The sequence below is a fragment of the Cariama cristata genome, unplaced genomic scaffold (assembly GCF_000690535.1).
Source record: "Cariama cristata isolate BGI_N322 unplaced genomic scaffold, ASM69053v1 scaffold5942, whole genome shotgun sequence".
In the NCBI taxonomy this organism is placed as follows: Eukaryota; Metazoa; Chordata; class Aves; order Cariamiformes; family Cariamidae; genus Cariama; species Cariama cristata.
In genome coordinates this window covers 1-57,721 of record NW_009605380.1, presented here as the reverse complement: position 1 = coordinate 57,721, position 57,721 = coordinate 1, and the positions used below count along the sequence as shown (strand labels likewise).

Below are 57,721 nucleotides of genomic sequence, written 5' to 3'. Positions count from 1 at the left end.
ATATACAATCTCCTGGATTGCTGTAGTAGCAATAGATTAGAAAAGTACTCTCAGAAAGATACAATCATCATTGATGTTGCTGTTTCTGTTTGCAAGCGTCTAGCCTTTGAGAACTACCGTTCTAGCAGTTAGAACCGGTAGAAGTCGTCTCAGGAGATGCTTCCTGGGTTTCTACTAGGAAAACTAGATTATTTTCAGATTTTTGGGGTTTTTTTGCTGTTTATGCACCAGATTGTTCCGCTAGATTGTATTTTCTTTTCTCCCTACAAAACAAGAGCAACTAGGTATCACTGAAGTCTGTCAGTACAGCAGGTTACCAATATTTTCAGTGCAGCACATTGCTTCAGAAGACATCACTGCTAGTGATGTCAGGGCCTGCCCAGATTTGCAGTGTCATACCAGAGCTCAAGCCAGTCATACAGGGTGCAGATTTCAAAGCAAGGAGAATCTGTTCTCCTCAGGGAATAACAGGCTTTTGTGCATGGGGTTGGACCAACACTGTCTTAGTGGAGAAGAAACTTCATATCCCAGTGCTTTTTCAAATGAAAACAGCAATGATTTCAAATAATAGGTAGTGAATATTACCAAAACCATGTTCTGCAAAGAAATTTGAACTGTTCAGCAATATACAGACTAAAGATACAGTGCGAAGGGACTCAATATCAAGAAGTATAATGTGTGGTGGCAGGACCAGAACGTGCTACAGCTGAAAGTGGAAGCTGATTGACTAAGGAGAACTGGAGTTATAAGTATATACAGAAAACCATAACTATGGCAAGAAATGATAAGAACAAGAAATGTGAGGAAAAACCGAGAAGAGATTTGAACAGGCAAGAGAATTGCAATAGTACAGCTGTAGAGAATGAGGGGGAACCAGCATTCAGTCCAAGGGCAGGCCTTCACCCGAGTTGTTAGTGCACTCTGAGGGAAGAGATGGTAGTGTTTTGCTTCTTGAATAGTTTGCAAGCGGTCATAAAATCATACTGGACAGCCAGGGAGCAGAACAGTTAGTTCTTCCAGCCTGCTGATCTGGCAACAAACGCCATGCATGACTACAGGCATCTTACTTGTAAGAGGACTTGGAAACTTTGAGGCATGGTTTGTTCTTACTTCACAGAGTTTAAACTGGTGCCTATGGGAAGAGTGCCAGGAATTTTGGATTAATGCTCATCCATCCCTCCTTTAAAGATTGTAGTCTGAATTTTGATTTACAGAGAAAACAGTGAGATGTTGGCAAGTTATCAATTATGCTACACATAACAAAAAAATACTGTTGAATATTAAGCAAAGTGGATACAGCTGTAAAATTTTGCGCTAAGTAGCGTGGTGGGATATAGTGAGATCTTTCAATATTAGTGTTAACACAGTGTGTTCTCTGCCTTTCTGTACAACAGTCCATAATGACAGAAAAAAAATACATGTTCAAATACCAGGGCATACTTAATGGTGGCTTTCAGTTTTTGAAATACTTTCCCCTTTGGTTCATCTGGATTTTTACATTCCCTGTACCTTTGGATTTCTCTGCCTCCTCTGACATTTGCTTTTGCATGCAGTCCTGGTCAACATACATGAAATTAACAGGGAATTTTAATTTGTCCTTATGATGAAAGGTCATTGGGTTGGTAGCTCAAATAGCAAGAAGCTCCACTTCATAATAACCTTGGTACCCTGTCACTCCCTCTTCTCACCCGCTTTCAGTAAAAATCAGAACCTTGTATTTTCCCCACTGTCTTAGGTTCTCTGTCTCAGCTTAAAGGATATGCTATTTATTTGCTCTATGACTAAATAACCACTCTGTTGGCAGACAACTACAACTGTTCTGCAGAAAAATACTGATTAGGTCCTTCTCAGTCTCCCTCACCTCTGAAGCTGAAGATACGTACAGTCATCTATTTATACCACATAATTTTAACCAGAAAGTTTTTACTCAGTTGTATAATTAAAAAAAACCAATAATAATCTAGAAAACCTTTCTTCCTGCTTATGAGAAGAATGCTTACTGTTCTGTGACTTTTTCTTGGTCATTCAAGTAACCAGTAAGCTCTTAATACCTTTTTTTTTTTTTTGTCCCAGATGTTTTGCTCTGGGATGCGAGCTATTTTAGATGCGAGCTTCAGAACTGTGTTCTGGAACAGCAGGTGATGAACAGAACAAGGCAGCTCAGGTGCCAGTAGCTGGAATTCTGGAGAATAATTTCGGACTGGCCGTGTAGTCTGCTTCATTCCCACTTTGGAGGAGTAAGGGCTTCCAAGAGCTTCTGACTTGATACCAGGAGATAATTATGCTTTCATCTTTCCCCATGCCATCATAAAGCCTTAAAAAGGGGAGGAGAAAGATCTCATCGCAAACTAGTGCCAAGCAAATGGTAAAGTAGTATCAGCATTGGTGTCTTTGGCCTCCGCAAGACAAATCAGTCCAGAGGGTAGTACTTATTTCAATGGAAAGGATGTTTGAGGGCACCACTGAAACCATAAAAATTCAGTTTCACTCAGATAGTTCCAAATTAATACAAATTGGAAAATTGATATAGGAACAAATTGTTGCTTAAAACTTAAACTGTACAACTTTCAGGTCTTAAGAGCTGGAGTTTTCCCTTAGTTATTTTTATTTGCTTTCAGTAGTTTATGGCCTAAGTGTGTAAAAATAACATTAAAAACCCTGACTGGACATGGATTAAATTCGGTATGAGATGAATGTCCTCCCATACTTATTAGAAATCCAGTAAGCTTTCTCTACTGGATCATTTTTTGACTGAAAAATTAGTAATTTTGTGTCACTTTAAGCAAGGATGTGGGCCATGCCAAATTTCTCCCTATGAAGAATATTAACATCTAAAACTTAGGGCTTTGTTTTTCTGTTCAGTCTGGTGAAAAACTATCTATGTAACCTCTCTATGTACTATCTTGGAGTAAAGTCCTGGCTATTTCTCTTGCTGTACATGGCCCTGTACTTTATTTGCCTTGGAAACCAGTGACATACAACCTGTTCTGCTGCACTTTTATATGCGTATATAAATCTTGGGTCTTGTTGACAGACACAGTTCCTACCATAGAGCTGTTCACTCACTTTGACAAGCACATGCTTTTATTGTTAAAACTTTTGACCAGAGAGCAGTTTCTTCAAATGCTTACTAGTACTTCAAATCTAGTGTGCGGCATGGTAAACATTTGACCCCTGCTGTGGGGGCATAAAGCCTGAAGCTTTAGTCAAAAGTTTCGTCAGAACCAAGAAATGTGAGCTGTTATGACATGATGGGTAATTTTGAAAGTTGTTTTTTTTTATACCTGCTTTTAAACTAAGTTTTCTGTTTGTTAGTCCCAGTAACTTGTGAAAAGCTATGCAGTATGCTTAAACTCTTTCTTGAGATGCTGTTACAGTATTTTTCCAGAGTAGCAGCAATATAGACAGCTGAACTCTTAAACTGGAGATTTGGCATACACATAGCTCTTAGTGTACAGTGTGTACTGTGTAATTTGGAAAAGATTAGTATAAAAGGACAATTGAAAGTCCATATGATATCATTTATGGTGTGAAATAGTGGTTAACGTCATCACTCAAACTTAACATGCTGCAGGCACGCTGCGTAACTTCAAGGGACACAGACAGATCGTGAAAGTTGGCCAACATAACTTCATTTGTTTCCAGGAATCCATACACTTGATAAAAACAGCGATGATTGCTGTTCTTGTAGTACAGCTGGAGGGAGGAGTTTTACACTGTAAGAGGTCACAAACAGGAAGGTCCTACCTGAACAGAACAAGATGCGAGAGTCAGGTGTGAAGTTGCCAGAGGAATCAAGTTTAACCCAAGGATTCTAGCCTGAGGCATACATGGGCATAAATGTATGTATACCAGCTTGTAATAGGCAAGTAACGCCTACTCTTTTCCTCCCAGAACCTTAGATTACATATAGTTTTTACCACTTGTATAAACTTTAGTTTCCTTTCAAAGATATTTCTAACTATTAAATCTGTATCTCTGAAGTGTCAACAAAAAGAGTAGCATTTCCAACTTTATGTATCTTTCAAGATTTGTCAGAACAAAGAAATTAACGATTGGCTTCCTGCTGTCTGGTTCTAAACTTTTATAAAATCTTTATATCCATTGCTACAATTGAATCTTTTCCACAGTGTTCTGAAACAGTAGCTTTTTTCCATGGCACTGATGATGTATACTTTGAATGAAGCTGCTTAGCTCTGCTTTCATCTTTATTAGACGATGTTTTCTTTTGCTGTGGACTTGTAAGATTTAAGTATCTTCCATGAAAGTTAAGTACTTAAAAAGGATCAAATGTTCACATGTTGCTTAGTAGTAATGGAAAAAGTCATAAATTATTTTTTTATATTTATATCAGAGCTTCCAGCTTCCCCTCATAGATAGCAATCAAAGGAAAACTGGACCAACTCTGATAGACATGGAAAACATGAAATGTTTACTAACTTAGTGTCACATAACTTCTGGTCCTGCCATCAGAGTGAGCATAATGCCTTGCTTCTGGTAGTACCTGGCCTGTCACTCTCCCTGTTTAACTCCTTCTTGTCACAGTTTAAAACCAGATTCTAAAGTTTCCATGTCTTTAGCTTTTCAGGTAGATTGAGCATAATTTTCAAAGAAACTATTACCACTCTTCACTTTTTGTAAGCTAGTTTCCCACCAGTTCAAAATTCGGACCAAAATCTTTACTATATTTAAGTCAAACTGTACAGTAGTAAAGACAGTTCCAAAACCTAGCAGATTTAATAGTAATGCTTTTAGTGGCAATAAGACAAGTTTCCTCATGTGTATAAGCATTTTCTGTGTCCTGTCTCTAGATAAACACTGTAGTGATACCCCAAGACAATCTAAAACCTCTTGAAAAACTCAAGATTCACATGGTAAAGTACTCCAAAATAAAGTAAATATTCTTCAGGAGAAGTGATAAAATTCCATCTGATTACTTCTAAGTTCCCCAAGCAATGGGAGCAGCAATTTGATATTCAACTCAGTTGTAATCTCGCATATGGAATGCACTTAGTATTAAATGAGGAAAATTTTTGCCATTTTTTTCCCTTTATGTGCTTGCCAAGAAAGATTAAGAAAGCCACACTTGCAGAAGTCTTTTGGGTTCTCGCTCTTACTGGCTTCTGTATTTACTCTTCCTTTCTTTTTTTTTTAGTATGGGGAGGGAGGAGATAGAGTGATCTTTAAAATGTGTCTCTTGATGGCATGATCATGGACTTAGTTTCCTCTTTTTTGAAAAAAGAAAGTGATTACCATTGCTTAAAAATAAATGAAGCTGTAGAAAAATAAGTTGTACAAAGACAATTCCAGTTGTATTCCAGGCAATTCCAACTGCAGGATGGCTAAACTATGACTTAGCATTGTCTTCAAGCTACACCGGAACAGAAACTGCCTGAATTTTCAGAAAGCATAATGGTTGTTGCATTGCTAGCTAACTGAAGGATTGTGGATGAGATTAACTTAAACCCCTCTGTGTACCCACGTGCATGTTAGAATGGCAATTTTAATGTTGTGTGGACTGTCAGCATACAAATGACAAGCCCAAATTGTCTGCTGATTTCTAACTGGGATATCAGAACATACCAAGTTCTGGCCTTTCTACAAATCCTGATTCTTCTTTTGAACGGGTGTACAGAAATATATTATCTACTATATGCCTTGTCTGTACACATAACAGGATTTTGTGGGCAAGATCACTTCTATAAGTTCCCTAATGTGTAAGAAGAGTATGGAGCTATATTTCAGTCTTTTAGGGATGTTTTGGGATCTTTCTCCTTTGCACAGATACTTACTTTCACAAAAAATAATAACCGACTCAGTTATGTCCAAGACTGCTGCTTTTCTGTAAGTTTGAACAAGCCAGCTGAGTTCTGCCAAATGTTATTGGGGAGGCAAAGTAAGGCTGTGGTCACATAAACCTTGTTTCCATAGGAAATAAAAATAGCCATGAAGAGTAGTTTGTAAGCTAATCACCAGGTTAGGAAGGAGAAAGATGACAACCAACTTCCTCATACACCATTTCAAGACATTAACCTTTCTGAAAGGGGCCACCCACCATTTACTATTATTACCATCACTATAAATGAAGAATGTGGTTGTGCCGCTTCTGGCACTGAACTTAAGGAAGGTGCAAGAGGACTGTCTGTCACCTAAGAGACAAAAATGCAGTGGCTTCCTCTATGAAGCTGTGAACTTCAGCTAGCTTTTCTAGCCTGCTTCTCATCTTAGCTATCTAATACCCAAAAGGTGTGATTAAAAAGAAGTCGTGATATTTTCCTCACACTAGGCACTATTACCTGAGCTTTCTTCATTTTTTCTTCAATGAGAAAAGGGGTATCTCGATTATTTTAGACCAGCTTTGGTCTAAGCACTGAGATACTTGTCACCTTGTGCAGATTATTGCACAAAATTTTACACCTTAATCAAGATCTGAATAAGGGAGTGGGTTAGTCCGTTGTCCTGATCTGTAACTAAGGCACCATAGCAAGACTGTTACAAATAGTCTAAGGAAAATAAGGATTACTCAGGCAAGTTTTTGAAGTAAAGCCAGAGATACAGGAATTTTCCATTCCCCTTAGAAGAAAAATAGAGAACAGAATACTGTAATTTTTATTTTGCTCAGTCTGGAGTTGAGGATTACTAATGCTAGCCAAAATGTAGCATTTGCCTCTATCCAAGTAATTCAGATAGGTTGGAATTACAATCTCCTGCGGTGTAAATTGCTGCTAATATCTGGCCTTTCTGGGCTGAAGTCTAAGACTCTATGTAAAAAGTCTGAAATGTACATTTTGATCTGAATATGAACAGCTTTACATTGAGTTTCTTGTTAGGAATTTTTAAGCAAGTGGTGGTAGCTGAGCTGATTTTCTGTGAGTTAGAAATGCTGTGGGTATGTTCTGTGCTTTCCTGTCAGGTTTCTCACGGTAGCTCCCTCATTCCCTGCCTTTCTCACCGACCCATGTGGGACAGCTTCTAACGAAGGCAGAAAAGCGCTGCCAGCCTCTGCGCGAGTAGGTGTTATGCCATAAAACCTTGTGCTAACTTTTTGTTTGCAGAAAAAGTAACAATGCTTTCAATGACTAATCCTTTTCTCCAACTCACCGATATTGGAAAGTATCACAAAAGTAACAGGTTTAGGCCAAAGGAAGTTTGAGCTGCTTTTCTGTGTCTTCAGTGGAGGGGAACGCAGGGCAGAGAGCGGAGCAGGGACCCTGGCATTGTTGACATTTACTGCTTTTAAGCGTTTCATTCACCTGGATTGATTTCTAGTGGCTGAAGCATAAACTGACTTGCTGAGTAGTGAAGTCTAACATCTGGAAAAGGAGTTTTTAAGTCGCCTTACTAACAACTCTAGGCCTCTGTTTGATGTCTTTAACTTCAAAGGCCATTGTTAGTTTCCTGTCTTTGCAATTAAGATGTGAGATCACAGTTTATTCCATCGGAGTCTTCCAGCAAGGCCAAAGAAAAGAGAAGTAGCCACCATACTAAAGCTTAAGCTTAAAAAAGCCACGCACACAACCCCCAGAATGCCCAGCAAGATAACTCTTAATGTTGTAGCAACAAGGGGACAATGTACTAGGTCATCTCCATTAATCATGATCTAGCTAAAAAAGCAAACCCACTATAATCTTTGGCTGAATAACTTCAAATATATTATATAAAATTTCCATGTAGCAATCTACATCTGAGCAGTAGTACTGATGGCATGGCAACTCAGAATTCTGGTGTTCATAACACGCTCTTTCACTTTTTTACTTCTTACAACTCGGGTAGAATATTTTTTCAAAAAAGTCATCATTCCTCTGCAGATGTCAAAAGACTATTCACAAGCTCCAGCAATTCTTACAGTAGGAAGAACTGTTAAGTGCCTCAAAGCGCTATTTGAAAATAAACATTTAGTAAAGTCATAAACATTATAGTAAAAGGATAAAAGACTTACATCTGTACTCTGATATTTAAAATACTGTTTAAAATCCAGCAATAAAATTACTGGATAAATGCTATAGCGTGCTCTTTGGAATGGATTTGCAGGGTCCGGGGGAGGAGTTGCAGTTTCCTGTCACGAAGTAACGTTATAACTGCTTGTGTTACAGATTGCCCTGAAATACGACCCCCAGATAGAAGAAGATCTGCGTAACTGGATAGAAGAGGTTACAGGGCTGAGCATTGGTGCAAACTTTCAACTGGGATTAAAAGATGGCATAATCTTATGCGAGTAAGCATTTATTAAGTAACCTTATTTTTAGCAGTTTTCCACTTCTGAGGAGCCCAAGGAGGGACTTTCTGAAGACTCCCCTTCAAACACATCAACAAGAATAGTCAAAGATAGCTAACAGTAGGGTGGGAGACAGTGTCTTTGAAACTGTGGAAAAGAATGAAAACTTAAATCTCCTTTATATTTCATCAAAGATTTCAAGTATTTCTAAATTTAATGGTGAAGCTCTTTTCTATAATAATCAAATGGCACACAAAAATTCTTATGGTCTGTTAGACTTGTTAGACCTAAGATCTGAGCTAGGCACTCTGTATAAACCAAAAAAATAACCATTTTGATGAAACTAGTGCAACTAATAAAGCATGAGTGAAAATATTATATAATGCCTGCACAGATGGTATAAAGATGAGATTTATTGTTTAAGCATTTCCCTTTTTTTCACCTCCCCAGGCTTATAAATAAGCTGCAGCCAGGATCAGTGAAGAAAATTAATCAATCAAAACTAAATTGGCACCAGGTAAAACAAAAAAAACCCCAAAACTACACCTCTAACCCCTCCAACCCCCAAACAGTTCTTTTGTTCTGTATTAACAAATTTTCTGTGACTATGGTACACCTTAAATCTTAATAACACCAAGTTTTATAGATGATGCATACACAACAGTTGGGATACCGTGTACATGAACAGGGTTTAATGGAAAGTAACTATAGCTGAGATGGCTCATGAATGGCAGTTGACTATACATATTTAATAGCAGTGCTTTAGCTGTTAGGTGATCTTTCAGATGAAAGAAGAACATATAGCCCTATAGCAAGGCCTTTTTCCAACTTAAAAAAAGAAAAGCTGTTAACTTTTTTATTAAATCACAACTGGAGTTTTTCATCCAGGCAGTGCTGCAAGGTGTTAGGTCAACAGCTTGTCTGTACCTGGACATCACACTATGAAGTGTCCTCCTGAGAAAGCCCCTGGAGAGGATGGGGAAGGAAAGGACCTGAACAGTTTCAGAAGAAATCATTGTGTAACAGAACTCACAAAACAATATGGTGCAAACTACAGTATGTATTTTATTTCAGTATATCCAGATGTGATTTCTGATGGGTGCTCTATCTAGCAGTTCCCCCCCACAAGGGACTACCAAAGGCAACACGCATTTAGATCAGGCATAGGAAGGGTTGCTGGTTAGAGTTGACTGCCTTTAGTGTTGCTGGGTCTAGCTTAATACTGTTATGTCAGCATCTTGGTTTTGACATCGAACACTTGCAAATACAGTGAAGGATTTATCTTTTTAAAAAAGTTTTAACACCTCTTAAAACTTCAGAAGGAAAGATGAGATTCAGTCCTTACTCCTTGTACTCCATATTGCTTTCCAATTTCTATGGCACACAGTGCTAAAAAGTGCTAATAAACCCCAAAAGCTTAGTTGAATTTGTCCGAGGAGGCAAGCAAGGTAATACCTTCAAACCAAGTTAAATGTTCTTACTATCCACATAGTGATGTTTTTATTTTACTCAAAATTATCAATTGCTGAAGTCAAATAGCATGGACACTATGTCAAATTTTCCAATTTGAAGCAGGTTTTAGATTAGGATTTCTCTTGGAAGGGATGCAGTTGAGGCAGATTTGTCATCAAAGCCCCCTCTAACAAAGTATATGATGCTCACTGATGGAGAGATGCCAGGCTAGATAAATCTGTAGATTGATTTCTGAAGTCAATATTAAAACTAATGAAAAATAATCCCGGACTTCCCACCAGTCACTCTTGACCACGCCGACTGTTTTGTCCAGTTTGCACAAGGCAAAGAACTTGTGTAAAACAAGCAAAACAAACCAACCAACACCAGAAAGCTTTAAAGTTTCTGAATTGAAACACTGAGTAGAAAACTGGCTTTTTTGTTTCTGTTTAGCTGGAGAACATTGGGAATTTTATCAAAGCCATCCAAGTCTATGGCATGAAGCCGCATGATATTTTTGAAGCAAATGATCTTTTTGAAAATGGAAATATGACTCAAGTACAGACTACTCTAGTGGCGCTAGCAGGTCTGGTAAGTATTTGTACCCCTGGAATTGGCACAAATCCACATGCCAGTCCAGATACACCCTTGCCACGCATGTAAATATGGAAAACAGCCTGTCAGGAGGGGGATAGGTACTCCTGCGAGTCAGACACTGCAGAGGTTGCACTTCAGAGGGCTGTGTCCTACTGCATGCCTCCAGGGAAGGCTTGGAGTTCAGAGCTGGGATTCTTGACTGCAGATGGCCTTGCTCTGGAGCTGTGTGTGCATACACAGAGCTGGGGAGGGTCCCAGGAGAACACTAATCTCCTCAGAATATCCTTCTGACAAGATACCTGGGGAGCTCTGGAGTGCCTCCTTCAAATGGCACAGGGAACAGTTACCTTCTCTTACCCCTGACACAGAGTTTCACATAAGAGAGAAACCTGCTGTGGCATCACTTGAGAGCCCACGGTCAGGGCTGTAAAGCCAGTGTTCCACTAGCAGAAAATATACTTTAAACACTGAACACTCTATTTTCCCTCTCCCTAAATAGGCAAAAACTAAAGGTTTTCATACTACAATTGATATTGGCGTCAAATACGCAGAGAAACAAGCACGAAGTTTTGATGCAGGAAAACTAAAAGCTGGTCAAAGCGTAATTGGCCTGCAGGTAAGTTTGAAATTGAAGTTTGCAGTCAATCTGTTATTTGAGAACAACTGTCTTGTTTTGATTAACTGATATATTGTTTATGCAAAAACAGCTGCAGAATTACAGTATTTTCTTATCATGGAAGGAGGTACGAGGTTTTAATTCTTGTAAGCAGTTGCTTGGCTTTATAAGCTCAAGTGACTGCCTGGAAGGTTTTTCTGTTTGTTTTAAATCTGCAATAAGAGTGATAAGGAGGAAAGGAACAGCTAGTATTAGCAGCGTCATCTCTGTCCTCTAAAGTGGTTTTAAAGGAGGAGTCTTTGGATAGTTAAAGCTCCTTATATGGTAGAAGCTCTTTTTTTCTCTCCACTTTCCTTAATAGTTATAAAATCCAAAATAACTGGCATAAAACCTTAAAATTCCTGTAGTAGAGAAGTTGCAGCACTGTAGTTGAATCATCACTGTCCAAGGTAAAAGTTAACTATTACATTTTGATGCATGCATCCATTCTAATAGCAACGCAGTTGGGCAAATGCCTGTCACTGAAATGCCTTAGGATGTCAGTTGCCTTTATTTTTCCTTTTGAAGCTCAGTATGGAGAAAGGGTAATTTATTACAGGTTGTGGTCAAAGTTACATGAGGAAAGCGTGCACGGTAGTTACTTTTCCGTCAGTCATCACAGTTACCAACCATGTTTGTTTCCTTAGACTGTGCTTGCTGTACAAATAAAAATCACTTTTTCTGTCCACTTCTTCCTTCCCCTGATAAAGATGGGCACCAACAAGTGTGCCAGTCAGGCAGGCATGACTGCTTACGGAACTAGAAGACACCTCTATGATCCAAAAATGCAAACTGACAAGCCATTTGACCAGACAACAATTAGCCTACAGATGGGCACTAACAAAGGAGCCAGTCAGGTAAGCAGGACTGTGGGTGATGCTTGTAGAGCAGATACAGCCTCCACCTGGGAGAGCCTGCTGGGGTAGGAGGGTCTGCAAGTTGCACCCGGTGGCAGAGCCTAACTGGCAGTGGTGAGAGGGTACAGTTCAGCTGTGCTTTTATGCAGTAATTGAAGAGCTTGAATTTCTTGCCACTAAACAGTGTGCTCTGTGCTGAGTATCTTAAGGCATAAAAATGACCTGGTGCTTCTAGAATTTCCAGGTGGCAGTGTTATACCAGAGAAGAAACCAGTAACTTCAAGTACTAACTAGACAGAGGCAAAAAAGAAATTGCTTCCTGGGCACTACCTCAGTCCGAACACACTTAGTATATTCTTTCCAAGGGGGAAAATAAACTGGACCTTAAGGTGTACTAGTTGTAATCATAAATCTAGTAATTGCAGCTCTTGACCTTCTTACTGAACTGCTACAATCCTGTCTTACTAGGCTGGTATGCTGGCACCAGGTACCAGGAGAGACATCTACGATCAGAAGCACATATTGCAACCTGTGGATAACTCAACTATTTCATTACAAATGGGTACCAACAAAGTAGCTTCACAGAAGGGAATGAGTGTGTATGGGCTTGGACGGCAAGTGTATGACCCCAAGTACTGTGCTGCACCAACAGAACCTGTCATTCATAATGGCAGCCAAGGAACAGGAACTAATGGGTCAGAAATCAGCGATAGCGATTATCAGGCAGAATACCCAGATGACTATCACGGAGAGTACCAAGATGACTATCAAAGAGATTACCATGGTCAGTACAGTGACCAGGGCATTGATTATTAGCTTTGCCTCAAAAGTTCAGTATTAGTCCATTATTTTATTCAGTAAGAACGAAACTAGCCTTGTGGAATTGTTACCTGTCTTTCCTACACACTATGCTTAATGTACCTAAAGAAATATTGCCTTACATACATTCCTTTTTCCTTCCTCTGCCCTTTCCCTGTCTAGTTGCCTTTAGTGCTGTAACAGTTGTAGTCTACAGCATAAACAATAACTGCATATGAAGTAAAAGGAATACTGTGAAAGGGGGAGTGCTCTTGTACAGCCAGGTCGTCCAATAAGGAGCTATGCATTTTTACAATCTCTACTTAAGTAGGTATTTACATACCACATTAAGCCTTCATTTTACATATTTACAGCTTTTCTGTTTTCCAGATGAGGTAAAAGAATGTCATGCTTAAAGTTAAATGTGGTCTTTGCCAATTAAATCTAAGACATCACATTAGCGATTTAAATATCATTACTATGTTTCTAAGGTATCATTTGCTAATGGTAAGTCCTGCATTAGACATAAGTGTGCATTTGTGATTATGTATTCATTCCATTATCAACACTGACCAAACCTAGAAATAGTTGTCTTACTAAAAAGGGAGCTTGTACAAAGTCTTGAGCCAACAAAAGTCCCATGATTGATGGTGCATTTACCTTTTATTGTGCCATAATATATCCACGTAGAAATGCTTTTTCTTCCTTGAACTGTATTTATTGCCACACTTCTCAAACTGATCCCAGTGTATTTTTATAAATAAATATTTTTTCTTAAAGGTATATGGAAGATCTTGTCTCATTTGTTATGCCACCATTCTTAAAGATTAGATGCTACAAAAGTTATTCCCAAATCAGCAGCACCTTTGTCTGTGTTAAGGGTAATGTAGAACTGCTGTCTGTTGCAGTTCAGGTTCGTTCTTTTCCATGAGATTCAATCTAACAACCTTGTAAAAATCTCCTTGGAGTGAGTGACAGTGACTTAACAGGAAAGGAATGTAGCTCCTTTACAGCAGAGTTCACTTCCCCTCTTCATGACTGTGAGGTTATGACCAGAGACCCTTAGCTGTTCACTAAATCCCTGCCCTTTTCTCAAGGCAAATGAGGAACTGCACATACTTAACGCTGCCTCTGCTTCGGCCTATAGCCTTCAAACCATCGCTTTGAGAACTCAAAGCACCCTTGCTTTGGGGTGTGTAAAGAGATACCCCAATCTTTGTGCCTGCTGGTCTGCAATCAGAGTTCTTCAGTTACTGATAGCAGAGCTTTATTCCTAAATGGAGAATGCTTTCTTCCTCACCATGGAGTGCACACAGGCTGTACTAATTTACCTGCACTGTTTTTAACAGGAGGGGGAAAAAAAAAAGCATGCCATCAACGGGGGCCACTGTTACTGATCCTAACTTTTGCAAAAAAAAATTAAAGGTATTTCAAAATAAGTACTTACTGCAGATTAAACTTACTTACATTAACATATAAAATGTTTTACACTTGCAAGTTCTGGGCTTGTGAAGAATTCTTCCCTCAAGACTAGAAATTGTTTGTGCTTTTGCTCCATTAGTTTCTAATATATTTGGGTGTGACGTGGTGACCTGACTTTCAACTGACCCATTTGTTGAGTAAGTCTTAAGCTTATTTATTTCACAGAATTTAAATCTGAAAGGACCTCTGGAGGTCACCGGTCCAACCCCTGCGTCTGAGGCAAGAGAATTATTACCAAGATGTCCGTTAAGACCTACTCTTCCTGAAGTACACTATTCCCCCCCGCCTTCAAAATAATAGCATTTAACGATTCAGAACTATTGTAGTGAATGCTGAAAAGCACTGCTATGATCAACAACAAAAGCTTTGTTGCTTTCATAATTTGGGTGAAAGCAGGGTCTCTTTTTTTGAAAGCCTGAACCATGCCCTCCTGCTCTTTCTGAATCCAAAACTTGTACTTTAAACTGCTTGCACACATTTATTATGTATGTACTTGACCAGAGGAAACAAAACAACACATAAACTGTTCTCAGTATGCCTGTTTTCTTTTGTCCACAGAGAGATCCAGTGGAATCATAACTGAATTAAGTGGGAGTTCGAAGTAGACACAAAGCAAGACCAAATGCAAACTGCCTTGCTTAACACAATAGCTGTAATACTTAGCCATTTCCTGGTATACAGACACCACTAGTCCCCATCTCCTATCTTTAAGGAATATAGTTATAAAAGTACCTTTCATTCCTTTGAATCCAGTGTTCCGTAGCTGCAGGAAAAAGGAGTCCACACAGTACTGGGCTGCTTTGCAGGGCAGACATTGAAACACCAGAAGTGGCTTGGACAGGCATCAGTACCTGAACCAGTACTAACTACATATTCACACAAGCTGTGCCTACATCCAACCCCCCACCTCCTTCCAGCCTGTGTTACAGCTGCCTGACACCAATGGCCTGCAGGGGCAGAGGGCAATGAGAAACAAGCACTAAATGGCATCAGCTTCTGTAGGGGTGCTTTATCCCTCTAACCCAGGTGAGGACTCCTGCCACACAGGAATGGCACAGTTGGAGGTTGTTGACACAATTGCTTGTGGAACATATGTAAGATTGGGAGGTGTTGCACCTGAAAGCGATAAAGTTATGCTTTGTGTACAAAACTCAATTAAAAAGTATACATTCAGAACTCTTCTGTGAAAATATACATGACTCTCAAAACATAATGTCACAGTTATAATTGCTGGACTATGGGCAGTACAGCATTGCTTAAATGAAACACACTCAAATACAGCTTCATTGGGATTTCTCAGTACCTTCCTTCTTTAAAAAGCAAACCAAACTTTGTAGTAAGTGTCTAAAAGTCCTTTCTCCCCCCAGGAACTGCAGTGAAGGCAATGACACTGCATCATAATTGCAATGAACAGAATCACAGCATTGTTGAGATTGGAAGGGACCTCTGGAGGTCATCTAGGGATCGTCTGAAAATGAGGACATACTTACATGAAAATTTCCCTGTCTTTCTTCCACCAGAAAGTTCCCGAGTCAAGAGCTAAAACATGCTGTGTGAGTATCAAGTACAAAAAGGAAAAAAACCCAATGTGTAAGAAGAACTGATTTTTGTAACTTCTAAGCAAACCTACTACGCTTTGTAAATTGGTAAGCAGCATTTTTACATTGTGGAGACACCACTACTGGGAAGCAATCTTACTGGGACCTGTGGCAGAGGAAAGGTTTTGCCCCTCTGTACATACAAGATCTGCATGCTTTCTCGTGGTTAGGGAGCTATTGCTTATTCAGTGTGATTCGCAGTTCCCACAGCATCCACAAGCCAAGCACCAGCAGCACCCAAGTGTGCAGTTTTAAATAATGAAAGGTAGCAAGTCATAGCAAGTAGATGATCAGCCTCACCTGCCAGGCAGAAAGTAATTAATCTATTTCTTTCCCTTTTTCATCATCTGTCCCATATTCCTCAGCTTCTTGAAGTGGCTCATATTAAAGAAGACAAAAGTTAATTAAATCAAGAATAAAAAGCAAGTATTTTTAGCATTCCCTAGCAGATAACTAGTCTCCTTTCAACAGCAGGAGATCAGATACAGTAGTTGGCTGAAACATTTGTCATTCAGGCCATCAGTGAGCTTTTCTGTATGTCACATCCAAGCCGTGACTAATCCAAAGTTTATCAATCTACTTATTATGGCAGCTTTTGAGTCACTTACCTGCAGGAATGTCTCACTTCCTATACTGACGTGTACTTTACTGAACCCCCTGGCTGGAGTCATCTTCCCACCTCAAACCGCTCCTCAAACAAAAGGCTAAAGGAGCTTTTGAACAAAGAGAATAAAATCGTGTGCCACTGAGTAAAATCTAGAACTACCCCATACTCAGAACAAGCTGGAGCCCACAAAAAGTGTATTATGGCCAGGGTCCAGGTATGAAGTTTAAACAAATCTCAAAATTGCTCACAAGAAAATGCTGACAGACTGTTACAAAGTTATTTTTTTTTAAAGCGTCTAGACTTACCATGTCCCTCTTCTGACTAGAGCCCCGACAGTCCTTCGCTACATTCTTCCACCATATTTTGTATTTCTCATCCATGTTACAGCTAACATTTCTACAAAGTATTATTTATAACATCCTTTTCTCTCATTTCTGTCCAGCCACTGCTCATCTGCTACTTCTTTGTCAAGCTTTAAATCCAAATTTTTCTGCTTCTTTTGTCTTTTCAATTGCCAAGGGAAGATAGTTGTTTATTTTTATTTACAAAAAAAGGACTATTATGCCTCATCTGTCCTTTGGAGAGGAGCCAGTGGATAGTTTATGATACTAACTTGTAAAAATCATTCCCAAAAGAGTGCAATTAAAGGACAGACACCTACCTCGTAACCATTAATTACCTTGTCTGTAGAGAATTTCTATCAATGGTAATTTCCATCAATGAGCTCAGTTCTGTTCCTTAATTGGTGGCACTGGCTGTACAGATATACAGAATAAATCAGGAAACAGTCATCAGAGTGCCTCCTCTACAAACATTTTTATGTTTACTGATCCAGGGATGACTGGCCCAGTGTTCCCAGAGAAGCATGAAAAAACCCCCATGTTAGCTGACACACCAAAATGCTAAAAAGGACAGCTCGATGACCTTGTCGACTTACTATTCTTAGTCTGACAACACAGAAACTTACAAGGAGTTTGTTTATTAACAAGTTTCAGACCATCATAACAAGTATATTAATATAAATCAGATGTGCTGACACACAAAATACATTATTCATACAAACAGATTATGTGTCATTTTACAAGTGCAGAAGGTACAACAGAGATTTAGAGAACAAATACTTTGTCCTGGGGTATTGGTAACCTTTACTTTTTTTCTATGACTGTTTTTCCTATTGCTGCTCTGCCTTCATACTTCCTGGTGCACTTCACATTCAAGTCTACAAAGAGAGAAAAAAGGAGTCAAATAATGTGTAGCACTAGTCCTGTTACTGCATTTAAATGTCGTAAGAGTAAACTGGGAAAATAATTAAGGTTCTTTTGTGTCTCAAATCCACAATCTTCTCGCAGGGAATAACTCCCCTCTGGTTTCTGTGCTCCGCAAAAAATTACTGAAGAATGCAATAACAGACCCAAACAATGAAAAAAATCAAGTACAACTACCCCTCACTGTAGCAATAAACTGAACCAGTGCTCTGCCTATAGCAGAACACCCACAAGATTGCATGAGAGTTCTCTGCAGCCTAGTACCTCTTGAAAGCAGATCAAGAAAAATCACCAACATGTTACGCTCGTGTATGAAGTAGCTAGGAGGGCGCAAGACCTTACTAGTAGTGTCCAGCAAGCGTAGGTGCCAGAATAGCTGTTGCTGCAGAATCCTCAGGCAGCCCTGGCTTGACCCCCCCAATGCTGGGGGAAAATCAGCCCAGACTCTGAACTTGCTGGGGCAGCTTCTCAGGTTGGGCAATTTGCAATACTTTTTCAGATGTCATTTAGTGAGTGTTTACTCTGATGACTTTCCCAAGCCTGGGTGTGGGGGAACACTCCCTTCTGGAACCTCAGCTTTTTTACCCCAGGATAAAACAGAGTTAATAAATATGTACAGTGATAGAAAAGAAAGGAAAGAAAGAAAAAGGGTGGGGGTGGAGAGGGAAGGCCTCTAAGCTCTGATCTTACATCTCTGGAACTTCAGCAGTTCCGGCATGAAATCAAGCAGCTTTTTGCTACAGCAGACATGCGAAGGACTATCTAAATACGATTTATTTCTGGCCTCCTTGCCATTGTCCGATCTTCCTCTGCTGGGCACAATGGGGAATGGGAAGAAGGATGAGAACAAATATTTGATCCATCCATTTTGCACCAGCAGAGGGTTTCCCGAGGAGAGAAAGCAATAGAAGGAAAACCAGGATACTGGGTACAGCATGTTGGTTGCTGTGAGACATCAGGAGATACGTGACAGCCTACATCCATTCTTCTTGAGACATAAAGGCAAACACATTAGCTGGCAGATAAATACATATCCCACACTCCTGTCTCACCATAGGTTGGAGCTCCATCCCATCTTCATTACCCTGGAAAGGTCTCATGCTTCTCTGGTTTTGTCCTTCTGTTAACTTGTTACTCTGACTCACAAAGGTCTACAAGCAAAAACCAGAGTGAGATCATTTGGTAATGCAAACCATTATGTAAATCAAAATACCTGGTAAAGGAAGATAATTAGCCTGGGGCTAAGAAACTGTAGCTGGTTCCTAGCTAGATGACACTGAGTGATACCAAGAGGGACTCTGCAGAGGCAGCAAGGGTGATGAATGCAACTGAGAAGGATGCATCAAGAATCTGTTACATCTCCTACTACAGGAATGAGGACTCTGGCTGTCTGAAATCCCTCACCCGGCTCTCCACCCACTGCTGCATATTGTCCTGAGGGTCACAGAGCCTCCCTTCCACCCCTAGATGTTCGTAACCCAACTGTAACACAGACGACCCAAGTCGAATGCCTTCTTGTGTTCGGAAACAGCAAGTTCTTGCCTATGTGAGCAAACTTACTCTTGATCATGCAATGAGGAGGAGTTCAGATGTGCTGCCCCCAGTTTTTCCATACAGCCTGCCCTGCTTGGAAGAGTCCTTACCCCTGTGGGAAATCATTTCTTCACCCAAGGCCCTAGGGCATGGCTAATTACAAGGAATTAAGACCAGAGTTAAAGAGAAACTACCACAACGTTTGGAAGTGGAGAAAGGAAAGCCTCTGTTTAATGAAGGAGAATCGGCTTAAGAAGCATTTTAGCACTTGGCAAAACAGAGGGGGAAGAACAGAGGTCAAGGCTTCAGAATTTTCCATTCAGTAACATATTCCTATTTGGGACACGTACTTAAGTACTGTTCTGAATTAAAGCCAAAGAATATCTATCTGCTTTCTTCTGTACAAAGGGTTAAGCCTATCTTTAGGCTGCCTTTTTGTTGTTTTTTGTTTTCAACAAAATTCTATGAACATGACAGGGAATCTAACAGCAGCATTAAAAACCAAAACAAAACTGAACAGTTCTTCGGGCAGTGTCCTGAAGAAATCCATCCAGAACATTCATATCATATGAGCTTTTCTGGCTGCTGAGTTTGTTTTTCATGAATCACTAAGATTTTCTTTGTTGCATGGTTTATGAAGGAAAAGACAGAACTGGCAAAAATAGCATGAAAGGAAAAAACATCTGCATCTTCAGATATTCTCTTAATCTGAAAGGGATGGCATATATACATTCAAATGCTTCAGATACAGCTATTAACTAAAGCTCTCCATCACTATTAGCTACGTAATGATTCTCCATGGAAATGTTTGTAATACAATACAGTAATTATGAGGGTAAAGACACAGAACAATCAGTCCAGAGGCAGAAGAATTTAATCAAGAGACAGAAGATAGTATTTTGGCAAAAGAATCTGTAGAGGTATGAAGCAGAGCAAGTCAAGTTTGCGTGAAGTTTGTTCAGAACTACAGCATCCATAGGATGTGGATGGATCCCTGACCTGCTGCTGGCAACAAGAAGCTCCTTGTTGTTTACTTTTGCTTATCACTGTACTGTAAGTCACAACAAATATAAACATCTAATCTTAGGGCAACCCATGGATCGGTCTCTGCAGCTAGCTCATCTATTTATTTACATTTTTTAATTACCAACAATATATTTAACATATATCTAATAAGGCCTAAGAAATCAGCCATTACTTACAGGCTATGATCTAAAAGAAGGCAGCAGATCATAGCTAGCACACAGGAGTCAGAGTCAGCCATTTACTTCAGTTTATAAATTCACATATGATTTGTATCTCTGAGCCCATACTGTTCTAAGGTGTGAGAAAGGAAATAGCATGGGTTGTGGGTTCAAATTACTAGGTCTTGGGGAAATAAAAAGTCCCCCAAAACACAGAATGGCTCAAATATCTTTGCTGTTATCACTGGGGTTTACCAGCAGTTCCTGATCCATGAAGTATGGCTTCTCTGCAGATCCATCATTTGTTTCCATATCAATAGCAAAGCAAAGGAACATGGCATCTGCTGTCACTTCAAACACAGACAGAAAGCTGTGGGATATCAGGTAGGCAAAAAATCCAACCAGCAACAGAGGAACTACCCAAGCTTGCAGCTCCCGATGGTAGTTAAATGCCATCAATCCTCCAAAAACAGTAAAACATACAACAAACACCTGTAAAGGGCAGCAAAAGAGAAATGCAGCCTTATTAATCATGTAGAAATGCTTCTTAAAAAAAACCCCAACCCCCTAAAACCCTAAGGCAAATACATTACAGCCAATATTTTAACAGCACATCTCAACTGGGAGATCGCTATGCAGTTTCTGACATCACGCAGTTGTCACACTTTGTGTTCAATTCAACATGTAAATTCTGTAGGGCAGAGGCAATCTTTTACTGTGTGTTTACCAAAGACTCATTGCAATGGCAGCTGTAAGAGTGGCACCAAGAACACTACTGTAATACAACTAAGTAACTCCGTAAAGACTACGAAAAGGATTAAAATTCTCAAACATTATCTTCTCTCTCAAAAGCACTTTACAGCATTAACAACACTGAGTTTATCAAAGACAAACCTTATTTACTTTAGGTATAAGAAAAGAGAATCAAAACCTGATTTTTCACTTAATTCTTACAGAACAGTACTTTTCTTACTCTTACCTTTCCTAGAAATAGGATAAAATCTCCAAAACGGGTAATGGATGCAAGTTTAGCAGAATTCTTTGCCAAAATAGAGACAGCATCCTTTGCTGATGTACAAAAATTTGTCCCATTTATGGCTGTAGTTGTGTATGCATGCTGAAATGAGAGAAGATAATAATGCAGTGAGAGAGGAAAGACTCTTATAATCTAGATTTTACTTCAGCAAAATGCAAAGCCTTAAACTCAATTTGGAAATACTGACTTTATGAATATAAAGAGTTATTTTGCTTAATACGGCAATTTTATTTTAAGTTACTATAATAATTATGCTTCTAACTTCAAATAGTTTTTCTACATAATTTCCACCATTAGCAAATGCTAGAAGAGTGACTAAATACATTTCTGAACCCACCTTTATCCAATTTATTTTAAAACATCAAAGTTCTCCATCCTAATTTTTTGTTAATGAATACGACACAATTACCACAAAACACTTACTTACCTAAAGTCACACTACCCAAACTTACTTGCTTATTTTCTATGAATCTATTTCCAAGACTGCTGGCAAACTATGTAAATGGAACAATCAAGTTATGTAGTTATCAAGTCATTTAAAAGTTGATGATTAAAAAGCTTTTATACACGGCCCTTTCAAACTATTCATATGCTACTGAAATTCAAGTGGCTATAGCTCTAAAATAAACCTTTTCATGAAAGATTAAAACAATCATGAAAATTACTGGGAAAGAACAGCTAAAGGATCCTAGACTAGACCAGTGAGTGTTATGTCACAAAAAAAACCCCAGAATTTCAACAGACAGTACGGGCACTCACAGTTTTTTGATGTATTAATTTTACAAGATTTCTCTTTGTGGAAACTTGCCAAGACAAGTGGGGAGGACAGAATATTTACCTTCATGGATTGGATTACTTTAGCAGTTGATGTGCATAACTTGACATATATGTCCCATTTATGGAACTTCTCAACAAGGTTTTAAAACTGTGTCCAAAATATCAGCTTAGAAAAACAGCACTCGATACCTGAAATGTATGCTGAACTTTACCAGCAAGTCTTATGAGTAGTGTCCCTTCACTCAAAATATTAGAAGGTGGATTATGCCACAAAACATTAGTCACATCTGGTACGGTCAGTAAGAACCACAGTGTGCAAGGTATTACTGTTCTGAAGGAAATTATACACCCCAACATAAGTACTTGGTGCTTAGATTATTTTATGCTTCACCTGAAAGTGAAAAAAAAAAACATAACTGCTTTGCTGAAAGTGAATTATACTGCAAAACACTTTGTGTTCAAAAATCTGTTTTTTCTTACCTACAAATCAAAACATAAAATAACTTCAGATATCTGAAGGCAAAGGAAATTAATTTCTGCAGAGTCCAGCTTTACCTCATAGCAATTTCTGTAACATACTGTAGTGTAGCAAAGCTATAGTGACATTATCTTAAAATATTACAGAGAAAGAAAGAAATCAAATGCAGTCAAAGATCCTGTTCCTCTTTATTGTGGATATTATTTATTTTATATATGACAAAGGAATTTTTTTTCTCTGACAGTAAGCAAAAAAATAGTAGAAGTAAACAGTGACATCCCATAAATATTGCACTTACATAATAGCAAATACATCTGTAGAGGGAAAAGGTATAAATAAAGACCATGGATTTATTGCCTACTCTAAGAAAAATCAAAGACTCCACTGAACTCTACAGAAACCTATAGAGTATCTGCATAAAACTGTTTAAACAAGCAAGTTCACATCATTCCTAAATAGGAAAAAATGCTTTCTGTGCTAACTTTCATTTATACTGACGCCGTTCCTTTCCCCGGGGAGCACTGTAACAGGATCGGCAGCGAGGTGCACCCTTCGGCTCGGTCAGGCAGTCACTACCCTACCTTTGCTTTCTCGGTTGCCTTCACTTCCGAAAGAGAAGCATCCTTGTCCCACCCACCTCACTCAACCCGACAGGTTCGTAAGCAGCCTCCTGCCATCCCGTGCGAGGAAACCCGATGGCTGCCAGCTCGCCCGTGGGAGCATCAGCCCAGGACGCAGCAGCAGGAGAGCCGGCCGATCGGTAAGACCAGCGCCAGCCTTGCTGGGCTACCATCTTCCCAGGACACAGGCATAGGGTAGATGGCCTCAAGTCAAGCTCCCTCTCTGTCTTCCGCCTGTAGCTCTCACGGCACATTTCATATTTCTTTATAACATGCTGTGAGTTAAGCTTGTTTCATCATTCCCATTAACAGACAGGAAATTGAGACACAAAGTGGAAAAGGGTTTCCTAAGCTTGTTTCTGTCCCTTAAGAACTAAATTCACAGAGCAGATCCTGATCCGGTGAGGTCAGTATAAATTTTGCCAATAAATTAAACAGAGATTCTGTATTTATTATAAATAGCAAAAAATGTCCTGTTTTAAAAATTTAAAAGAATGTTGAAAATGCATGTGCACTTGTACAAACATTGTTTCCAAACTTAAAATAAATAACCATTTGTTTGCACTCTTGAATTAGTCTCTTTGGTATCTGAGGAATGTGCAACAAAAAGAATTTCTGATATTTATTAACTCGAACAGTTATCTTGGAAAGACTGAAAATAATGCTGGAGATTGAGTACTACCTGCATTGGGATTTGTCATGTGACAAACCAGTTGACAAAAAATGGCATTTACAACAATTACAACTTCAACAAATCATGTAAGTATCAACTAGTCATAACATCCAAGCAAGAAAGGCAGCCAGGTAATAATCCAACATTATAGAAGCAATAAGAGAGATACAGAGATGAATGAACCACTGAAGGCTACAAAACTAGTCATTGACATAGGTGAAGCAAGAATGTTATTAGTACAAGCTGAAGACTTAGCCAAGTGATCTCTACCTTTCAGCAAAAAATACATTTCTGAGGGGAAAAAAAAAAATAAAATTGGAGGGTTTCTTGTTCAGCTGAGACTGTGGCTCCATATGCTTTCCTCACAATTCTCAAGTTTCCCCATACAGACCCCATAACCTGATCCCATCCAGCCACATAGAAATCTACACATTCTCACTAACAAAATACATCTTTAACATTTAAGCAAATGTATGTTTCCATGAAACTCAGAGTTGCAGAGAAATGAGCTCAAATGATCTCTCATCCTTACCCACCAAAGACCACCTAACATATGCAAGCTATTACCAATATTTGCAAATCATTTTGAACTTTGGGCTAAGAAGCTTAGATATCCCCTTAATTTTGCAGATACAGGGTATGTGCAACAACCCAATCCCTTTCAAAGAAAAGACACCTGCTATCATTTAAAAACTGGTTATTTAAACATGTTTTTCTACAGAATGTATTCTCTTCTCCCACACACAAAAGCTTTAGTGGACTTGAAAATGTTTGAGAAAAGGGCAGCAAGAATGATCCAAAAGGTATGGAATGTCTTCTGTCTGGGGAACAACTGAGTACACCAGGCTATTCTGTCTGGAAAAGAGATGACTGAAGGAGGATGCGGTAAGAGGGCTACAAAATCATGAGAAGTGTGGAGAGGGTAGGTAGGGTTAGATGGCTCACTGTTTCTTCCAGAGCAAAGATTAGGCAGGGGAAGGACCATACAAAGTAGTAGGAGCAGAAAACAGATGGTATTTCTTCTCACTGTAAGTCTGTAAGCTGTGAACTGCTGGACAAAGGATGCTTTAGCTGCTAAAAGTTCGCATGAGTTCAAGGGAGACTGGGAAAGTTCAGGGAAAAGGAATCCACAGGATCCACAGGAAAATACACAGAAAACATACTCAGCTCAAGAAGTCCCTAGGCTGAAAACATATACAGAAACAGCATGGAGACAGGAAAAGATACACTTGTTCTACCTTAGCCTTCACTCACAGCCACCATTGGAGATGGGATATTGAGCTAGATGGAGACTCAGTCTGGCCCAATACAGCTATTATGGTTTTTATCTTTGCTTAATTAATTGATATTTTACAATGGTAGTCTCTGCTATGGCGACCAGCAAGTAATAATGGCATTGATAGCACACCATTGATCAGAAAGCATGGGAGATAGAGGGTCAGGAACAGTCTTCATCCTTGCACCAGTAAGATGGTACTGTATCACCACCTTTGTGAAGAACACAAGCCTCCTCTGGATTGGAGCCTGGGAACTAGACACTAGTGTCTCAGTGTCAGGATGAATAAATAAGAAATGTGAATGTTTACATATTTCCAAATACCACAGTATGCAAAAAAACCTATTTAAAGAATACATCCTACTGTGCCTCACAACACAGAATGTCAAGGGTCTTGGAAAAATTGACCTGCTAGTTTCATGAGAAAGGCGCTGTGGCTCAGATCCAGGCCGTAAGTTCCCCAATTGTTGAGAATAATTGCTACTTTGTGCAATGGCTGAATTCAGTCCTCCATTCTAGGACTTGCTTTAATAAAATGAGCTTGGGGAAGAGAGGATTGCCATAGCAACAGAACTTCCTTAAAAAAGAAGCAGGAGACATGTTGGTCTCACATCCCACTTCAGCTTTTTCTGCTTTGCTGGTATTTTCAGGCTGATCTGATCTTGTTGCTGGCAATTCTCCTGGGAGCTGCCCTGGTCACCCACACCCACGCAATGCTGACTTTCAAGCGTCTTAGCTTGCAAGTGTCACTGCTGCCATTGGAATCCCATCAGAAAACAAAATCCCGTGGTAGCAAGAGGCAATGACATTTCTGTGGCTGCTGTACAGCAGTTAGTGACCCTGCGAGAAAGCTGTATCATGTCTCTCAGATAGCGGTGGGAAATTAGAGCAACGTGGGCCTGTGAGGCTCCACTGAAGAGATGAGGACATGCAAGACTAGAAGGGACTTTCAGCCACTCCAGGCCCTGGCTATTTCAGATTAGCACATTATACAATTTCTTCTCTTAAGTGGAAAGTTCCCTCTTTAAACTACTTAGGGCTTGTCTCTCTCCCAGCCCTAACATTTGGAGCTATTCCAGACAGTTGTCTCTCTGGTCCTTGGGAACCTTCTTCCAGCTTCCAGACAACACTTACTCATTAACAGTTTACATCTACTCATTCTTCTGCTGATCTTGTCTTGGCTTTTCTCCCTCCCTGCTGTTTCTCTTCTTGATATACTCACAGATGGCTAACCGGCTTGCTCTTAATTTGTCAAAGTAGACACACCAGGGTATTCCAGTCCCCACCCTGAGGTAAGCCTGATCACCTAACCAGCAACTTGTACAATGGCATTTATCCTCCTCTTTCTGGTGCAAGTATTTCATCTCATACCTTCCAGGGCTGAATCTGCCCTTTCTGCAGTCTTGTTAACTAAAGGCTATTGTCCTGCTGTTGACAAACACACAGAGAATATTCTCCTCCTCCACTTCCAAGCAATAAGCACACAGCTAACACAGTTATTTTTGATTCTTAGGCTAATTACCATCTGTAAGAAACCTTTCAATAGCCTCCCAAATTTTCCCAAGCAGTCCAAGAGGCACAGCTTCCCTTTATTTCTATTCCACCTTATATTTGCAGTCTGGACTTACTGAAGAAAGTCTTGTCCTTCAACTTTCCTTGCTTCCTACTCTGTGTGTCATCTACTTCCTCCACAGCTGTCATTCAGTGGGTAGGACTAACACGCTTTTCTCCTCAGAGGGTAGTTGGGTGTCCTTTCCTGCAGCATCGCACTGCTACACCTGAGTTCCATTTCAACCACAGGGGCTGGACCACAAAGATCTTGCTTTAAGTGCCCATTGCATCATGATTACATCATTACTGGAGTTGCTTACAGTGGCTTCTGCAGTTAGTGCAACAATGTTCTCATTTGGGATTTCTGAAAAAAAATAAAAATCAATCTGAACACTTCCAGAGAGTTGTTCATAAATTGCTCTGCTTAAAAGCACTGAATTATTGGTCACTTGCTTCATTGCCTTTTATTTTCTTTCTCTCCTTTTTTTTTTTCTTTTTAATGGGATAGGGGAGAGGAGAAAGGTATGAAAGCAAGAATTAGTCAGCCTTGTTAATCTCTATCCCCTGCATGGTTCACCCTACAGAGCAAGTAAAGACCTAAGGAATTTTATTTCCTGTTGCATACATAAAGCCTCTAGAGGGAAAACAAATACATTTAAGATACTATTTCACTGAAGATGCACATTTTCGCCAACTGTATTTTCAAGATGATTGAAAATTTAGCTTAATATCTAGAAGCAATTTTGCCAGTAACATTAAAATGAAGTATTGTTTTTGGGAAGAAAAAGAAGTGCTTGATGGTGAGGTGCAACGTGTTTGGCAGTGCAGAGGAGAACTGTACTTACATTAGCATGCATGAATTTGGGGTTTATCTAGGTCACTTCTCCACAAGGCATTTAACCGCAACCTCCTGATAGGCTTCCATCCAAAGTTTAAGAGACAACCAACTGCTATACGACCATTAGACACACTTGATTCTCGTTTTTTACACTAGACAGTGGCTGGCTTTCAGTATCAGTGAAGGGCTCAGTACCAGCAAATGCAGACTAACATGCCACCAACTTCAGTACTGGCTACCACAGGGCCCAGAAGGCTACTCTGCAAGGAACTGCGCTGATGAAAACAGAGAAACCACATACTGCTCAGCAACTCCTTCAGAAATCCACGTGCTGCACTTTGGAGCAGTTGCTTGCCAACTGGCTGCAGATGAACCCAAAGCAGACACAGAAAAGCAAAACTATCCCGAAATAGATGTATTGTTTAAAGAAAAAAGTCACTGCAACAAGGCTGTAAAGGAGAAAAAAAAAAAAAAAAAAAAGTGAGCACTTTGATGTATCAAAAGTTAAGACTGCCACTACAATTTAAGAAAGCAGGAGACAGACAGACCTTCTAGCTCCCAAACCACATTAAAAACTGAGTATATTCTTTTTACAGAAGAGAAATTTCAACCTCCTAGATTTTACTTGAGATGATTGGATATGTTTATCTGGAACATACTGAAACTATCAGAGCCAGAAGATGAAAAATCTGTGGTAATTCTGACAAGTGTTGGCAAACAGAACTGTCAAGTAAGGATAATGACTTTATATTCACAAAGCACTTTTCATCCAGATAGAACCCAGAGTGCTTTACAATTGTTACTAATGGATTATACACACACATGAATCACTTTGCCCATGACTGAAATGGAACAGCTTAAGGAGTGAACTGTTTAACAGCACATAGCAACACTACACCACAGTTTAGCACAGGATCCAGTTGCAAAACCAGGAGAAATTTAGGAAGGCAGAATGTAATTATCCACACTGCAATCTGCACAGGACACTGGGTTTACATTACCGCTCCTCCAACAACCGCCACTGGAAATATGGCAACTGTCAGCGTTTAGCACAGCACTCTGTCATGATGGGAAGATGACAGCAGACCTTTTTGGCCACGTTTCAGTTAGCTTCCAGGAGAGCTGAACAACACTTAGTTGAGCCTGCAGAGAACGAGTCACTTCAGGGATGCGTGCAACTATCAAAGTCAGTGTTAAATTGCACCTGAAAGATGGCACCTCAGCCCAAAAAATACTCTTTGAGAACATAACAGAGCACTTGGTTGATACTGCATGGGAAGAAAGAAGCTCACATTCTATCACCAGTGTTACTTCCTCCAGCACCTGTTTCTCATTTGCAAGTTTCCCAAAAGGAAAACAAGGGGCTCTGTTTAATCCTAATTAAACTTGTGAATGAAGGAGCACAAAGAATTTAAATCATCTAAGCAATAAGTTGAAACACATTCCTCAACAAACACATTGAAGAAAATAGTGCAGAAGTGATGGGGAAAGCTTTTTTTGTTTTGGAGCTTCAGGTAATTATATGCTTATTAGTATAGTGAAAGTAATACTAGAATAAAAGGCAAAAATATATTAAGGAATGTTAACACACAATGAGCGTTGGACCAAATTTTTAAGAGCTGCTCCACATTTCAGTAATTTCAACTCACACAGAAATAAAAATCTGAACTAAAAAATATTTTCAAAATGTTAGAAACATAGGTACAAGCAATTTTTTAACCCCTCCCAAGTCCTACTCTCAAGTCCGTGTTCAACACCTATGTGAAATTTCAAGGCTGTACCCAGCAGCTTTCACTGATCCCAGTAAGAGCTCTTAAGAGTTCAGTACTTCTGTTAATCAAGCCATACGTCAAGCTACTTAAAATTGCAGATTTGTCTTTTTTTTTTCTTTTTTATATTTCGCCGCAGATTTTACAAAATTGAAGATGAAGATTTTCAATCTTAGTCAAAATATTTTGTTTTAATAAATAGGCTTGAATACATTCTTTATAGCAAAAAAAGAAAAAACTAATTAGATACATTAATTAATCTATGAAATGCAATAATCTGAGATGAATGTTACCCCTTCATACAGATAAAATGTCTATTAAAATCTTACAGCCTGTTCTCGCTTTCTTCTCCTCTAACCCTCACCCAAATTGCCTTGGATTTGGAGCATGTGGAACACCATCATCTTTGCCAAAAAGATGTTCAAATAAACAATTATCTAACAGCAAACACAGTATTATGATCATTAGGTTAAAACCCACAACTCATATAAAACCAGAAATTTGCCCACAATAGATTAGGAAACAGGAAATCTTTTAAGGGAACAAGAGCTACAATACAGCCTTCTGAAACAAAGGAATAACATTACAGTAATTAATTCTTCTTTTAAGAAACACACAGCATAAAACAGCTGGAGACAGTAAACACTAGGATGCTGGATATCTCTTTGAAAGGCAGGAAGCCAAGGGGAAAGGGTGACTACAAATGGAAAGCCTGGAGTCAAAACGAACTCTGAGATTCCTCACCAAGTCAGTCACCATAAGATCTACCTACAAAATCTAAGTCTGGAAAAGTCATCGTTTAGAACCAGAGATTTCACTGCACAAGTATTTAATTTAGGCTGAACTAAGTGAAAAACTTTCTCTTAGTAGTGTTCCAGGATTAAGCTTAATTTATGCACCTACTTTAGAGGAGAAGTCAGACCCTTTATCAGGATTGTCTTGTTTACTTCACTACTACCCTCAGCAATGAGAACAAAGAACACAACAGTCAGAGCATAAGGAATCAGCAAGAACATCTGATTCCCTTTCACATTAAGAATACTACAGTCACCAGAGATAACAATAGCAGACTGACAAAGAGAAAAATTAACTATTTACAATGATGTATGTAGAGCTGGAAAACATTTGGAGAAAAGGATCAGGAAGGAAAAAGTAGGAGTCAAGTATCTGAAAAAACACTGTATGCCAGAAATCATCCATTTCCAATAAAAACACTTTTGAAAAAAAAAAAAACCTGCTAACAAAACAAAGATGTATTTCAAAGAAAGAGAATATTATATCATCTGGCTTTTTCATCATGGATCATATTCCCAGACACATTGATAGTGGAAATCAGCCAGGAGTTCAAGTTTCTTTATTCAGGACTTTCAGGTGGAAAAGACTGTATCTAGTTAATGACACATCTCCAGGTGGGTTTCTTACTTCTTCATTGCTTCCTTTCACCTGGACCCTCTGTATTTCAGTAGCCTGTCTGGTACAACTCAACAAAATGTTAAGCCTTCTTACCTACAGAAACACCATGTGGCCCTCTGAAAGGGCTATCTCGAGCTGTACTAATGAGTTTTCTAAAATCTTGCACCTTGCACATTGTCAATCCCGTTTCTTTGCAACAAGTTCCATCTACACTTGAAGACTTTTCTGCTTGTTTATTTTAGGTGGCAAGCATGAAACTTTGGCTTGCAGGCACTGGATGTTGCTTTAGTCATGCTAAATGGAGCTAGCGTACACACACAGTTTCTAAACTAGGTATGCAGATGGTTGAGTGACAGAGACATGATAGAGTGTACCTGGTTAAAGTATCTTAAACAATTTTCCTGGCACCAAAACCAGCAGATACAGCACTTGAACAGGCACTTTGCACATGTACTCTCCTGCAATAAAATGAAATGTTGGGTTACTGGACACAGAATTAGACTCAAACAAAACTGCCATTTTAGAAAAACTTGCTTTACAGGTGACTGACTTTTCTAATAAAGCATTCACTTAGGCAGCAGATATCCCCTTTAGGATTACAGGAACTGTTTTTAATTCAGACCCTTCAGTATTAATGACTGATGAGCTAAGCGCATTTTTTTTTTCTTCCGATGGATGGAAGATTCTTCTCTGGGAAAAGAAAATAAGTGCTGCAAGCAGCTTTGTGAGCTAACAGCTGCTTGGAGAACAAAACAGGTAACCCTTACAGTACTTTGCAGTGGTCAAGCAGTACATTGACAGATTTTAAACGTGTTTATCAAAAAACCTTCACAGTTCTGAAATGACTGGTACCCTAATGAACAAAAATAAATGAATGGGCAGAAGGACTTACATGCACATGTGTGTGTATTGAATCAGAGCACACATTCGTTTTCAGGACAAGAGGAAAAAGCATATATTAGAACAGATCATTCATAGGCCATTGATCTATATTAATTTCATACCAAAAACAGAGCAGAAAAGCTCAGTGTTTGTTCCACACACCCCCCCTCCCCATCACTTCACGAGCTCAGAACTGTTCATCACACAAAGATTTTACCAAGCAAGACAAGAAAAAGACATCTTGGTAGCCATGGTAGCCTTCCAAATTTAACAGGCTGTTTTCCTCAGCAAAAGGAAATTCAGTTCAGTGATAACTTGAGTCTTTTTAACCTTCTTTTTTCCAGAGGTGAGAGTGTTTTTGTTTTCTCTTGGACAGCAGAGATCTTCTAGCCACAATATGAAAACCTCAGGTCCCCACAACTGCTATTCAGATTATAAAACCGCGTACCCAACAAGTCCACTTATTCTGCTTCCTCTAGAGACAGAAAATACTTTATCGGCTTTAAACAAAGTTCTCAGTTGACCCAGCTCACCAAGTTTTATAACAAAGGCTAATATGAAAGTGACATAAACCCAGACACTTACAGATCTTTCAAGAATCTTATTACAAGGGGCTTTTATTTAAGCATTTACAAACTATACCCCACACACATGCCTCATAGGTACCAGGGATGGTCAATGTAAATACCCCGTCATAACTATACATTACATGCTTCAAGGCCAAGGTAAACTCTAGAGGAAAAGACCTACATTTAAAAACTGAGCCTAAATCTTCCTCTAAAATCAGAGCTGTGCAGTCATGACAGCCCTCTCTCCTTGCCAAAGTGCCAGAACTAACTGCAATGGTATGTTTCCAGTAGAAGGTAAGAGACGTGGAAATGCAGGAAAGATAGAAAGAAGGCAAGCAACAATCAAAACAGCCCAGCTATATTTTTTATGTATCTTAAAAGATGTGGTTTGGATCCCACACAAATCTCTGGAATAGTTCTTATTTCATACATTCTTTCTATAAACTCATATTACAAGGCAGATGAAATCTTTTCTAGAAGATATTTTATATGCAACAATAATGTTCTTACTTAACTTTGCTTTTTTAAAATCTACGATGTAAAAATTTTAAATAGAGCATTCTGCCAAATTTTTCCTTTATTCTTCATAAAAACCGTTATATATATATATATAAACTAAATAAAGACAGTTTCTAAGGCTGGTGTTTTCTGCTTTTAAAAATATCTGAGTTGAGAGAAAAAAGGAAGCACTGATATCAGAGTTGAGAGGGAAAAAAAGCTTTCTTAATGACAAAAATGGGATAAAATATAAAATCCACAACATATCATCCACTTTTAAACAAGAAGTATATTCTTCACATTTTTTTTCATGACTCTCATCTTCTAACTACTATTTTTATAGTGTTACAGAAGTATATACCTACCTTTTGTTTTAGGATATTATAAAGGTACAACAGAACAATCCTGGGTATTCTCAGTATTGTGATTAGAAATGAGCCTTTTACAGCAGTTCCTAGATGATAGCAAAAAAGAATTGATATGGAAGACAGGACTGGGCCAGGTGGTGGGCTGTTTTTATTTCTAGAAAGAAAAACAAACAATTTAAAAATGTTTTAGAAACTTACTTAAGAAGATATATATTGTATCTTTTCAGTATTTGGAAATTTAAAGGATTAAGCTGGTATCTCCTTTCCCACTTGAACAACTCCAGTCTTCCCACTGACTTCATCTGAATGTTCACCTTAGTCCAAAGGAAAGCAGCCAAGTTCATAACTTTTATTGGATTAGTTTAATTCTTAAGCAATGACTGTTTTGATGTATTCAGTAATGGAAAAATATCTAGAAAAAACCTACAATGGAAAATACCAGAAGTGAACAATATTTGAGATTATTTCCTTGAACACCTCTCTCCAGTTTCTGTCACTTCTCTTATTCTCCGCAATCTTTTATTTGTTGTTTCTGCAAGATTTTAGTCTGAAGGAATGAATCCGCTGTTTCTGCTTCAGTGGTAAAATTAAAACTATAAAAAATATCACAAGCTCTCACATGTAAAATTGATGTCTACTACCTACTTTTATCGTTGCAATTTTGCTTTAAATTTTGTTCAGATAATTAAAACTTTTTTTTTTTTCCACTGAACAGGATTTGTTTTAAAATGGAATACACAAAAAAGGAATATCATACTATATGTTTAGAATTATAATTTGGCCTAAAAACCTTGTAATTCTACTGCACACTAATCTATACCGTTTTGGAGAAATAATGTGTTTCCCAAAATTGAAAAGCAAAGACAAAAAATTGGCCTAAATACAAGTTTTATTTTCTTGGTTCTTTTATAAAGGTCAGTTCAATGTCAATCATTTACAGAGAGTAGTATGACACAGCTTTCAAGAATTTATACAAAAACCAGGAAATTAACTTAAAGCCAGTCCCCGACTCCTCTTCAAATGCTGTAAAAAAAATAAATCAATTAGATTAACACTACAAATGCCTTTAAAAAATGTTTCAGAGGATTAAAAAACCCCACTGATCAATAGTCATAAATAGCCCTTCTATAAAGCATATCTTAAGCAATTTGCCCAATCCTGAAAAATTTACTTAGGCAACAGAACTAGCAGCAGTTCAACTAACTAGTTAAGTAAAGATCAGACCTTATATCACAAATAAGATGTCCTATTTTCATAAGTGATTCCTTCAAAACATCTGTTATCTTGAAAAATCAATAGTTTGCACAAGAAACTAAAAAATAAAAAGGCAATGATAAGACAGTGACTGACTGGTTGGGACTAAAAAGCTCTACAAATGTATTTTTATTAAAATTCTCACTTCAGCAAGGATTTAAATCATACACACTATATCAAGGTAGGTATCACAGCTCTGCAAGAATCCTGAAAGTACCACTGCAGCTCATTCAAAACACTAACTACTTTGCAGCCAAGAAGTTGCATTTAATATGTGAATATACCACATTATTTTAAATAGGAAATTCCACCAAAGTAGCTGCTGCATTTATTATTTTTGGTCTTACAACCAGGGGAACAGCTTGGGGGATAGTGGAATTTTATACTGAATAAGGCAGGTTTTGTCGGGTTTGGGGTTTTTTTTGTTTTGGTTTTTTTTGTTTGTTTGTTTTGGTTTGGTTTTTTTTTAAGACATCAGGTTTCTGTGTTAGAAACACATACATTGCAACATAGATGAGTTATTCTATCCATGTAGTAATATTGTTTCCTTTTCCCTCGTATGCTACCTTACATATGACAGTCTCAGATCTCAGAATATAAAAGATTAAATTTCTGCAAGCTAAATGTTAACCAAGGGTGAGAAATACAGAAAGGACAAAGTTTACTCTTATGTTAATAATTTACTTGCTACTGAAGAGAAAAATGAAGAAGGGTTTTGATATTTTTAACAGGACTGATTAATGAGCAGGAATATCAAAATCTGAAGTTTAGTTTAGATAAATTTCTACACATTTGGATGCTTTTCCACGCCTTCTTTTCCTAGCAAAGGAATTCTCAAAAGAACAGGGTCTGACAAGATTTCTTGCTTTGCTTCCAAACAGATGAGAGAAAGAACAAAGATTCGCCTAATTTTGGCTCAGGCTAGGAAACATAGGAAAACAGCTAGCTAACCACAACAACCAGTGATACTTGTGACCCTAAAGATGCTCAAGATTGGCTCAATCATCCACCTACACCCAACCACCCTTAAAGATGAAGTTTCACCCAGCTTTGTGCATTATATGGCTGCAATCCTGAAATGACTGTAGCACAAGCATACAGTCAGCCATATGCATAAAGTTTTGTAGGCACTGCATACTGTGCAGTGAATTCTGGGCATGTAGACTCTACGGCCTGCATACAAGGTATCAGGGAAAAACAGGAATCTGCCTGATAGAACTGGTTACAAGATTGAGCAGGGCCACAGCTTGCTTTTCCTCTTTGGTATTCCTATTTTATGTTACCATGGGATTGTTTGATTTACATAGAATATTACTATTCCAAAATCCTGTGAACCTGTACTCAGTATCACATCATCTTTTAATAACTTTAATATTTTTCTTTCTTCAGTGCTGCCAATTGTCTTTATTTTCTTGTGAGCTCTGTGACATTCAGTATCTTTCTTAAGGATCAAGTTCCTTGAATCAAATGATCACACATGCATCTCAGCTTTCATTTTAAAACCACTTTTTTTGTGTGAAGAAAAAATGTAATCTTGACACACCCAAAAGATGGAGACATTTGAAAGGGGGGGGAAAAAAAAGGCATTTCTTCAAAAGCTTGTCCTATAAGCACAAGTCTGAAGAAGTTTTCTTCAATCCCGCCTCATCTTTTTCAAAGGCTGCCTAAAAAGAGATTTAGTACTAAAATGCTTTAGAAGTGTTAAGGAATGAATCATATATTCCTCAAGTAAATATGCATCTCAGTTTTTAAACAAATACAATAAATTACAAGATTTGCAATAAAAAAGAGACATTATCAGACTAAGAGAGAACACACAGACTGTAGTTCCAACTGCCCTTTTACCTGCTTTCAAAACCACATGGGACGGTCAACTACATAGATGCTGATGGCTCTTTTACACGGGTTAGGTCAAGTATGTAAGCAGGGCAAAGGATGCTCATAAATATTGCAGACGTATTTGAAAAGGGAAGAGGAATCCTTTAAAAATTTGGTCCTAGTTCATCTTTCAATGACTTTGGTGCAAATCCATAAACCTCGATTTTTGACTTACTGGGAGATGTGTGCATTTCACCTCTCACTGAATCTATTGGAAGTTGTGGTGCTGAATGCCTTAGAGTCAGGTGGAAAACCCCAATCCTGCAAATGCTTATGTACTTCCTTAATTGCAGCCCTGTGCAGTGACATACATGCATTGGAGTCACTGAATTAAGTCATATGGACAGGACAGGGATGTCTGTGACATGGGCCAAGTTACCCCATCACCTTCCTTTAATTGCAGAGAGGGGAGAAGCCTCTTCTCACTGAAAAGGTAAATACATGCACAACACCTAACTACACTAAAATGAAAATAAACCCTCTTGTAAAACAGCAACAGTAACAAAGAAGGTTTTTAAAAAGATTAAGCCCTTTTCACAAGTCATAAAAAGTAATCATTAAGCAAAAAAGTTCTATTCATTTTATTAAATTAGTAAAATCTTTCATTTATTGATGTTTCATCTGAAATAAAAGAAGGCAAAATTCATTTTCAGTGGTGCTATTACAGGTCAAATAAATGTCACTTGTAAAGCTAATCCAGCTAAAATGAACCCCTGCCCTCCCCATTTGCAACTCAACTGTGGCTGTTGGCCGTGCAGCACATTGCTTTGTGTGGAAGGAGATTTCCAGAGGGAAAGGCTGTGCCATTTCCTCGGAGCACTTACAAGCAAAGAAGAAAGCCTCTCTGTCAGGTATCATAAACAAACTCTTGTGACATGCCTTTATGATGTTGCCCCAGGGAATACATTAAAAACACACAGCAGACAAGCTCAGAATTGCTGGAACAGTTCGAGATAACCCTTGCCCTTGATGGCGCGACTGCTCTTGCAGCTAACCATCCTCTCCCCATTCCTGCACTGCTCTGCATCTCTGCAGATCTGTGCTGACAGCCTAAAGGCCAGGAAGAGGGATTACCACTGCAGAAAAATTGCCATTCCCCTTCCAAGCACAACTCTCTCAACACAGGACATGTCACCTGGCAAGCAAGAAGGGGGCTTGACAGTAGATGTACAAAATTATTTCAATACAATTGGGTGCAGGAACCTTCTGTACCCTGTGGCCGGTTCCTGCAGCAGTAAAAAACATCTGGAAAGCAGAAGACCCTAACAGAGCAGTAAATATCATTACAGCAGTTTCTACAGGAGCTTCCTTGCTCTGTGAGAAGAAGATACGGACAGTGTCTGCTTTGGGGATTTACATGGTGTATCACACCAAAGTGGACTGCAGTGTACAATCCAGCGAGTCAGTGAAACTGCTCTTTCCTTGCTCTGTGAGAAGAAGATACGGACCAGTGTCTTTGCTTTGGGGATTTACATGGTGTATCACACCAAAGTGGACTGCAGTGTACAATCCAGCGAGTCAGTGAAACTGCTCTTCTTCCTGTGCTTTCTCAAGCAAGATAATTTAAATGAACCCTTAGTGCCCCAGCATTCAGCTGCCGAAGCTGAATCAATTGCTAAAGCTTGAGGTACATACATTTGCTTAGAAGAAAAGAGCAGTTGATTACCCACAGAAACACAGCCATGCTAGTTACTTGTCTTTAGCGCTTCAATAGGAAGAAGGAGATCATGTAAGAAATGCAAGTTCCTCCCTTTTCAGGTCCTATCATGGCATATAAAATAGTAGTGTGAGACTGTCACTCTACTGATCTCAACCATTTAAAAAGCAGCATTCTAGGTTTTGTCTGCTCTTTTACTAGCACCAGATCAGTGGCACAGCTGTTGGCTGTGTCGAGAATCCTAGCAGAGACGGAGACCTTATACACATGTCAAACACCGCCTTGCCTTGGCTTTTTGGATGGGATGACAAAACACCACTTAAAACAATGGTGGGCACTGGCTGTTACCAGGTCTTCTTGCTTTGCTGCCTTGGCTGGAGCAGAGCTGCTGTCGGCTGCAGCAGGAAACCCTTACAGAGCCGCTCCTGCAAGCAGGGCCTGTGCTGCTGTCTCTGCTGGGCAGAAGGGGAACAGGCCATTTTGGGAACCTTTCAGCTGGAGGCCTTTCTATCAGCAACCGAAACATCCAGGGATACATTCCAGAGACCATAAACAGAAACCTGCTACCTAGGTTTCGGAGAAGCCCGAAGCCTCCCTTCCCAGCCGCCCGAGCCCAATGGTCCCAGGTGGCTGTAGCCAGTGCTCCAGGGTCCCCAGGCCTTCCCCCGCCAGGGTCCCTGACTCACTCTCACATCACCTTCCTCAAGGGCTCATTTTCCAACAAATTGAGATGATCACCTTATTCCTCTAATACAAAATGAATAAATGCCTTAAAATGCCAGAGTTTTTCACAGATCAGAAAAATCTCATCACTGGGCATAGAGGAACAGAGCAACGAGGGTGAGAGAGCTCATAAAATACTTAAGAGGAAAAATGTTTGTAGGATATTAGTCTCTTCATTGTCAAAAAGCTCTACAACATATTGTGAGATTTAAATTTAAATCTTCCCCCACAATGACAGGAAAGCACCACTCTGGTGCACGAAACCGATTTAATATCATTTTATAATACTGCAAGTATAAAAACCCAGTATAAATCATGAAAAGTAGAGGATTTTTCCTCATTTCCTCCACATTTACATTACAGGGCAATATAAAGTTCAAGGAAATTTGTTTACCCATCTCTAAATTCTTAACAGTGGTGTTAAAGCATTTCCAGTTAACTGAAAATATCTGCACAGAATGAAAAAAAGAGTAGCAGACTAGGCACTTATGCAGTCAGGAGAAATCGAAACCCAGAGCAGCGATGAACACTTAGGAAGAGGTCAAACTGCCTATGAATACATGAAATTACCGAGGAGTTATATATTGCATCTACATCTGGAGCTAAGGCTGTTTCCTGTAAAAGGGTCAAATGCAGCCTGTGCCTTCCAAATGGCAATTTCACCAGAGTCAACCGAGCTCTACTGGCTTGCATCGAGGCTCAATTTGGCCCAGTAACTCTAGCAGTAGGGGCGAGTCACATTAATATCATACGCATTGTAAAATCTTACCCAATCTTGCAACACGCAACATTAACTTAGATTAAATTGGATTCCAAGATATTGACATAAATTGCAGTCCATTTGAGACTATTTTGCCTAGAAAAAGATTGACATAAATGCTGGAAAAATCCTCAAAACTATAGAGAGGCAATTCTGCACTCACCTGTTGAAGTAACAAGTAACCACTGCCCCAGCAATCGTCATTTGCTGACAGGCAAGAATGAATTCACTAGTCCAAATAAGGCCAACGAAATGATACCATGCCATGTAGCAAATTCCAGACAGAGCTCGGTATTCTACTTGTCCTCCTGAAGTAGTCTGTGCAGCACCTGGAGTTGGGATTACACCACTGTATTACTATAATATACCAGACAGGAAAAAAAAAGTACATATAAGTGCTTCAGTACCCTTTTTCTTAACTTTTCTTCAATAAAATTATAAAAAAAAGAGAATCATGTGCTATTTAATTCTATCCATTCTAACAAAGTCAGAGAGCCAAAATTTTGTAATTCAAACAGAATTTTGAAAAATAAAATCTTACAAAAAGCAAAAGCTTGGGTTTAAATTGGGATTGAGACACAGCTGCCAAAGAAGACAAGAGGACAGCTACAAATTAGTAAAGATTGCTGAGAAAACATTACTCTTAATTTTCTTCATTCAAGTTTGAAATAAACTCATACTCAGTTACAAAATTCTTTAGAATTTTTCTCTAAGAGGCAAAAGAGAAAGACTGCAGAAAAATATTAAGGATGCATAACGTTCCATTGCAACAAAACAAAATACTATTTTAATTACTATTACTAATTAGGACCATGGCAACTAGTTTTCTGTTCTCTGTACTTTGCAATCTTTGTGCAAACTACAGGCACGTAAAGGTGGCCTCTCCAAAAACATAAAAAGCAGACATCCGTGTGGTAGTATATGCTGCAGTGTTACTACTGTATTCAGGAACATTGAAAAATTCACTTATTCAAGCTAAAAAAAAATTGCTTCCACTTCTGGTAATAACAAAGAATGTATTCAATATTCAACAGACAGCTTTTCACAAAAGGTGGGCCTAACTCAGATAACTTAGCAATCAGATCTCTTTCTATGCAATCCTATTTATGCCACTTGACTCTGAAGTCTAATCAGGGGATAATGGCATTGGGACATTTGTTCCTAGTGAAAGGTCTCTAGGTCCATAACCTGTTATATTTTTAGTTTACCAAGCCTTAAGTCTATTAACCTTAGACATCAACACGTTCACAGAATAAAACAGTATCTGGAGGTGAGTTGTTTCTTATTCTAATGCCATGAAAGAAATAACAAAGTGAGACCTATAATTGTCTATTATTGCTAGAACAACATTATAACTTAATCTTTAATACTTCATATATTCATTTGGTTGACTTGGCAGTGTTAGGTTTACAGTTGGACTCGATGATCTTAAAGGTAATTTCCAACATAAATGATTCTATGATTCTATGTTCTCCCACAGGACAGCGCACCACCTTCAAGTTCAAAACTACCACAGATACAAAGCTATCTATGAAACGGTTCACTTATTTCTGTCCTATTTTTCTATAGCCACAGGTTCATACTCAAGAATAGCTAAAAAGTAGAAACAATAAAGATTCGTTTTCAGCAATACCATCAGGTTTAGACAAGTTTTATAAGTCTTCAGAACCAAGATCTGTTTGTCTGTAAATTACAAAAAATATTCATCTACCTCACAGTAGCACTGCAAAATTATTTTTAAGTGCTTTGAAAGGTTCAAAAAAATGCTGCATAGGTGCATAAACACAGATATATGTCTAGATATTTTATTTTCTGAAAGGTTATCAATTTTAGGCAAACAGGCAAGCTCTTTGCAGTGCTGTACAGTTGGTCATTCACAGAAATATTGTTGCTTCCATTGTATTTGAATGTATTTTAAGCCTGTGAAATGCAAGACACTTGATGATGTGAAAAAGCTACTACTCAGACCTCTTGTCACAAACTCTCAGCCATTCCTCCCCATCCCATGCCTCCCTGGTTTTAAATTTGGATGCAAAAGCTTTTTATTTTGTTTATTTTTTTACAGGGAATTTTTCAGGACAGATTGATTTACTTCGGTACATTAAAATAAGCTATGTGCTATACCATTCTGAATTCAAGGGATTTTTCATCTCCCTTACTTCTTCCAGAGGCTCTAGACTGCCGTTTTCCTGCAGCAGGGATAGCTGTTGCAGGAAATAGCTAAATATACTCATTAACCATAGCCTATAGCCCTCACTGAGGGAACAGATGCAAATAATAGGCCAATGAGATACAAGAAGGTCTCCTACCTCCCCATTTTTATGCAAAGACATTATGCCATTTGGTAGCAGAATTAAGCACTTTTTCCACCATACAATCCACCTGAACATATCATTTCCAAAAAAGGCACATTTCAGGCTTTGCTTCTGTAGTTTTGTCATGAAAACTGACAAACGTATGTACGGTAAACTAATTCTGTTTGCTTTTTACTAGTTTACTGAAATAACCACCTGCAGCAATGACAGTAATGGCTTTGTCTTTCCTGGCCAACCTGACACATGTGCAGGTGCACAGCGCTGTGCTCTGCTGCACAGAAATCAGGCACATCCACCCGTGAGCTCACCATTGATCACTTCGCTGTCTAGGTATGGTAAACCGGTTTTGTTACTCCACAGAAATCTGTTTACCAACGTAAACATCTGTTTCTGACTGATTCTCTGTCTTCTGGGCCTACCGTGCATGCATAATTTTGTCAACAGAATTACATGCAATGCTATTTTTCATATGTCAGTCTTAGTAGCACAGATAAACTGTAAAGCCATCCTAGATACCCTGTTGAGAAAAGTATATGCCATCTTCTTCATCACTCCACTGTGATCCATCTGTTCACAAAAGCTAAACTTTCTCAAAAAAGCCCTGAAATATGGTTTAATTTGTCAACAGAACATTTTTCTCCAAATACATAATCACGAACCTTTCTGGTGTACTATACGCTCTCAGTGGTAACATCAAGAAGTCAGTAAAGTCCCTACAGCTGAATCACCAAATCTGAAAACCTCTGATCAGTACAAATGTTGATCTGCTGCAAATACTTCAAAAGAAGTGTTGTTACCAATGCAAACAGGCAGGAGTGTTTGCAGCAGAATTCAGAAGAGTTTCTCCACCTGACTCTGCAGCCCAGTGCTGTGCCATTATGTCAGTCAGTACAGCAATGCAATGATACAAAAGTCAGTGTGCACATCCAGTATCCTTAGCTACATTTTGGTACTTTCAGACTTATGTCAGATGCTCTTATTCAGCAACTGCTGCTGCAAGGTTTTGCTGATGCCTGGAGCAGTAGGCTGTTGTAAGGGACGAAAACTCCTGGGAAGTATAGTCCAGCAATTTCCTTATAAGAAACAAAGAACCACTGATCACAAAATACTAACAGCCTGTTTATCAGTTCCTGTTAACATGAAAATACGATGTGCCTTTCCCACTTCTAACTGAGGAAAGGTTCTGGCATCATACACTGAATCTTCATGCTTCCTGCAACAGAATTTATTGTGTTATTTTATTTAGCTTTTTTCCATGTAGGGGTATTTACAGCTAAGCTAGCTAAATGTAATTGGAACGTCAAAGACCCTGCAGGAAATACATTTTTATTGCTAGTTTTGCTACTGCACAGCTTTATATGGCAGTTTTATTGCTCACTTGCCTGTAGGATGCACCTTCATTACACAAAAACCTCACACCACCTTCTCATCCCACATTACATGCATAGTATTTGTGCCATGTGGACTTCACAGCTCCTGCATGTTGGAAAGATGAAAGGCATGCTTTGCTGTGCCAGATGACCACTTCAGTTCTGCAGTAAAATGCCACACAAATTAGCAAACAATAAGACTCAATAACCCTAAGACATATCAACTTTTCCAAAATACAGCTGAATTCCATTCCTAGCGAGCTAATGGTTCTAACTGGTGCCACTGTTTGTGCTGTCGCAAATCTCGAGGAGTCTTGGCGTTTCTCCTAGTTTTCCAGGCCTGGAATTCACTCAGTCTCTGCTGCTCTTACAGCTTCTGAATTACGAAGGTGCTTAAGCAGGTGCCTCCCTTAACATGCATAAGTAGTCCCATTGGTTTTAATAGGATTATCCATGTGATTCAAGTTAGTCATGTGCCTAAGTACCTTTCCAAGAGCAGGCTATACTTTTCTATAGCTCCCAAGAAGTTAGTCTTTTCTCAGAGTAACACTAACATTTGGAGGGGACGTAAATAAGATGCCCGTGTTTATTTTCAGGTGCACCACAGCTGAAGTGAGGATTAAGTCCTCCAGAGCTGTAAGATGCAGAAATGCTATAAATACTACATAACTAGTGAAGATTCAAGGAAAATGTTAAGAACAGGTGCAGCACAGCAGCAAGCCGATTTCACTTGCCTATCTCTCCAGATTAGACAAAAGACTAGCCTCTTTGTAAACATTACATTTCTTCAGCTTTCTTGGTATATTTGCATTTAAAATCTAGTCTGCATAACCCCAGAAAATACATTTGTCAGAATAAAAAGTCAAAGTGTCAAAACCAAGAAAACCACCACCTGTATTTTACAAACTGAATCCCAGATAGGCAACTATTTGTCAACAAAGAAAACAAATTGCTCAGAGTATATCTTGGGAGATCTTCAGTAAAGTACTCTCAACTGTTGCAAAAAGTCCCCAAAACTCAAAATCAAAAGAAATGTCTTCCATTTACAGGGCGATTGTAGAAAACTAGTAGAAAATACAAAGCTGTTCTGCCAATGGATTATTAACCATACAGTACTATATGTATTTATTTTCACAGGATGTACAAGTGCTAGTCATCCTAGGACAGCAAAACAACCCCCAACGAGCTACCTTACTGTGAGCTGCTTTAACACGCAGCATTTCAGAGGACTCATATTTGGGTTGAAAGTTTTAAATACAATCTAAAGGAATATTCTCAATACCAAATCTCGTCTGCTGTTCATTTGTCCAAGTTTTGAACTACAAAACAAATCTGATGTTGAGTGTGGCACTGGAAATCCAAAGAAGTATCATACTTCTTGCTGACACCGACCTCCTGTGTCACTTCGACAAACCTTCTCAACCTGAGAGTTGGATAAAACAATCCTTCACTACTTCCCCAGATCATTAAAAGGCTAAAATTGCCTTTGTTGTCCTCGATCTCCTCTCGGGAGGAGTTACTCTGTAATCAGAGCAGCTGTAAACAACTGAGCAGATTCAGAAGAAACTTTCTCATACTACGTTATCGGCACCTAGCGGGCACTGACGCCGCTGCAGGTCATTGACACGAACACCTCAGCTCCTGCACTTTGCTAAGAACTCAGTTTACACCTGTTGGGGAACAACAACCACCATTTAACACAGACAGCTTAATAAAAAGAATAATGACAAATACAAATGATAAAATTTATAGAATCGAGTTTTAACCAGAAAAATAATCGAATACGTAGAGTGGCATTTTTCTATCTGCATTCATGCTTAGGCTGTAACTTAGAATTGGTTTGGATTATTTATCAAATGCACATTCTCTTCTAAACGTTAACATGCTAACTGTTAACAGAAAAATCTTACAAGTATTGACATCTACACTAAAAATATCCTGGCAGAAGATCTCAGTCAAAACATATATTTTACTAGACTCCTCATATGAGCAATATACTGACAGTTAACTGCCTGGAAATTACCTTCCCTTCTTATGCTAAACCTCCAAAAAGTGAAGTCTTTCAAAACTGAGAGCGTCCTAGAAACTTTAACATTGCTCTATAGTGCAGCAAGATTATGCTGCCTTCTGCAGTGTACTGTTTGTAACACTCACTGGAAACATCAGCGTTCCTATTACGCTAGGGAGAAGACAGACAAAAAATAAAACACCTTGGAGTCAGGAGACGTGAGGTGCACTATGAGTGTAAGAGCAGGTCATAAACTGTTTGAATCCTACTCTCCAAGCAGGCAGAGAAAAAAAGGAAAAGCTGAATGGAAATGTCTAGCAGGAAAGAGAGAATATAACCAATGGAGGAAAACGGTACAACATGGAAAAAACATAAAAAGCCTCTCAAAGGCAGTTCTCATTGGGTTTTATTTCCCAGTGAATACATGTGGAATTTGCTTTCAGATACAATGTGTAAGTCACTATTTTCCTGCAAAGTCTGTAAAAGCATCCAGAAAATACCTGAGTAGTTCCCCATCCTGCCCTTATCATCAAACTGTTTCTGTCATATGAGCTGCAGTATTTCTGCTCTCCTAATGATTGCTGCGTTTTGAATAGCCTTTGAATACAACAGACTCAGCTGGCATTTTCTAGATTTAGATTTACAAGGGTAAGCTTCACATGCGTACGTGCATATTAAGAGCATCAGTGAATTTTCCTGTGGGTAATGGGCCAGCTCAGCTTAACATCAAGGATGTAATATTTTCTCTAATAGTTACTGTTAATTATATATTTAGCAAATCTGTGTGTTACAATTAATTTTATTTACCTGCTACTAGATTTAGTATAGTTAATGTTTATCTTAAATTGCATCTGAACCAAGCAGGTGCATGAAATGAACAGTTGGTTGATAGCTCAGGGGATGTTCTTTTCTATAAAGGACTGGTCTGAATCAGTGCTACGGTACTCCACAAGGCCAGTTTGAAAATTACTGCTGCCTGACTGATACGTGCATAAATGGGATGAAGATTCTGTGGAAAAGCTAACAACCACACAAAGCTGTGTCTAGCACATAATGCTGCCTCTGTAAGGGGAAAATCCAACCCAGAGGAGTGTGGAGAAGGAATATCCATGACACCTAAAGCAAAGTGAATCTGCTTGACTATCTAGTCAGCCAGGGACAACTCACAAAAAGACTGCAGGTTGGACATTTGGCCTTGCTAGGTCTGACCCTTTCACAGGAGAAGCAGGTTATCAGCCAGACAAGAGCTTCAAGCAGCCATTTCTGACAGACATGAGCTACTGGGGGAAAGGCAGAGAAACAGAGAGACCCCTGCAAACCTGCACAACTCTCCAATGAAAGCTGGAGGGAAACAGATCCTAGTCTAGCCTAAGCGATGGGTGAGTGATCTGCAATGCCAGCATGGACTCAGACAGACTCTCATGTTACAAGTGAAGTGAGTCTTGTATAGAGCCAGAATTAACAGGGTGAGACTGAGATGGAAGCAGTTGTGACTGAAGAAGAGTGAGGTACCTGAGCCATGGAGGTGGGAAATACTGCCAGTTTTGCCAAATGGGCTAAGCTACAGAACGGTTGGAGGCTTTTCTGGCCTAGGAGGGATCTGCAAGCCTGTATAGAGCAGTTACTGCAGCCACTGTCTCAAGGTGTGGTGGAAACACAAGATAAAAGGGTGACACATAAGCACTTGAAGAGTTAGGCTGCATTTGGTTTCCCATACAGAAAACACTGCCAAGTTTCAGAAAAGAGAAAACCCATAAATAAATATGGGAATGACAAACAACTCCCACTATCCACATTGGTTCTGCATCAGCTCCAACCCAAAGGACAACAACAGACTCCTAGCAGTGGCCCTAGAAATTTAAAACGTAAAAAGAAAAAACAAACCCCAAATCAGACCCCAAATCATAATGCTTCCTATGTACAAAGGCTGATGTCTTCATGAGGAGTTATCCCCAGAGCTACACAGAGTTTAGCTTCCCTTCTTTGGGTAATGTTGCGTGGAAGAATAACCTCCCCTCCCCTTGGATGGCGTTATGCTGGGCCAAGGGGCAGCATCCAAATTACTCCAGTTCAATCACTGACAGGTCTTATAGTGGTATGTCCCTCAGTAATACCACTTCCAAACTCAAAATCTGTTCTTGCGGATCTTTCACAGTGATTGACTATTTCTACAGAGCACCTGCCCTACAACTGCAAGAACCTCTGGATTAATCCAAATACTGCTGTACCAGTCTAAATCATGATGGCAGTTGTCACTGAACTACTGCTCAAAACCAAGATTCTGCCTCCGTGAAAACTGGACATTGTTTATAGTCAGAGGAGACGAACATTTTCATTTCATGGCAACTGCACCAAAAGCTGTCTCCTCCCTCCCATTACTTTCTTCATTTAAATACATCAAACATATACTGTATCTACCACAATCTCATCATAAATTAAATAATTGAGAAAGAACAAAACTAAAGTCCACATATAGTAACAAAAATCTCTCTTCTGTAGTGCTATGATTCACAGAACTATGGCAATGTTGAAGACTCCAACAAGTGGGGGAAAAAAAAATTAAAAAATGAGAGAGCAACACAGCTGTGTAACAATGCTAGCCCACATTTTATACACTAACATCAGGAGGTCCCATATTTAAGAAGTGAACTTAGGAAACAGATAGCATTCATCCACAACCACGGAAAGCATCTACTTACCTGCAGTTCCTAAGCTAAGTAGTACAGCAACCCAAAATACCCAGAACACAGTGAGAAACAGGAAAGTCCAGAGTGGTTGGAACAGGAGGAAAGGAATTCTGCCAATCATTTTACCAACAATTCGAAAGAGCTGTACAGTGAACTGAAGCCTTCTTCTTAGTACAAGTATAAGGGAAAGTAGAACAACCTGTTACAGGAAATAATAAAAAAAAAAATTGTTGGGTTTTTTTCCTTAAGAAAAACATCAGAGTTGTCAAATGTGGGATCAGGGGTACAGATCTCACAAAGACATGACAGCAAGGCATTTTACACAAACTTACTGTGCACTGGTAAAGCTTTCTGAGGCACTGCCTATATTCTCAAATCTCATTAATTAAAATCTCATTTTCTGAAATCATTACTACTGTTTTTTTTAAAACAAAGCAGGATTCATAAAACTGTAATTCACCTAAAGGAAACAGGTTGTCTTGCTTCACAGCAAACACAAATGTATGTTACATGCAAGACATTGCTTTCATGTACCCTGTATGTCATGAACATTTAAACTTTCTTCCTACTCAGGTCAGCTTGCCACTGTTGACAACAGTAGGAGGACCAGTCCTTTTCTGCAGAAAGGACAGCAGCATAACCAAACTAATTTGAGAGCTGTGTATGTATGGAAGCAAAGCAGACATAAAATGAAACCTCATTTAAATACATTTTTTTTTCTTCTCTAAGTGGAAAAAAAAAACCAAACAACAAAACCCCAAATCAAAAACCCCACAATGTCCCCAGTTCTTTGTATACGACAAGGAACTATGAACAGCAATTAAAAGACAGGCTGGAATCTATAAAATAATAAATGCAACCAGTGGCAGTTGCTTCACTAGTTTTCTTGCCTGCTCTAGAAGGAAGCCACCAGCTCTGAAGAGAAGCGTAACGTGCAGCAGTGGATGTTCCCACAGTTCTGCAAACGACAGTGAGTTGTTCCACAATACACATGCATACAAAGGAACCTCTTCTTACCCGTCTAGTATCAACAGAAGTAAAAAGGTCATAACTTAGGATCTGAAAAACATCTGATCTGTGACACATTTATATTTGTCACTGTAAACTGTCAGACTGTTCATAACTAGTGAATTCCAGTCTATGGATCCTACTCTCCTTCAAGAAAACAGAAGAACAAACATTTTGACAAATGTCTCATGAAGTACAAATTGTGCGTACACTCACATTGAGCAATGAGTCCTTTAACATTGCAATATCAGAGTGAAAAAATCACTTTAAACATTGCAAGCCACACTCAGATTTTCTGTTGGAGAACAAGATCAATGAGAGAAAAGCAGAATTCAATGCCACAACTTGAGGCCTAGACACTGCTGCCTGCGCTTCACTACCCTTTTCATTGTCTAAAAGAGCTGCCACCCCTTTCTCCCACTGACAGGGTAAGCTGAATCCACAGATCTCATGTTCCTATTAGAGCCAGTGTCCATCTGTTCACTCAACATGATGCTCCAGTCAGCTCATGCAGAGAAGAATAGCGATGGAACACAATTCTTGCATTTCTACATCACCAACGGTAACACTGTTTGTACAGGCTTGAAGTGTGGCAGAGCCCTGTACTGACAAACAAATTTCACAATGAAGATAAAAAAGCAGATCTTATCATCGATTCTCATCTTTGAAGGGAATGAAAGGAATGAGGAATTATTTTCACTGCTGCAGAACCACTGTAGTTCAAGTTTTCAAGTTACAGCCTCTGCCATTGCCTAGGGTAACATGCTACTTACAGTAACTATTGTTGAGAAGATAGCATATCCAAGCAGAAATTTTACATTTTCCTTTTCTGTTTCCAATTCAGTGCTGGGATCTTTCCTGTAGTCATAATAGAGCCACCAGAGAACACCTGAGACAACTGAGCAAACAAGAGCAGCATGAAGGCAGGCAGGACTCCCCAGGCTGCAGCGCACTGCCGGTGGAAGGCTGATGTCTGCCCAGCCTCCCTCCCCAGTCTCTCGCCCCTCTGCCTAACCCAAGCTCAGCTCAGAAATACTGTCACGTAGCAGAGAGGCACAGTATCAATGATGACAGAGAAAATTCATATAACAGTGTGTTAGTCTGAGGTAAAACCGCAGCAGAATGTTTGGTTTTCCTGCAGTTATTCTAAAGTTGAGGCATGTAATTTCATTGAGGAGATACAAAGCTAACTTTCATGGAACGATAGGCTTTAGCTGGACACATTCTTATAGTTCTCCCTTTCTAAAGGAGGCAATGTAAAACTTCACTAAACTTTCTTTGAAACAGTAGCATTTTCATAACTGCATTCATCTGCCAAAAGAAATGTTGTTTCCAGCCATCTATAAAAAATAAAAATCATCATCATCCCAACACTCAGCAGCTGGAACAGCACAGCCAGACCTCGGCACTACAAGGCAAGCAGGGCTCAGCTTGGAAATGGCTGTGATAAGCTTAAGGTTACTGAGGATGGCCATGGAAAAAAAGGATAGCTGTTTGTTCAGCTGCCTCTCCTTCAGTTCAGTGAGATGACCCATTTAACTAAGCATATGCTAAAAGGTAAATATACTTACATAACAACCCGAATACAACCAGTGCAATCAAAGTGTGGACCAGAAGAGTCCGAATGAATCTGAAGGCTAAAACCACTACAAAAGAGAAGGCTGAAAAATATACAAAGTAAGTTTATTGTGAGTGTTACAACGCATTTAACTTAACTATTATTTATTTTAAATATAAATGTAAGATTCTTGCAGAATTTGGGCTTTCAAACAGAGGTCTCAAAAGCAACAGCATTTAGTAAAGCTGGCAACCTTTTCAACATTTAAAACACACAGTTACCTGTGTGTACCTTATAACTAAAATATTTCACCTTGGGAATTATTGACTTTCCAATAATATTTTGTATAAAGTTTAAGTTAAAATATTTATACTGATGCCATTTTTTTTTTCATCAACGATTTCTTGCAGTCCCGTGAAATGAGGTATACGGTCATAGCAAGGGACACAGAATCTGATTATGATTTCATAGAGCTGTATTTCTTCAGTCTATTAAATGCCTCCTGATAAAACACAATCACTCTTTCTTAAAAACTCTGTCCAGAAAATTTGAAAAAGATCACTTTTAAATTAAAACTATAAAGGTAATAGAAACATTTGAAACCTCACATTTTAATTGAATATCATTATTCACTTTTTATTTATAACCTTACCTAGTGCAAGGACACTCAGTCCTATCACAGTATTTCTTCCTGCCAATATTCCACTCAGAATTCGGTGAAAAACATCCATTTCATTTACCATACTTATTAAGACAGATGCATATTTGGAATAGCATTCAGGATTTTGTGGAACACATCGATTAAATAATGGAAAAGATTTACTGGAAGGTTGAAAACAAAGATGGTAAAAAATATTAATTACTGGACAAACAGTTTCAAATCCAGAGAGATCTATCTATTCCACCCTTCTCTTTCAAGCCCTCTGCAGTACCCTACCAGCATCCTCTATACAGTTTTGCAGCCACAGCTGGCCATTTGATCCGTAACCTGGTAGGCAGCCTCCCTGCCCAGGAGGAGACCTTGCATATGGGGTCTGACACAAGAGGGTACTGGGCGTAGGAGTGGTCTGTTACAAATGGTAGTTTTATGTTTCATCCGCAAAATACACTCCTAGCAGTATCATGCCTGTATTACTGTACCAGAACATCCATTCATGATCAACCTAGGGGAAAAAATGAACTATTATCTCCGTCATCATCAGCATGTAGCTCCTATTCCCATTCTAGTCTGGCTTCACCTGCTTTGCTCTCACGTGTTTAAGTAAAACCTAACATAGCTGTAAGTTATGTTGCTGTAGATAATTTTAGACCACAAACACTTTGCATTGTTTTTATGATATTCAAGCATTCTAAAAGCTACATCAAAACAATGCTTGTACAGTACAATTAACACCACCACATATTTACATACAAAATTATGTGGCACTCCCAGCCAAGCTTCTTGAATACATTTATTGCCCCACTTTGGCAATGCTGCACTACAACAGTCAAAGACATGTTCATACCTAAAAAGCAGAGGTTTGTTCATCAACAGTTAAAAACTACTCCGACTAGCTTTGCTTCTACTATGAAATATTGCTGTGCAAGATTAATAACTTTGCTGAGTTCCTTGCCAAATGGAAAAAAAAGCTTAAAAGGTCAAAGAAATAAGTAAAACATGCTGTATTTTTTCATCAATTTACACGTTCTCCTTTGATCCACTGTATGCAATGGTTTTATGTGCCTCCTGTTCTCTTCAGTTTGCTTTTTTCCCTCTATTTTCTCCTGTTCAGAGCAGATGACTTAGTTCTGCAAACATGGAGATTCCAACTCTTTGCTGTATTTTCATGACACAGTGGAATTTAAAATCATGGGTTTAAGGAATTTGACTCGCAAATGCCAAATGTTAAAGACAGTGCCATCCACAGACCTGTGCTTCAAGCCAGCTGGCTATTAAATGATCCTGATAGAAATTTCTGGGTTCAGGATAATAAGCAAGGCCCAAGACCACAGCTCCTCTTCCTTGTCATTGAGGGAGAGAGCAAAAGGCTGTGCAGGAGATAAGTTGCTCCTCATATAGAGTGCGCTTCTCTTGATTTGGAGAGGAAAAATCTCTAAATGGTAGAAGAATGGAGGGAATGCAGTCCTTGTTCATTCTGTGGGACAGGACCCTGGTGTGTTCACAGGCACACATGAGAATTCATAAGGATACATGTACAAAAATAACTTGACAGAGCAAAACCATTCTGACTGTAAAGCATCAAGTCAAATACAAAATGTGAGAAAGTAACAATGCTTAAGAAGCTGTTTGGAGTCAAGGGTGTTGTGAAGTACCCAGTAATTCTTACCTTGGTGGAACTGGCAGTGTGGGACACAGCTCAGCTGCCTTTGGACTTACTGTGTAACTGGAAATGTTCAGGTTGTATACGCAAAGACAAGAACCTAAGAAGGTAAAAAAGGTAAGAAGGTAAAAAAAAAAAAAAAGAAAAAGGTAACAATATTAGTTACAGTTTTAGAGAAAAACGCATTATTAATTAGGTTTTGTTTACACTTCTGCTTTAATCCCTTAGCAAGCCATACTCATCCCTGATACTCCAGTGGGAATGTAAACAACAAAATAGTTAACTGGGTAAATCTACCACAATCTCTGCAGAATCTTTTGCCTTCTACACTTAACTATAGTCACCATTTACTGATCCTCCTGGACGGCAGGCACACTATTTGTTCCACAGTGCGATACTTCAGCTCTAAACTCTTAATCATTAAGACAAGATAACAGAAAAACCTAAAATTACAGAAGTTACAATAGAACTAGGCCCCTTATGATTTAGAACAGAATATATATCTATCCACAAACGTAACATTTTCTGGGCTCTCAGCTAAATATTACCAGGTACTCTGCTAATAATACTCTGTTCCATTATATAATGCTTCTGGGAAAGAAAGGCTAGATACATTCAAGCCATTCAAAATGCAATATTTCCCTCTCCCTCGAGGTAAACATGCAAGCAGTTTTGGCATGTAGATGGAATTTCATGCAATTATATTCTGTTACACTGAAAATACTTATATAATATCACAGGTGTTTACAGTTTTCTGTACATACCAAAATTATGGCAAACTACCCCAAAATGAAATTAAAATAAATGCTGTTAATTTAAATCCTTGCCAAAGAAAACAACAAAACAAAAAAGAATGGAATTCTGACCTCCAATAAAATAGCCACTAATATTCATATGGTCTGCAGTTTACGCATACCCTGTGGAATAAGGGCTAGGCTACAGGTAATTAATTTTATTTACACGTTGGACATGAATGAACTGGAGCTGCCTCTTTTGCACAATAGCTACTTCTGACATCATATCCACTTTGAACATCAGAATTAAAAAAAAAATTTCTAGGTGGAATAGCAAACTTTGGGATCTGATGTCTAAAGGGATAAAGCCGCTTGTGTATATCTGAAATTAATAATTCCACCATAGTTTTAATTAAATTTAAAAGAACCAACTGGACAAGTTTCTCAAATAGCATAAGAGCTCTGTTCACCTATGGGCACCCTCCACCAAACTACGCTAGTTCATTCTCAGCGGCCGGTTTTCTGCTGCATAATCTCAGCACTGTGCAAGAATTAATCGACGACTTTTGAATTTGCATAAGAGAGCTGTAACATTTCTAGAAACTAATGCTTTGAAACAAAGCAGAAACAAGACATTTTATTTTCTGTTGCCATGGACAGCTCAGGAAAACAATGGTAAGAAATGACTCCCTAGCATAGCAAACATAAGAATAACAAATTGAAAGTTGCTCAACTGTTCTACAGATATGCTAAGATATTCTTATTCCCTGTTGCACACCATTATTCCTTGCGAAACTCTGGAGGTCTTCCAAAGAGTTGAGTTGCTCTTGTGGACAACTAGACACGCACAAGGAAAGTGAACTGATTTTGAGGCTTTGCATTTCCAGGTTGCATGAATTCAGAAAGAACACATACCTACAAAGGAAAAAAAGATCCCTTTTCAAAAAACAAGCTTTCTGGTTTTGATAGGTTTAAAATTCTGAGCCTTCTATCTTTTCAAAGCACTACAAAGCAAATGAAACTCTTCTTCCACCTATAATGGAAAAAATGGAGTTTGAAGTCAGAAGAGAATATGCTACATTTTTACACTTCATTTTATGTTCTTAAATGGGATCAGAAGCTGCCAAGGTGGGTGCCATTCTACACGGACTAGGCCATGGGAGTTAACAGAATGACCGGGAACTTCAACATGCAACTTCCTCAAGTACAAAGATTCGCCATATAGAATGACTGCTGGTTTGGCTGAATTCCTATTTAAGATCCTGTTTAAGAAGCCAGCAAAAAGCATAACAATGTAGGACATTTTCAAATTCTATCTTAACTTCTTAGTTTTACTTACCATTTTGCATCATTCTCATACTTTTTTTTGCCTTTCAATATTAGCATGTATATATACACATATGTATACATCTTCTAGTTGTCAACTGTATATTTTATTAAATTCTCAAACATTTGATTTATTTGGACATTATCTGATGTACTTACTTTTTATTAGTCATGTCCTGTCCAGAAAGGGGTGCCCCTTTTACAGGAGTGTTCTTCTTACCACATATGTTCCCAAAACTGTCATACCCAAGCACAAGTCTTTCTGCAGCACCAGCCATCACAGCATAACCAGTTATAAACATCTGTTAAAATATTTTTTAATGTGAAATCATGCTACAATAGCTTTTCCTTCCCATTCAATAAACACTGCTTTTAAGCCATGCATTTTTGTCTTGTGGACGCAAACCATTAAATCTAAAATTCACCCCTCTGCCCAAGGTCAGAGCAAGTCATAAGGACAAGCTCAGCCCTACTGCCTCCTTAAAGCTTCCCTTATGTATTGTTGAAAGTATATAAATTAAGAAGAGTATCACAGAAGAAAGATAAGGGTCATGACTAAAATAGCAGGAAAGCAGTAGCAAGGTGCTAAACACTGTGTTTGCCGAAGTTCATGTGTGTCACTAGGCAAGGTCACTCAAATGGTAATTTTTCACATGTGCTCACTGCTGCTCATTTTTCAGGGTGCCCTTCAAGACACACCTGGGCAATATGAATACTGAAATGTTGAGCCCTTGCAGCTGCTAGTGAATTTAATTAGAGGTATATTTTAAACACATGAATTATAATTAAAATGCAGGTTACCCGAAATTTCAGCAAGAAGCATTCCTTAACACGTGAAAAACCTGGAGAGCGCCACACTGTGGACTTAGGTGACACTGCACTGAGCTTTTAGATGCGCTGCTGTGGGATCAAAGCCGCAGCAGATCAGCTCCCTGTAAACCCCAGGGGCAGCTAAGCACCTCCATTAGCCAAGTGGCAGCAACCCTTAGTCGATATAAGACACCTTGTCTAGGAATGCAGCTTAAACCCTGCTCGTGTACCTCATAAGGGCCAAAATGCCCCTTGAGAAGAACCTTTCCAAGTGTCAAAAAGCAGTAATTTTTCTTCTGGGAACCTAGTGATGTCCTGAGCGCTACTTTACCCAAAGGCTTATTTACAGCCCTCTACTTACTGAAGAACTCAGTGATTCAATCGTCTCCTCCGTCCCACGGGGTGTAAACCACATTTCACACACACCAAGGACAATACACTAAGCTCTACGGCTACATGCCAACTGCTGGCAGCAGCAAGTCTTCTCAGTCCCACATTAACCACTACTACTTTGCATGGATACTGTCGAGTATCAGCTGTGCTGGAGACAGACTGCATGTATCAGATCCAGCACAACTGATTTCTTAACTTCTTGAAGTTTAGAGCCTTTATTTGTTATTCTGCTTTTAACACTCATGATTAAACAGGATCTGGGCAAAAACTGAGTCTCATATACAAACATGTAAGTATGTGCTTCCTTAGTCCCCCGTGTAGTCTCATTTTCACCTATATGTTTGTAGTCGAACTAGTTAAATATTTTTTTTTAATTTATGACTACATGTTAATGTTATGTCAACATGGAGATCTTTGTAGAGACCCCACAATGAAAGCTGACATACTACTTGTGGATGTGTATTTGTTACAATAACAAAATATTTTCAGATCCAGTTTATTTACATAGCAAATATTTGTTAATAATTAAACTGTTCTCAGAAGAAAAAGGAGAAATGAGCTGCTATTGTAACTCAACCTGAAATACGCTTTCAGAAAAATTCTGGCATTCCTTCTAAAGATGGCTATTACAGATCCACTGCCATCAGCATGGCAAACACTGTGTACATGTGATTTTATTTTATTTTTTTTTAAGTGCAGAACGCTGGATACAAGCCATAAATATTGCTAAGTAATAGACAGCTGTATGACTGCAGGAGGGGTGTGTCTATACATGTCAGTGATGCGCACTTCCACAGTGTTATTAATGTGGTTTCAATTTTTTTCACTATGTGAACAAATCAGTGTCACCAAAATTTTTTTAATCCTTTAAAAATAAGATCAAACAGAAAAAAACAAATACATGTACGCAATAAACTATTGCAAAGAAACTGAGCAATAAAAACAGTGTGAGAAAACAAACTAAAATCCTAAATCCTCGCCATTTGACAGGTTTAATTTTCGGCGTTCCCTCCACTGATCAAAGCACTAAGCATAAGACAACATGCAAAAAACCTACTCTGTTCACAAAGTTCAGCTTCCGCTTATGCAGTATTCAAAATGTATATGTATTCTTCTGCATTAGCTTCCATTAAAAGAATTATTAGGAATTGAATTGAAAACTGATTAATAGTGTATTCACAAGAATCCTGAGTAGCCTCAGACATACCATGAAAAAAGCATTCGTATTTAAGAAAGACAAAGCCTGTTCTCAAAAGCTTGCATGCTGATCTAAGCACAGGACAGATAGTGACTTGACAGAACGTCAGACGGACATGTTGCAGAACTACAATGAATGAGGTAAGTAGAAGTAACACCCCAGTCAAAGCCTGGACCAATTTACAAAACAGTGAATTCTAAATAACCCAGCCCTGTGTACACATAGCATCTAAAGCATACAGGCTGAACTTAAAAGTCTGTGTAACAGACACTTCAACAAAGCACTGCACCACCACAAAGGTCGGTTCTGTGCCAGGGTAATCCTGGGACCCTAACACCTGTGTCCATGATAATTTCAGTTTAGATTTAGCATACCACCATGCAGAACCCCATTAACTCTGGATTTGATTTTTCTTCCAGAAAAAAGCATGCTTACCAAACCAGCCCAGAAAAGAAAGAAGAGGAGCAACCACAGAGTGTCTGTGCACTTTCTGTAAATGGCTGGTCTCCATTCCCTTAGTTCAGAAACACTATCTCCAGAATCCTAAAACGAAACAAAGAAAGAAAAGAAAAAACCCAAACTTCCTGAGAAATTAAAATCAAGTTTCAAACGGCTGAGATTTCTGAAAGAGCATAACCCTGCCCTTAAAACGCCGAATACCTCCTGGCTCTCTGCCCACAACAGCTCCGCAGCTCGTCCCTAGCCAGGTGCGCTACCACCCCCGCCGCCT

At 38.9% G+C, this 57,721-nt stretch overlaps 2 protein-coding genes across 2 annotated transcripts; one reads left to right on the top strand and one right to left on the bottom strand.

Annotated features, from left to right (window-relative positions):
* Positions 1-8,093: 8,093 nt before the first annotated feature.
* Positions 8,094-13,357, top strand: CNN3 (calponin 3, acidic; the record flags this gene model as incomplete). The annotated part of the gene is made up of 6 exons (XM_009695914.1): positions 8,094-8,215; positions 8,666-8,732; positions 10,121-10,258; positions 10,764-10,880; positions 11,630-11,776; positions 12,245-13,357. Coding segments are annotated over 6 exons (939 nt in total), but the record flags the coding sequence as incomplete, so codon positions are not given.
* Positions 13,358-17,474: 4,117 nt separating this feature from the next.
* Positions 17,475-57,528, bottom strand: SLC44A3 (solute carrier family 44, member 3). The gene is made up of 15 exons (XM_009695913.1): positions 57,427-57,528; positions 54,750-54,892; positions 54,043-54,179; positions 52,537-52,630; positions 50,862-51,031; positions 50,223-50,312; positions 49,425-49,549; positions 47,656-47,842; positions 39,427-39,592; positions 32,989-33,145; positions 31,049-31,132; positions 21,223-21,360; positions 20,499-20,735; positions 18,579-18,677; positions 17,475-17,480 (listed from the first exon to the last, which is right to left on the bottom strand). The coding sequence occupies exons 2-15, from the start codon at positions 54,890-54,892 to the stop codon at positions 17,475-17,477; spliced, it is 1,833 nt and encodes a 610-aa protein (XP_009694215.1). The 5' UTR covers positions 57,427-57,528.
* Between the last annotated feature and the right edge of the window lie 193 nt (positions 57,529-57,721).

Excerpts from the sequence above, each read along its gene's own strand:
- SLC44A3 (XM_009695913.1), bottom strand. The coding sequence starts at position 54,892 with ATGTTTATAACTGGTTATGCTGTGATGGCTGGTGCTGCAGAAAGACTT. Across the intron at positions 52,631-54,042 it reads GAGTTTCGCAAGGAATAATG|GTTCTTGTCTTTGCGTATAC; the intron begins GTGTGCAACAGG and ends TTACCTTCTTAG. Across the intron at positions 33,146-39,426 it reads GTTACTTGTTACTTCAACAG|AAATAAAAACAGCCCACCAC; the intron begins GTGAGTGCAGAA and ends TTTTCTTTCTAG.